The sequence below is a fragment of the Pocillopora verrucosa genome, chromosome 1, assembly GCF_036669915.1.
Source record: "Pocillopora verrucosa isolate sample1 chromosome 1, ASM3666991v2, whole genome shotgun sequence".
NCBI lineage: Eukaryota > Metazoa > Cnidaria > Anthozoa > Scleractinia > Pocilloporidae > Pocillopora > Pocillopora verrucosa.
The window spans coordinates 27,042,697-27,108,966 of NC_089312.1; the positions used below are offsets into that span (position 1 = coordinate 27,042,697).

General features: G+C 37.9%; 4 protein-coding genes, 1 long non-coding RNA gene and 1 pseudogene across 10 annotated transcripts; 1 reads left to right on the forward strand and 5 right to left on the reverse strand.

Moving 5' to 3' along the window:
• Nucleotides 1–5,777: 5,777 nt before the first annotated feature.
• LOC131773507 (uncharacterized) lies at nt 5,778–6,605 on the reverse strand. Its single transcript, XM_059089469.2, has one exon. The coding sequence runs from the start codon at nt 6,603–6,605 to the stop codon at nt 5,778–5,780; it is 828 nt and encodes a 275-aa protein (XP_058945452.2).
• A 7,991-nt stretch (nt 6,606–14,596) lies between these two features.
• On the reverse strand, nt 14,597–18,353 carry LOC131773506 (phospholipase A2 inhibitor-like). The gene is made up of 6 exons (XM_059089468.2): nt 18,170–18,353; nt 16,664–16,723; nt 16,367–16,514; nt 15,925–15,996; nt 15,535–15,606; nt 14,597–14,708 (listed from the first exon to the last, which is right to left on the reverse strand). Exons 2-6 carry the CDS (start codon nt 16,707–16,709, stop codon nt 14,597–14,599), a joined length of 450 nt encoding a protein of 149 aa, XP_058945451.2. The 5' UTR covers nt 16,710–16,723; nt 18,170–18,353.
• A 659-nt stretch (nt 18,354–19,012) lies between these two features.
• LOC131773505 (uncharacterized) lies at nt 19,013–23,322 on the reverse strand (annotated as a pseudogene).
• LOC131775734 (anoctamin-4-like) lies at nt 22,244–36,353 on the forward strand. Of its 6 annotated transcripts, none has more exons than XM_066170516.1 (22): nt 22,245–22,291; nt 22,658–22,741; nt 22,934–23,169; nt 23,809–23,864; nt 25,359–25,425; nt 26,309–26,352; nt 26,487–26,670; nt 27,038–27,137; nt 27,760–27,820; nt 28,262–28,344; nt 28,733–28,870; nt 29,426–29,587; nt 29,892–29,928; nt 30,213–30,324; nt 31,286–31,337; nt 31,797–31,894; nt 33,765–33,898; nt 34,012–34,164; nt 34,295–34,347; nt 34,979–35,187; nt 35,374–35,506; nt 35,807–36,353. In XM_066170516.1, the coding sequence occupies exons 7-22, from the start codon at nt 26,594–26,596 to the stop codon at nt 35,987–35,989; spliced, it is 1,785 nt and encodes a 594-aa protein (XP_066026613.1). In that variant the 5' UTR covers nt 22,245–22,291; nt 22,658–22,741; nt 22,934–23,169; nt 23,809–23,864; nt 25,359–25,425; nt 26,309–26,352; nt 26,487–26,593; the 3' UTR covers nt 35,990–36,353. The 6 variants fall into 6 exon arrangements, with proteins under 6 accessions (XP_066026615.1, XP_066026613.1, XP_066026614.1 ...); XM_066170517.1 differs by having other exon boundaries at nt 22,934–23,075; XM_066170518.1 differs by lacking the exon at nt 27,038–27,137 and having other exon boundaries at nt 22,244–22,291.
• Nucleotides 36,354–38,569: 2,216 nt separating this feature from the next.
• On the reverse strand, nt 38,570–43,818 carry LOC136279047 (G-protein coupled receptor GRL101-like; the record flags this gene model as incomplete). Its single annotated transcript, XM_066162412.1, has 8 exons — nt 38,570–38,652; nt 39,121–39,198; nt 40,103–40,159; nt 40,480–40,533; nt 41,176–41,223; nt 41,744–41,812; nt 42,127–42,217; nt 42,778–43,818. Coding segments are annotated over 8 exons (1,521 nt in total), but the record flags the coding sequence as incomplete, so codon positions are not given.
• Nucleotides 43,819–49,379: 5,561 nt separating this feature from the next.
• On the reverse strand, nt 49,380–52,020 carry LOC131788483 (uncharacterized). Its single transcript, XR_010718411.1, has 4 exons — nt 51,949–52,020; nt 50,668–50,739; nt 50,152–50,223; nt 49,380–49,452 (listed from the first exon to the last, which is right to left on the reverse strand). It is a non-coding gene; the product is annotated as an uncharacterized lncRNA (long non-coding RNA).
• Between the last annotated feature and the right edge of the window lie 14,250 nt (nt 52,021–66,270).

Sequence of the window (66,270 nt, forward strand, 5' to 3'; positions counted from 1 at the left end):
CGAATCGAAACAAAAACTTAATCACTGCAATTATGAAGAGTTTTTGGTAAGTTACTATTTCAAATATTTACGCCACACGTAGAAAAAAAAATGACTTGTCACAACCAAAAGTTCATTAAGTTAAGTTCATTCAACCAAACCAGTTCAGTGGCCTTGACTTCTCATCCCTCCATAAATAATTTTCTGAGTATTTGGCTGACAGCCACCTTCATTTTATTACTTCATTGCAAAGCAATCCATTACTTATTGCGACGTAAGCTTAGGTGATACCCAGCCAAGTCATTATAAAAGATAATTATATATCAACTAACTCTGATAGATAATTGAGAGAACGTTTGCAGGTCAATTCAATCTTAAATGTCTGCATTGTTAGGAATATAGAGTGAACTACTCGCAAGTACTATGGCTGAGTCAATTTATCAAAAACGTTTGGTCATAGTGCTTTTAACTGTTTGAAATCTAACCGCCTGTGATAAATAATGGCGATGGCAGGTTAGTACTAACAATGATATTATAATATTGAGATTTTTGAAAATTGACCGTAGTTACATTTACTTCCTATTTGTTTATTATTTTTCCTCCGCTGCTTTCTATTGAGTATATTTGCTAACAGGGCAGCGTTCACCCATTTTAAAGCACTCGACAAGTTATACTACATCTGCTCAGCCAGTATCTTCTAATGAAATTGCTATTAGCTACTAAAATTAGAAGTGTTTGGGAACTATTAAAATCGGGAATGTTCCCACTAAGTATTTGGGAATTGTTTAGGCCTGCTATATGACCTTGGAATCTTTGTGCGAGATCCATGAGCTTTGGTTTGTTCTGTGCTGCAAGACCACACATCTATTTTTACATTTTGAGTGATGTGTCTTTGACAGTTGAAATAGGGCTTAATTCTCGTACAGTAATCATCATCGCTGGTCATGTTTGGGTTTATCCTAGATCTTGTTTATGGTTCCCATCGGGAAGTTTTCTTTAGGGTTTCAGTTCTCGAATTTTAGTCGTTTTTGAAGTACTTTGTTGTTCATTTCGAATGTCTAGAAAAGTTATATGGGTTAGCGTTCTAAAAATATGTTCACTCTGCCAAGGTCACTTATCGCGTAACTCTAAACATACCTATACCAATAGGATATTTAAGAGCGTGTACTGAGGGCTGAATTAGACACAAAGACCCAGTCTTTCAGATGAAGAGCCATTAAGAGTCATTAAGCAGAGATGGAATGAAAGTTCTTGAAACTTTAAGCGACTAAGTTGTCCGATCACTAGGCGCTATCAATTTCTATTCTGCAGTTTTAATTTAATCACCTAGGTAACGATCTCTTAGTCAGATTTCCAGCCTCAGATATAACAGTTTATTGGAGGTATAGGAAGTTGGAGAAGATGAGTTCTCACCCAAGAGAAAAAAAGAAAAAAGAAATCAGAAGTCCAGATTAAAGCAATCTATACTCTCTTCTACAATGGGCAGACCAGCTTTTTCTCAGTTAAGATCGACTCTAAAAGCTGCATCTATTCGTTCACTACCCTCTTGTAAGGGCATGACTGACGTTCTTGCTTCTTCTCGTTATTCCAATACTTATTTCAAGAATTATTCAGTTGTTCATTGTCAGGTATGAATGAAATGATATTTGGTCAATTTCCATATAGAATATGGAGAATACATAACAATCCATTTCCCCATAGTTGCACAGATAAAAAGAAATTGAGGAACAGGTAAGTATGAACAAGTGCAATTTATTTGAATCAATTGTAATAAGATTCCTTTTACGATAATGAAGAGCCCACTAAAATTTGCCGCGCTCTCGACGCTTAACCCTTGTCTCTCAGTTGGTAGCAGCTACCAAGTACTATCCGGTAGCACGAGTTTGATTCCTGTCGCAGTGCGAATATTTTAGAAAGCTTCTTTTGTGAAATTTCTTTTAGCATACGGTCAACTTGCAAGGATCATATCGTAAGCTATTTCTTATCCATCGATCAAAATCAAATTCATTTCATTTAATTGTAACCAATTTAATAGACCGCTCAGTTAATTCAGTCCTGCATAAGGCTACGAAAAACAACAGACATTTTACTTTTGTTTGTTGACAATGATCAGCAGACTCACTCAAAGGATAAATGATAAGTTTAGTTAACAATATTTCACAATTTTTACCAAGGTTACAATTTAAAATACTTAAGTCAAGTCTATAAGAGAAAAACAACAAAAACGCCATACGAAACGTAACTGTTGATTATTGTGGCAGCTTGTTGAACTAAATAGTTTACGTCCTTCTAGTTTAACATCGGAGAGAATGTTTTTTATAAAATTTTTTGCGTTGTTTCTCTTTGCGTCTCTCCGCCAGTTTTGCTCTGAACAAATATTTGTTTTGAAGAATTAATCCTGAGGACTCGTAACTCTTTCCCCTTAGCGGAGCCTTTCTTTTTCCCCGCTGGGTGACACGTTGTGTGGAAAGTAGCTTCTGAAAATTCAGCCGTTTTGATTGATGGGTGGTGTTTATTAACTTGGTCCATGAACATTGTCAATCGCCAAAATTAAAACCCGCCAAAATGGTAAGGTAAATTAAACGAATTTCAGCTAAAATCATTATCAAATATAGTTACATATCAACAATGTCTGACAAAATCTTGAGAGAATCTTTGACATAACCTTAATACTGCAATCAAGGACAATTTAGGATTGGTCCTGTTCCTGATTTTAAGCAGCCAGAGAGTGCTACTCACAAGTACTGCAGTCGAGTCAATCCATCAAAAACTTTTGGTGGCAGTTCTTTTAACTGATTATCATTTATCCACCTGTAATAAAGGATGTCGATGGTAGGTTAGCAATAACTATGACAATAACTACGACAATAATTATGGCAATTTATTGGTTTATTTTGTTTTCTTTACTGCTTTCCATTGAGCACATTTACTAACAGGGAAACGTTTCACATAATTGAAAGGCACTCAACATGTTTTTTGCTTTACTTTATTCTGCACACCCAGTATTTTGTAATGAACTAAATAATAAAATTAGTAAATAACTACAGAGAAAGCACTTTGATATTGTGCTTACATACATTCGGTCGCTCTATTTTTGAATAAACGTCACTGTGACTAAAATTTTAACGATCGATTTCTATAATTTACAAAATTATATATATATATATATATATATATATATATATATATATATATATATATATATATCGATACTTCAAGCTCTTTTTAAATTCCGTCACAGGTTTGAATTATCGAAAGACGACATTAGTAGCGTCTTTTTTGCCATACATTCGACCAGGATACATTGCACAGAGACTACTCCGTGTATTTGCGCCCTGTTTACAACGTCAAGTCTCCAACTCATTTCTGCCAATCTTCATACCATTCATACCATCTATGCGAACCTACCTGTGGTCGAAGTTAAGGGACTTTAATAGAAGGACCTACTATAACGGTATGCACGCACTCTTATTTTTTCTAATTGTTCTTTATTATTTGGGTGACTTACTAGTATATTTTGATAAACCGTTCGGTTATATACGAATACCTGGCCGAGTACTGAGCGTCCTTTATTCAGAATGGCTTCCAGGTCGGTAAGAGTTTTCTTTAAATTTCACTCTCATAAGATGTGTTCACTTCTCGATAGAAAGGATACAAACACTTTTTCGAGTTAAATGGAGGCTATTTTCCCAAACAACACAGCATGTGCTTGTCGTATCTAATTCCTCTAAAGCCATAATGATTTTGATCGCTCTATCAGATTCATGGCATCGGTTATTGCACTTGCAGTGTTCAGATTGGGTCACTCAATTTACTAAAGTGTTGCTCGCTGAATTCTTTTTCACGATCACTTCCTCCGCTCGGTTCCACGAAACAAAAAACTTGTTCAAAAGGCTGTGCACAACTTCATTGCATCAGTTGCCAATGAGCTAAAACTCCAACGTAATTGAATGCTTGTCTAAGAAGTATTCCTCCTCCTCTCGTATTCTTGAAAACTTCTTGGATTTTAAATTGTTGAATTCATTTAAAAATATCCAGAACAGACTGTGTAAATTGATTGACACTGGAAATTGATTCAGTTCCGGTCGCATAGCAACACCTCTGTTTAACAAATAGATTCCACTTTGCCGTGCGTCTGTTCAGTAATAGATCACAGATGACAACAAAATGTGATATGAACAAGAAAGTGGCACACGAGGCGCAGCCGAGTGTGTCACCGATGTTCTTACCACATAGAGAATTGAAAAAAAGTTTTAATGATGACGTCATCTATACGTCTGTCCTCCAATAGATCATAAGTGAGAACCAATCAGAGTGCGTGCATAACTGAGCTTATTATATAGTTTGTGATTTTTTTTCCGCTTTGACAATAGAAAGAAGCAGTGACTTCAGTTTGTTTTAAATTTCAAAAAAAAGATTTAGAGTGAAAACAAATTAAGTAAGCGATCGCAGCAAAATTTATAAGCGTTTTATTTGACCGAAGCTATAATTCCATCTATTTTGGTTGGTGACCGGTCACAGCTAGCTTGGCGCTACGCCTTTCTTTGCTTTTTACCATCCTTATATCTAACGCACAATTGTGGACTGGCCGTTAACTATACGTACAACTGTACGTAAGTAACATGACATGTGTGTTGTAACAAACTGCATCTTAACCGTCAGTTTAGCTGCCAGTTCCTACTATCAAAATACTACGAACACTTGGTCATGCGAGTTCATTAAAAAGAAACTAGGTCATCCGAGTCCATCAAAATACCAGTGTTGTAGCCGCCCAAGAGAAGACCTTTGCCCCTCGAGTAACGCTTCTCTCGTGCTCTTTTGCGTGTATTTATACTTCGATATATACACAATTGCCATCAAAAATTTTTCCCGTGAAGAAGGAGAATGTTGAATAAATATATTTGATTTAGAAAAAACCTAAGAATCCATCAAACACAATGTTGAGAGGGGCATTTCAAGTATATGTGGTTGTACATACTCCACCAACATGATGTTGGGCAAAACATGTTTGATCAAGTCTAGAATATACAGTTGTGACTCAGACGTAACTATCCCTTGCTTGACTGAGCTCAGCGTTCACCTAAGATTCTTTTATTTCCATCCGATCATGTCAATGATCTTTAAAATAAAGAAATTTACATCCAGCTCCCAGACAGAATAGAAAAGAGAGTCTCTGCCAGAACTCAAACCCGCACCTTTCTATCCCAGGTCCAACGTGCCAAACATTAGCCATAATAACGATAAGACCACAAGGTAACACGTAACTATTCGTTGATTTTACCGTCCCTATGTTGCATAATGATAAAATGTTTATCAACCGGTTTGCAATTATTGGTAAATAAGCTAACTGGAAGCTGGTCATCATATCGGTTCGTAATAATCCCGATAAGTGATGAACCGATGATTGCGATCATTTCTTAAACCGCAGTTGCCAAAACCAGACACTCATTATCGATGACTCATCCCTCCACGATTTATTTTCTGAGGTTCATGGCTCATAGCAACTTTAAATTTTTTCTTTATTGCCGCGCAAAAAAAAATCCAATAGTTTAGCTCGGAAACAGTGCAAGGTCAGCGAATACCAAGCCAAATCATTATCGAAAATTGTTATATATTAATTACATCCGATACGAACTTGAGAAAATGTTTCGTTTGCAGTCAAGGAAAGATTTAGAATTGCCCCTGTTTCTGATTTTATCCAGCCTTGTGAATAACCGCATTATTCATAGAGCCAAAGAGTGCTACTCACAATTTCTGCAGCCGATTCAGTTTATCAAAAATGTTTGGTGGTAGTTCTTTTAACTCTCTCTCTCTCTCTCATGCCCTTTACGCCTAACAGGCATGTAGGGCAGCAACGTGTTCCCTCCACATCTGGCGATCCCTTCCATATACGCTCTCTTATCTGTTCTGATCTTTCTTTTGACACGCCTGTTGGTTTCTGTGTAAGCCGCTCTATACTTCTCTCGAAGTCTGGCTGATTTGCTGTCATTTATCTTCTTCTTCAGCTGGCGTCTCTCCTCGATAGCCTGCCACGTGTCTGGTGTAATCCATTCTTTCTTCTTTCTCGTCTTTTGCATCCCCAGACAGGTTTTACTCGCTTCATCAGATATGTTCTTCACTTGCTTCCACTGTTGATTTACAGTGTCTTCCTCTTCATCAATGCTTTGCTCGTCTATGTTACTCAAGGCTTGGAACCTGTTCCTCAGCTGTAGGACAAAAGCATTCTTAGTCCTTTGGTCTTGTAATCTGCTGATGTCATATCTAGGAGTGCGTTGTTTGTTTGGTCCAGCTGCTCTCAGTTTCAATCTCACCTTTGCAGTCACAAGATGGTGATCGCTGCTTGCATCAGCCCCTCTTCTTACTCTTACGTCAAGCAGGGAGCGGCGCCACATGCTGTTAACCATTAGGTGGTCTATTTGGTTTTGATCCCGCCCATTAGGGGATGTCCAGGTGAGTTTGTGAATGTTGCGATGCGGGAATAGGGCTCCACCGATGATCATGTTATTAAATGCACACCATTCTACCAGCCTCTCTCCATTGTCATTCTGCACTCCACATCCTCCTCTTCCCATGACTCTTTCAAAATTCAAGTTGTCTGAGCCCACCTTGGCGTTAAGATCACCCATCACCAGCAGGAAGTCTCTACAATGGACGTTCTCAAATGTTGCTTGCAGCTGCTCATAGAAGGCCTCTTTATCTCTGTCGTTGCTGTCATTTGTAGGTGCATAGCACTGTATGATGGATAAGTTAGACTGCCTGCCCTTTAATCGTGCTTGAATAATCCTGCTGTTTACTGGTTTCCACTCCATTAAGTACTTTTCCATCCCTTTCTTCATGATGATTGCAACCCCCTCATGATGTAAATCATCCTCTCTCCCAGAGTAGAGAACTGTCTCTCCTGTTGTTGTCTTCATTCTCCCAGATTTTGTCCATCTACTCTCACTTACGCCTAAGATGTTCGAAGATTGCCACCTTGACGTGGTGGGGGTGCTTGCGCGCTCCAATGAGCCCGAGAGCTATGTTGGCTGGACCTCTCGAGGTCCTGGTAGGGACACCCATGCCAGACAGGTCAAAGGTTAGGGGCCAGACAAAGAGCAATCTACCGGCCCTCCAGGTTTGGGGGTTTTGCATAGGGCTAACAACCCTATCATGTAAAAAGCTTTTGTTCTTTTAACTGGTAGCCATTCAACCACATGTGATAAAGGATGTCGATGGCAGGTTAGTAATAACAATGACATAAATTATTGAAACTCGTGAAATCTGCCATATTTACATTTTCTCCTAGTATCATCATTTTCTCCTTGCTGATTTGCACGAAGCATATTTCCTTCTATTGGCAAGCACTTTACATGTTTTATCCTTCCCTGGGATCTGCTCACCCACTGTTTTCTGATGGTACTCTTCTTTCTTTCCGCATAGCACGTTGGTGATGTCGATCTCACATTCGTGTTTCTACCTCATTTATGCACAGCTCATACAAGGTAATTCAATGTAGACGTAAGGGCATTTATGACGATTACAATGATTAAAGGGAATACATTTTTGAATTAATTATGTACTTAATTTATTTCATTGCACTGTCCATATTACACTGCTAAGAAAATAATTATGATATTACGCGAACTCTGATCTGCTAACTCGATAATTATGTGGATCAACCTTATTTGGCTCGTGATAACAAAACCGAAGAAAACAAACAAAACAAAACAAAACAAAAATAAAAAAAATATTTGTTTTCACAATATCCTGCGTAGGTTATTAAGCCAGTAAACTGACAGAACAAACAGTCTACTGCTAAATTGAGTTTTCAACCGCCGAAAAAATTGAAAACGTTGAACCTTACCCTTCACCTAATTTTTAGAGACAAGAGAAGAAAAGACGAGCGCTTTGCTTCGGTAATTGGTTTCTTAGATGCTGATTACTATGCTTTAAGTGGAAGCGTTCCAAGTGGAGTGAACAAGAAACATGGTTTTTAAGACACAGTTGAAAAAAAATTGCCACCCTTTGTGATTGATCTCGTAAACTATCCCTTCAAAGTAATAAATAGCAATCCATTGCCCATGGGGTTGCACAGGATGACGATCGAAGAATAAGTAACTATAAACAAGTAGGATTTATTTCAATAAGTTGTGATCACATTTATTTACGAGAGTGAAGAGCCCACTAAAAGTTGCCTCGCTCCCAACAATTAGACTGATCAGCATAGTCACTTTAATACTGAGAAATGATGTAATAACTTTGCATCTTTCTTTTGAGAAAACCTCGGCCGAGGAGAGTCTCCTCTCCACGTCAACTTTGTTAATTCCACTTACTCGATGTTAATAAAGTACAATGGATAAGCTTTGTGGAAGTACAACGCATCGATAAAACACAACTTGCCATAATCAAAACCAGTGGCCTCGGGTCTCGTAACTCCACAATTTATTTTCTAAATTATTTTGTAAATAAACCCCTTCAGGCGGCTAATTAGGTCCACGGCTGAGATATTGACCGAAAAATGAATATCCGGCCGAGAAGCGAAGCTTCCAGGGAAAACTTAAGATTTTGAGGACAATCTCTCAGCCAAGAACATTATCAGCCAACATTTAGAAACGAGGAAAGAATCCCCAGGTGACGCTAAGAACTCTACGCAGATATTTTTGACTTTTCAGTGATTTTAATTCAATTTTCCTCAAATATTTTCTTACTTTGAAACTCATTTTTTTATACGACCAAGTTGTCCGATCGCTGGGCGCTATCGATTTCTTTTCCTGCATTTTTAATCAAATTTCATGTTTCATATATTACAATTTATTGTTCAAATTGGAGAAAATGAGGTATCACCCGATAGGAAAGTACACGTCGCTTTAGTTAACTTAGTGTGATTGTAATGACATGATACTTGGGGACTATAAATATTATGTAAGGTTTTCCATACATTCCGCCTGTTTGTATTCTCTTACGTCGCAACTATATTTGGGCAATACTTCTTTTATATCACAAAGAGCCCGTAATGTAACCTCGTCATAACATAATCTGCAAAGCTGGATCATGGTTAATATAGCATCATACTGCTATCACGATCACGATTTTTACGTTAAAATAGACATTTGCGTTCATGATTTCTGTAAGTACTTAAGAGCGACGGTCAGGATATATCGACCATTGAGTGGCAAGAGTTGAAAAATAAATTTCGCTTATTTTCTGACTATAAAAAGCTACTAAGAATAGAAGAAATTCAATGTATTTCTTTTTCTTTCAGAGCGCTTCAATTCTGAGAAAATTGAGAAAAACGAATTTGACCCGCGACGATCCCGAAAGGTCCCGCAAGCAAGTGTGAAATTGATATTTTAAACTGACTTTTGGTCTTCAAGGAAAAACGATTCAAAAGATCATGACACCGAATTTTGATAGAGTGAGTGCTGTACTTTCCCAGAAACTATATGACTTATCTTTATTGTTGTTCATAAATAACAAACAACGCGCAGGAAAGTGCTGTGTTTTCAAACGTGAAAAATCTCGCAAATACCTCCTTAATTCAAATGTTTTTTTCACTATGTAATATAATTCAGATTTTCCTTTTAACTATGTCATTAGAGGGATTTAAGGTTGTCCTTGATAATATGTTAGAATCAGCATGGGGTTTCTTTACAGCGCCTCACGCGAAGGTTTTGAGATGACAGTAATTCATTCAAATTTTTTACAACGGCTGAGTAAACAATTCTTGTTGCGTGACCGTAACGTCAAGCGGAGTTTTTACACAGCAGGCCGGAATATACACGAAAGCGTACTGAAAACGATTCTGGTGTGAGCTTTGGGTCCTTTTTTTATTGAAAAAAGACAGGTTATTTTTTCTCATTGTTAAGGTGGAAGTTTTCCTTTTCAGCGTAAGATGTTTTCCCTGATAAATGTCAGGATGTAATTTGATTAGCTCTCGGCTAACCTGTTTAACTTTTATACTTGTTTTTTTCGCTTCCTTTGGTTTCAGAAGAATCGGAACAGAAAGACAAAAATTGTAGATGCTTTTTAAATTAATATTTTCTTCAATTGTGAGGATTCATTTTCATTATTTGTTGAAGAAATGACAGAGTTGGCTAAAGCTCGAAGCAGTTTACTAGCCGTAGTAAATTGAATTAGTCAATTAAATACAAAGAGGGAAAAATTTAATTAGCGAAGTTGGAGTGAATTTGTTTTGCCAGTTTTGTGTCATCATGGACGTTAAGTGCTCTTTTAGCTCCTTAGTCGGCGGTTCTTGCTCTTATGACCCCAGAGATAGGAGCAGATCAACTGAGGTTATTCCATTTCTGAACTGCAAAAGAGACATCGGGGGTCATAAGTCTTCTTTGTCAATAACTGACGTAGAAACCGAAATCGAACTTATTTTGGGAAGAGTATCTATATCCTTTTCTTCGGAGTTAGACCTTTCGGAATTAACGATTTGTCCCCGGCACCGCTCATCCCTTGGTATTGGGTGGCGTCGAGGATCGAATCTGTGCCGAGTTCCTCCACCAACTCGAAGCACGGCGGACAAGCCCCAAAAAACGCAAAGGCAGAAAGAGGACTTGGCAAAAGTGCTTGTTATTTGATATGGAAGAAACTGGGAATTTTTATTCCAGTTGGTTCAGGTCGCTTTTGCTCTAAAGGAATCTTCTAGTAAAAGAAGAACAGTGATTCTGTTGAAATAAAGTGTCCAAATTTCTTCGTGCGACTTTGTTTGCGAACGAGAGGCAAGTTGATGTATGCAAATTTCACGTAAATGATTAGCCAATTTTGTGACTCCGACCACAAAAACCGATATTCTAATTTTTCTAAAAAATAAAAAGCTTTTGGCGGGAACAATCCACATGAGGTATCTTATCTACCTAAAAGCTATTTATGGACAAAAAACCAAAGAAAGCGATTTTTCAACTCTTGCCACGAAATTAAGACTTTGGTCGATATTTCCTGACCGTCGCTCTTAATCTCTTAACAATAATGAACACGCATGTAACAAGTAAAGACGCTTACTCTCGTTCATCTATCAATTAATCAGATGATATCTACTTACAATCTAGTTAAGTTGGTCAGGTTGTCAAATATTCCCTCTGGCAACGTTTGGAGCTCGTTGTCCGAGACGGTACTATAGTTGGGTTGGAAAGAAGAAAAAAATCAGAAGTCCAGATTAAAGCAGTCTATTCTCTCTTCAATATTAGGTAGACCAGCTTCTTCTCCGTCGTGATCGATTCTAAAAGCTGCAGCTATTCATTCATTGCCCGCATGTTAAGTTACGACTAACGTTCTTGCTTCTACTCATTATTCCAATACTTATTTCATCGATTACTCTGTTGGTTATTGTCAGGCTTGAAGAACAGGTAAGCACGAACAAGTACAATTTATTTGAATTAATTGCCATCAGATTCCCTTACGATAATGGCGAGCTCACTAAAATTTGCCACGCTCTCGACTCTTACTGTCTCACGGTTGGTATAGTAGCGACCAGGCACTATTCGGTAGCACGAGTTTGATTCCAGTCGCTGCAATAATATTTGTCAAGTCTTCTTTTTTTAAAAATTTCTATAGACGCACGGTCAACTTGCAAGGATCCTGCCGTCAGTTATTTATCATCCATTGGTCAAAGTTTAATCATTTTCATTTAATTGTAAGCAATTAATAAACCGCTCAGTTAATTCAGTCCTACATAGGGCTAAAAAAGCAACCGACATGTTACTTTTCTTTGATGACACTGATCAGCACTCGCTCAAAGGATAAAAAATATGTTTACTATACAATACTTAATAATTTTGATAAGGTTAAAATTTAAAATGCTTATGTTATGAGAGAGAAACAACAAAAACGCCATACGAAACGTATCTGTTGATCAATGTGGCAGCTTGTTTAACTAAAATGTTTACGTCCTTCAAATTTCACTTTTTAGAGTGTGTTGTTAATGAAATTGTTCGCGTTGCCTCTCTCTGACTTTCCCTGCCAGGTGTGTTCTGAACAAAGTTTTGTTTTGAAGAATTATTTCTGAGGAGTCGTAACTCTTTGGCTCTAGCGAAGCCTTCGTTAGCTCCCGTTGGGTGACGCTTTGCGTAGAAAGTGAACTAGAATGTCTCTGTTGGTTTGAAGAAGGTCCTTATATCGAGAACTGACTCTGTTGAATCTTTCACCCTTATAGACAGTTGTGTCTAAGAAATTAGCTTCTGATGTTTAAGCCGTTTTGATTGTTGTTTGGTGTTTATTAACTTAGTCAATGAACTGTTTGATGACATTGTCAATCGCGAACATTAAGACCCGCCAAAATGGTAAGTTAAGTTAAGCGAATTCCAAGCCAAATCATTATCAAAAATAGTTCAAGATCAACAACGTCTGACAAAATCTTTAGAGAATCTTTCACATGAATTTAATACTGCAATCAAGGACAATTTAGGATTGGTCCTGTTCCGGATTTTAAGCAGCCAGAGAGTGCTACTCACAAGTTTTTCAGCCGAGTCAATTCATCAAGAAGTTTTGGTGGTAGTTCTTTTAACTGATTCTCATGTAACAACCTATAATAAAGGATGTCGATGGTAGGTTAGTAATAACAATGACACTAATTCTAATTATGGTAATTTATGAAATCAAGCATACCGACGTTTATTTCCTATTCATTTATTTTGTTTTCCTTATTGCTTTCCATTGAGCATAATTGCTAACAGGGAAACAGGGAAACATTTCACACAATTGAAAGACACTCGACGATTTTTTTTTTCCTTTACTTTATTCCGCTCACCCAGTGTTTTCTAAAGAACTTAACAGTCAAATCAGTAAATATCAACAGCGAAAGCACTCTGATGGTGCATTTACATAGATTCGGTCACTCTTTTTTCGAATAAAAGTCGCTGTGACACAAATTTTAACGATCGATTTCCATAATTTACAAAAAATTCCCGGATGAAGGCTGCGTAGATTGTTGTTGTAAAGATACCTGTGATTTGATTTGAACAATGGTCAGACTTCTTTTCAAAAACGCAAACAGCCACCTTTGTTATCTGTTAGGAAGCAGTGTAAAACAAACTCGCTTTCTTTATGTCCTCAGCGCAATCAGAGTTTAAAAACTCAACGACTGAGTAGCACTAGAGATGCAGCTTTATATGAGCTGCTCATTCAGAACTAAGAAAAGAATCATTAAATAACGCCAATGGTTTGTTGCAATATCGTTTAGTTGCCGTATCGTATACAAAACCTAGCTTTCTTTACGTGGTCTTTGTAATTGTGAAGATTCTAGAGGTTGCGGCTTACTCAAACCCTTAACAACTACAGGGGTGGCGCGGTGCGAGGTGACAATAATTCAAACGCCACTTGGTAGATTTAAACTGATTTAATGACAGATCAAAAGTGTAGCGATAAGTTTGTTTTAAAAAGCCTATTTATTACTTCAACATAAACCGAGCTGTTACATGTTCAAAAGACCGAAGAAATAACTGACTACATTCCGAATGCACATATCGTTATATAATCATGAGTGGCGCGCTCATAGTGATGAGTTCAACTGCTGGTACCTATGATCGCCGCTTCTATATAGTATTTCACAGTATTTCGTCACAAAAAGTTAAAAGGTTTAGATCAATCGGTTGCGTTTGACAGAAGGGTCATGAAGATAGCGAAGATCGAAGGTAGTTGACCTTGGAAGCAGCAGCAGTAGAAAAAACAGTAGTAGCTGTAGGTGCAGATTAAGTTGTAGAAATGGATAGACGTGATAATTCTCGTGTCATATAAATTATAATCAAACGAAGGTACAAACAACAGTATATTACTATAAACAAAAATAACTAAATGAGAATAAATGAGTAACGATTTAAAAAGAAACAATTTGTAAATAAGATCGTTTTGCTATAATACTGTAATAATGACACTTAGTTGACTAAACGAGACGTTCTATGACCGAAAAAAAAAAGGCTGATGATTCTATGACTTAATTAAAACAGAGAAAATACTGACGCACTTTGGTTGACGACTCGTACCGAAAAAAAAGCAAAGACAATTGATATAGCGGTAGCTTGGATCCTACTGATCGTAACAAAGGTAATGGTGTGGCTTCAACCAACTTATAGGTTATGATACGTGAAGAAAGCTATGGCGTCGCAAAAAGTAACACCCTCAATAAGAACTACTTCCTGGGCAGCAAAGACTCCAAAGTTGTGAAACAATTCTAGGAAATCTCCATTTCTACCGACGCCTTCATTTTAGATCACGTAATGGACTACACAATAATTGAATATAAATCAAAAGAAAGTTTGTAGGAAATTAGTAAAAACAAACAGCGTTTCAAAACTAACAGTCTTATGTATCCATCGTAATCAGAGTTTGCATACTCAACGACTGAGTAGCATTCCAAATGCAGCTTATCGGCAGCACATTCGGAACTCAAAAAAGAATACTCCTGTAACGCTAAGGGTTTGCTGCAATATCGTTTATCCGTCAAACTGGCCCTCAGGTCGACCCAGCGTTGGAATGAAAAAGTTTTGTTTTTGTTTCTTTTTTTTTCTACACTCTCGGTCGTCTCAGTGACTAGTGCATAGTGAGGACTGTGCTGTGGCATTTAATTGCTTCCTTTGACTCGGGTAGAAACACATGGAAGACCAAACGTTAGTACTGTTAGACAACATTTTTATTTAAATCACAACTGTAATGAAGTTGGCAAACGTAATTCAACGTACAATATTTGAAGATTGCTGAGGTTGGCAAGCAAGTCAGATGGTAGCTCCTCCAAATGGTTATCACTCAGGTCTCTGTAAAATGCAATGGCATTTACAAATAACGTGTACAAGGGGAAATATCCGTGATCAACTCTGACTTTATTATTCTCAGGTGATTAGCGTTTACAAGAAGACTGAAAAACTCATTACATAGTTACAAGAATGGATAAAGAGGAGAATTTCTTCTATAAGGATGATGAAACTCTTACATGGACCAAACTGTCCCTATAAACTTAGCAATCATATCAATAATTATCAAAATCGAAAGGCGCCCTAGCATAGTAAATTGCAAATAAGTCAATTTATTTTCAAATAAAAGTGTGCGTGACCAGAAACTTTACCAAATCATTTCTACTGTTAGAAGATAAAAAAAAATTTCCAAGGACTTTAAGGTTCTAAATATTCCTGGATGAAGGCTGCTTAGTGTGTTGTTGTGGATATACCTGTGATTTGATTGGAACGATTGTCAAAGGCGTTGATACTGTCCGTGTATTGATTAACGCCTCCATATGCAGGGTGCGGAGTGTAGAGTGACTGGTGCATAGTGAGGACTGCGCTGTGGCATTTAATTGCTTGTTTTGACTCGGGTAGAAACACATGGAAGACGAAACGTCAGTACTGTTGTCGGATCTTTCCGTCCTTAGGGCTCGACAATTTATGATTACACAGCCGAGTCAAACTATTATAACTTCTAACAGAACGTTGACAAAATCCATCCACAAAATATGACTTCCTATGACACAGTTCATATATGAATCGACAAAGAGTAAATTCCCCGAAAGTCACAATTTTTCCTGCTAAACTAGGAGCTACTAAAGGAGCAGACCCAATGAAAGAAAGGTAGGTAAAGTTCACTCACAGGATATTCAAATGTGGATTGCGATCAAATAGGGTTGGAGGAAGGTCTTTCAGCTTGTTTTTGTTTAATATCCTATTTAGCCAGAACAGTCAAGAAGATTAGCTGTTAGCTTATCACAAGAATAACAAAGATTTATTAACGAAATCATGACCTTAGGCTCCCTGAACTTTTCCCTCTAGTCTGAAGTTCTTTTTCCTCTATGGGTTCAACGTCAATATGAACTAAAAAGAAGTCTGTCAGGACCATACCTACTTTTTTTGACCACATCATATCGATCGTGACATATTATAAATAAATGGTATGACATGTTTCTTTTTCCTTACGTAACTAAGACAACATTTTTATTTAAATCACAACTGTAATGAAGTTGGCAAACGTAATTCAACGTACAATTCTTGAAGATTGCTGAGGTTGGCAAGCAAGTCAGATGGTAGCTCCTCCAAATGGTTATCACTCAGGTCTCTGTAAAATGCAATGGCATTTACAAATAACGTGTACAAGGGGAAATATCCGTGATCAACTCTGACTTTATTATTCTCAGGTGATTAGCGTTTACAAGAAGACTGAAAAACTCATTACATAGTTACAAGAATGGATAAAGAGAAAAATTCCTCTATCATGGTGATGGACGATTTTCTCTTAAAGAAGCAATTGAATTATCCATTCATCTTTGCTTCTTGGTATATTTGGCAGCTGGTTGATTAGCTATTCAATGCTTTTATTTTTTCTTGAAAAATTATATATAGTGTCCTCTCTTGTTGGTTTGTTTGTTTTTTTTTTTGTCTATTATTTGAATTTATTTGACTTGAATGATTACATGTAATATACGCACAAGATTGTCGTTGTAGCTGGCAGTTTCCATGGAAATGATTTAAGTTGTTTTCCCCTGCAGTTAACTTCCACTGACTTGCATTCACAGGGTTCTGGACAATCAATTGTAGTATTTGATGCCAAATAATTGCTTCTTACGGTTTCAACAGCTGTTCAGTAAATTTACATACGTGATAAGTATTTCCAAAATAAGAAACAAAACTACGTACTGATGACTGATGATTACTAAATATATTTGGTAGAGAGGGCTAAATTATTCGCCAATAGTATTTACGAGAAGTGAAATGTCATCGCTTACCCAATAAAAAAATAAACACGAACATGGTTTTCTTTGTGACAGACATGACGCGAGAATCACCTGAAAGCACAATAGACAAGATCAGCGCTTAAGATCGAGGCAAACAGGCATGGCAAAGAAATCTATGTGGAATGCATTTTCAGTCTTGTGGTCAAAGGGGAAATAAACTAAGGCGAGCTTGGAAAAATTTGAAGAGCTGAATATAACGAAATCTTGAAAAAGCAACCATAGGCGTACACTAAGCGACCAGTCTTTATTTATCAACGGTAGGGGAAATGAAGGGGGAATCAGTCGTCGCCAACAGAGTATAAAAATAGAACTGTAGAAAATTGACAGCCAATTGACTTTTAATGAGGGGGACTCATGCAAATATGAAAATGACTATTTATCGCCGAGGGGGGCCGGGGGAGGGGGAGGGGGGAGGCAGAGGATTTGGTGGACCACGTAGGGGTCAACAGAAACGGAGGGGGATCAGTCGTCGCTAACAGAGATTAAAAATAGAACTGTAGGAAATTGACAGACGATTAATTTTTAATGAGGGACACTCATACAAATATGAAAATGACTACTTATCGCCGAGAGGGTGGGGGGGCAGGGGGGGCGATTATCTGAGGAAATCACGTGGTGTTCAGCAGAAGCGGAGGGGGGGGTAAGTATCGCCAACAGAGTATAAAGATAGAACTGAAGAAAATTGAAAGCCGATTAAGTGCGAATGAATGGGGATCATAAGAATATGACAATGAGCTTTATTGCTGAAGTCCGTCATCAGTCGTGCCTGGTCTGAAACAAGCTCAAAGAAAAGCATTTGAAGCCTTTTGAAGCAGTCTGTGTTGACGTTACACTAAGACCTGCGATTCAAACGCACTATAAAAGTACTTGTGAACAACAAAAAACCGTCAGATAATTGTCGTTTTTGTCATTAATTTTAAGTTTTAAGCAGATGGTGAAAAACAATTACCCGCTCACAAAACGAGAAAGAATTGCTGCTCAGTTTTAAAAAGCCTCACAAACAATTTCAATGATTATTCCTTTAGTCACAGAGATAACGAAAATAACTTTCTTATTCAAATTAATTGTCGTTTTGTCATAACATTTACGGTGAATTATTTTACCAAGAGAGAGAGGTTGCTAAACATCCGTCTTCTGACAACCAGCCGAATGTTAAAGGATGAAGTAAACTGTAGCACGATGCCATAATGATTACATTAGTTTCTGTTGGACATGTTAAAAGCTAATCGCACAAACAACCATTGCTTCTTCAATTTCTGTTAAAAATCGTTATTTATGTGTAATTTTCAAAACAAAAAAACAGTAAGTATTACGGAGCATATTAATTTTTTCAGCCTAACAACGACATAAAGTCAAAAGCATATGGTGCGGTCACAGTTACTATGACTTGATCACTGAAAAAACTATAACTGGCTGTAACTATATATTTTTTACCAATTGTTCTGAACTATTAAATGAACTACTTGCAGTACACAAATGGATGGATCAATTATTTACCTGAACTACCCCATCGAGGAGTCTCTGGTTTCTTGTAAGCCACAATATTGCACCGTTAAAGACAGAATTGCTAAAATAACGTTATTTGAATACGTTTGCAATAAACTGCATGAAAACGTGGATTTGCATGCATAATTACCGATAATTATGTGGTGGACGATACATAATTAATATCCCGGGGAACTGAAATTGTTTTGAAACTTCCAAACTTTTCAGGAATTCATCTTTCTTTAAAAAACTGAACTGTTCATTCGACTTCTTGTCTCTACTTATAGCAAATATTTGCGTTTTTTCATCTCTTTTTCGTACAATATGTTCAATGCCTGTCTAAAATGACGTTATTGTCATTGTTGTTATTTGAAAACTAGCGATCTTTATCATGAAAATTCAAATGAAACACGTAGGATGAAATATTTTTAATTCACAAAGAAATTGTGACTGGTAATACGACTGAAGCTGAGGAATACCATTCATTCAGAAATAGATATTAGTAAAGGATGTATTTCCGAGGAAGTGAAAAGAGTGCGCATGTCCACAAGAAGCTAAAGCTTGGCACGTGGCGTTTCGATACATAAATTTCTCACCAACACAGATTTTTCTATGCTGCCGCATTTAACAAACCAGATCTCACAGACCGCCCAAAACTAATGTGGGGTTTTGTTTAAAAATACGTATTTATGTCCTGATGCTTTGCCGTAGGTGAACTTTCCATTGCAAATCTAGCTCTTTTTAAATTATTTAGGCTAAAAGGTGAATTTCACATACAGTTCATGTTTCTTTTCATGTTTCGTGTAACAGTCATATCATGTAATATCTAAATTTTTCAAACTTCCCAGATTGAGCCTGGGCTGCTTGTTGTGTCAAACTTACCAAATACGTCAACATGTTCAGATCTTTTTAGAAGAATAAGACAACCATCAGCCTTGCATGTTACGATTTATGTACTTTTATTCATGGACGGGGAGCTGTTTATAACCGTTTTCCCTAGGCACTCGGGTGAATCATACACGAGGGCCAGATGACAGCTCTTTATAATAAACTAGCACAAACATATTTCATGCATCAAGTAATAATACGAACTATCACTGGATCAAACACAATTCTTACCCTGATTCTACTAGTTTGATCAAAATGAAGGATCGATTTCTGTCGCTTGGCCGTGGAAGGCCTGTGTACGAGACTAATTCTGCCCTCGCCTCCACCCCTCCCCCACCTTAGCCATTGAAGAAGTCCGATATTTTTATTATTTTGAAGATTTAACTGAATTCTTTTCGAATGTCATTTATTGCGGAGTAGGTGGACGCCACACCACCAAAAATTCCAACAGCTATGAGTTCATACAAGAAAACCTTGATATGAAGAGGAGTATTACGTTCAATTCTCAAATAAAACAAACAGGGAAATACAAAGGTCAATGCAGTTATTGTGGATCCTCCAATAAGAGACAGAATGGGACCAAACTTTGGGATGAGTTCGCCAATGCCAAGAATAAAACACATGATGGCGGTGCGAAGGAGGCACCGTTTGACACTAAATCCTGTTGGAAAAGAAGACCGAAAAATGACTTAAGTTAGCGTAGGTGTCTAACATTAAAACGCTGTGTAGGTGGGGGGTTTTTATGAAAGCAAGACTCCGATAAGGAAAACAGTTTTACACGAAAGAAAAAAGAAAAAAAAAAGCTCGTATTTCGCCCCTAGATATATAAGCGTAGCTGTGGACCCTAGAGCTATCTTGATCACATTCCCTGTAAAATATTAGATTCTATGTTTTTTTTACGGAATAGGTAGACGTCCATCGCAACCCTTGCTTCCCGCTGAATTAATGAGATTAACCCTGGGTGTATTTAAACCAACCTTGAGGTATGCTCAAAAACTCCTCAAAAGACTGCGATACTGGGTTTATCACAATAACAAAGCTTAGCAGCAGGTGAAGTGTGATCAGTACAAGCACTATGTCTAACATAACAGCAGCCGCGTCATGTCCTTCGTATTTCACGCTCTCGAGAATGTTCGATGTGATGTTCTTGCCGTAAGCCACAAACCGAGGATTGACACAGGCAGATACATGCTTACGACACCAACCTACGCCCAGAACACAGAAATTGAAAACTTGGAGCATTTTTTCATGTCTCTCTGAATCGTTGGAAAGGTTGAAGCACCACCAAATGAAAATAATATAGTTCCGAAAGCTAAAAGAAAAGGAGAAATTAGAAGAACTCAGCAGCATTGAGGAATGAATATAAGGTTCACTTTAGATAAAACCTACCATCCTCATTTTTCTTGCGAAATTTTAGCCACGCAGTGGATAGCTCTTACTGACGATTAAAATGTTAACATTTCGCGGCACATTCTAGTAAAAAAGTCGTGTCATTTTTTTATTACACTGGATAATCTTGAAAGTCGACTTGGCCACACCGAGACCATTGGCAGCCTCTGTTCAGAAATGGATCACAGATGCAGTCAAAACGTGATAAGAAAAAACAAAAGAGCACATGAAGCACAGCCGGTTGTGTCACTGATGTTTTTACCACATTTTGATGTCTTCTGTGATCTATTATTGTACAGACCCACAGCAACGTAGAATCGATTTTCTAATTGTAGAGATGACGAAAGGTTGTTAATAATGACGCCATCTACGCGTTTGTCTTCCAACAGAACATACGTAGTACCAATAAAATGCTTGTATAATTCAGCTTATCGTATAATTTTATATGAGTAGCATATATAATTATATATGATAATAAGTCCACTTAGGAAAACACACCTGAAAAGAAACTCTCGAAGCTTACACTAGGTTGTTCAACAGTATTCAAATTAGACGGCATATCCAATGCGATGCACACGCAGATCATCAAACAAGCCATAGCTGTTGCTACACTAGCACTGACAGCGATCCCTCAGAAGTGCTTGGGCGTTCCCAGCCACGAGTATGGCAGCAGAACAGCCAAACAAATCACGAGCCAAATACGCAATTCGCCGGTTTTCCCAACATCAGCCACGTGCAGATTGACAAGATTTGCCAAGTTTCCCGCCGCCAGGATCAAAAACACTACACACACCCCTAGTCATAATATCAAAACAGTAACGTCAGATAAAACCTAAACATCTCATTGTCCAAGCGTGGATGTTTGTTCCAGATGTAAAAATATTAGTTTCGGAGCCTTATCAAAGACATCGAGGTTGACCAATGTTTCTCATGGTATTGATGCGAAGCTATGTTTTGCTGCACGAGAGTTGAAAAAGAGGATTTAACTCATATTTACCTTTTGATTTACTACCTTTTACAAAAGTGATGGAACCCAGCATTTTTGCTCTCAGGAGAACGTAAGATAAGTGCCATAAGGCATCACCACCTCCGTTTGAACCCCTTAAATCTAAAGATGTGACAGGCAATTTTCTTTCTCAGCTGTCACACATTTCTATGCATAAAATTAGTTAAGAGGATTTAGTTTTTCGATCATATTCTCTAACCAATCAGCGAAAGTACTCCTATGTTTCAAGGAAATTTTTTCATGTCAAGAAAACACTCCTGAAAGTCAGAGGGAACTGTTTTGAGTAAGTGTGGAAGATTTCAGGCACGGCGAGAATAATGATGAAGGAAAGGATGGGGCGAAATATTAGCTATAGACTTCATGTACAACTGTTATTTCTTTCCTTTGAGGGCTTGTAGTGCAGAATGAACCTCTTTCGCCAAAATGCAAACACCGTATAGGGTTAAGGGGTGGGGAAGTAAAGGGATATTGACCGCGATGATATACCTAACATTTGCCCCACAAGACACTGGTATGCCTTAAAATTGTAAGGAGTCACCCGAAAATTTCCTCGGCCTGATTGTGACGCCGTGAAGGCACATCAGAACGATCTTTCGTAGCAGTCACCTGCATTTTAGTGAATGACACTGGATTCTCTAGAGATTATCAACCTGCTTATAAGTTGTCCTGTAGGGATGATGAGCACAAAAACGTCGGTGATTTCTCTTTCGCGCGGGATGCTTATGCAAATCAAGTCACAACCTCGGTCCTGTTTCTCAGGGAGGAGAGGTCCTGGGAACGAAGCAAAGCGGAGTTCAAAATGGCTATTTGATTGCTAAACCTGAAATGAACTGTCTCACACGACTCTTTAAGTAAGTAACATATTTAGAAGTGGGAACCCAAAAGCAATTTTTAGAAAATTCACTTGGGGCATTAGACTCAAAAATAATCGAGCAAGCAGACGTCATCTTCGTGAATCACATCATGTAAAATAGAGTAAATACTCAAGGCCTAGGTGGAGGAAACACTTTAAAAACTCACTGCCTCGCATGTATGTATTATAATAAAGCAATTATTGATTGATAACCCTGCAGCGAAGGATGATGCATGTGTTCAGTCCCTTGGAAGCGTCTCCTGTTGCTCCCTAAAAGTTTCCTTGTACCCGCTTCCGTGTTCAATTTCTAAATTTAAAAATCTCTAGTTAATCAATAAGCATTTCATTTCAATGTTATTTTCAGTACTGTATCGATCAGTGTGATGTTGATGCAGACAGTCACAGCCAATGATGCTCATCTTCCATAAGCATTTTCTCCGATTGCTGGGTACGGGGACCGTACGTGTCCGTTGTACTCGCTATGCCTCTTAAGAAGAGTCGCCCACGATCTCCCAAGAACCGTTCCACATGATAGACATGACAGCGTAACTTGTTTTCGTCACGCAATCTTCATAAATTACATGTATTTGACAAGTGCCTGATAAGTGCTTGAAATTAACACAATCTTTTCTGTTGACAGGAGAATGACTTTGACACAAGAGATTGGACTGAGAGATGTTTTGATACCATTGAATGCGTAATCCATTTGAACTCAGAGCTGAAGATCTCCCAGAGCAGCCCAACTACTTCACTTGTGCCTTCTGAAAAGACAAACTTGACAAGTACGTTTTCTTTGTTAACCATCAGGATTATGGTTAACAAATAGTTATGGTTAACCGTGATGTTTTCTTCAAAAGTGCTCAGCGAAGCAGAATTGTAAGTGATTCCTGTAACACAGGATGTTTGCTTTGAACTCAACTTTATCATTACAACATTACAAGTCTGATAGTTTTACAGTCATGTATGTCTTGTAGTACCTGCTATGGTAGGTCTTCTACTCACTGAACAATGACCAAATGTTATATTCATGCTTTGCCTGATTTATAAAATAGTATACTCAGGTAACACATATATCTCAGACAGAGATGGCAAAACAAATAGAAGTACAGTAAATATTGATGTTCAATTGCAAGCACGTTCACACAATTTTGGATTTGAATCGGATTGGTAAAAATGAAGCAATCTTAATCAAAACTATACTTTATGTTAATGACTAGCATTAAAAATTTGGGGCCCTTTACATTAGGAAGAGAAATATATTTTTGTCAGTCATTGAACAATAAGAATATTGCCACCTACAGGGAATTTAAAGGTACATGTCAGTTTTCTCTGATAACAGCAAGACTCTTTGAAGTATTCTCTTTTGTATTACTTTTAATTATTGATGTCGGCTTATTAAACTGATTTTGCAGTATATCATGTATCACATTGTGTATGGTGTGATCAGAAACTTATACCTAACATAATGTAGGTGCATATCCTTGTCATTTATGCATCTTTGTAATATGATATTAGGCATTGGATGCTTAATTAGCGATGGATCTTACGCTGCAGCTTATCCCTTACACGAGGTAAAAAATTAATAGCAAGTTTTTTTTTGTTTTGTTTTTTTGTCTTCAGTATAACAACTCCTTACTGTGAAACTTAAAAAGTGTCCAAGAAATTTACTATGGTATAATTTGATGGATCACTGCAATTTACAATGATTTCTCTAGGTTTAAAAAATGAGCAGTTCCTGAATGATAGTCCTTTAGAAGAGAATATCATAGGCTTTGAAACTTCTCAGAATTTAGAGTGACTGAAAACAGAGACTTGAAGGGCCGTGGTGAACAAATTTAAGGGCCCTCATATTAGCACATGATTATTAAGTTGAAGGCCCAAGAAGGCTGACATACAGCTATATCATACAAAACTTAAAATTAAAAACCTTGTCTCCTGTCAGGAATTAAAGGGACATGAAAAAACCAAACAAAGCTATATAGGTCATGGTTCATTTTTTGTAAGTGCACTCCATCTGGTTGAATGATCCCATACAAGGGACTGGCCAGAGGAAAAGGCAACATACTGCATCAGTTTTCTCAGAGTGATTTGCTTAGGGTTAGAGTCTAATAATGATATTTTCCTTGAATCAACAATTATGTCAGGTTGCTTGAACAGGATTCAGCCAAATGTTGGCAAAGTTAGCCAACTGTGTTTTCTTGTCATTTATTTCAGAAAGTACAGTAAGGCATTCTCGTGAGATCAAAATTTTAGAATGAAAATTTAATACAAAGAAGGAATAACATCAAACAACTACATGTCCATATGTTTAGTCAAGTGAGAGTTGGACAATGGATGTCTTGATCCAGGGAACATTAAGCTTGTTGGACATGGGGAGCTATTCAGACTGACACATGTACATTGTACATGTATATAATAGTAATAGGACTAAGAGGAGTCCAATTCAGGCTGTTATTATCCAAGTGATTAACAAAATCGGATGATTGCACTGTGAAGGCATCCATTGTACCTTTTCATCTAAAAAAAAACAACAGTTAAAGAGGCAAAATGTGAGACAATAACATGCACATGTGACACCTTCTTTCCACTTATACAGGCATGGTATGTTAATTGCCCTATTACACTGTCCAATTATAAGCATGATGTGTACACTGTCCTATTAGTGCTCAAACTGAGCTGGAGAACTCAAGAATTTTGTTATAGTTTTGATCAATGAAACCAGGGATTTTGAATAGCAACAAAGCATAATTGTACTTCAGGCCAATTTTCAGGGTATGCTTTTTGTTCATGACCATCAAAATAATTCAATCAGACTTGAACACAACATGTACAAAACTCATGTTGTCTTAATCATATCTAGGACAACTGTGTGGTTGTCAGTTGCTCATAACACACACAAAAGTAATTTTTTAGCATTTTGAAACATGTTCTTTTACCTTTAGGTGTTGATGTTAGGTGTACTTTATCAGGGAATTTGACATGTAGAGATCTATACATTGCAAAAATTACCACAATAATGCATGGAATAACTTGATACAGTACCATCATTTTTGTATTTTACAAAGGTTGATGTAGGGCACTTATGAAAAAGATCAATCCAATTATCCTCCAAGACCTGAAAATGCCAGACAGGTAATTTTTTTATTATTATTTTTAAATTGATAGACCTCGTAAGGTTAATTAGTTTTGTGTATGTTGTTTCCTGTTAAGTTTACAGTGTACATTGTGTATGTACAACTCGGACCTAATAAACTCCTAAAGAAATCTATGGTATGCAGTCATTTCGTACCGAAAGTTGTTTTGTACTCATTCATTTTATACTCAAGCTGGGTACAAAATGACTCAACTAACTGGGTATGACATGACTGTAAACGATCAGTAACCCAATCTATGCCATCCTATTACCATCTCTTCAACTTACACTTCATCAGTTTTGTAAACTTCTTTCAAAGCTGATTTGTCATTCAAGCTACAGTACATGTAACCTTTTTTTTCAAAGATGTAAACATCAATTCTCCATCCAGTCTACCATACAGCTTTTACAGTTTAAACAATCAAACAATACTTTGTCCCCTGAAGTTTTTTCTTTCTTCTTATCACATTCCTGCTTTTAGATGTTTTAAGGTAAATTCCTATTTTGTAGGAACTTGTAAGAGGAAAATTAGAGTCGAACAAGTCAAATCACCAAAGAAAACTTTGTTTGTTTGTTTGTTTTTTCATTGAATTTTCTCCTTCCCAAATATTTTTACTTCTACCCCTACTCTTGATATTCTTCTCAAGCTTGTGTTCAGATATATCAGACTTGAAACTTTTGATAGCTTTTCTCGATATTTTCTTTTAAGTGCAGTTATAAATTTTTCTATTGCATTGTTTTTTCCAGTTTTCCAGTTGGTAATCAATGATAGTTTTATTTGTGGGTTGTTGCTATTTCAGTTGTTGTTTGACACCTGGGTTAAAGCATCATTTTTTGTTGTTAATAGTTGTTTTGGTTGATTATTCATTAATTTTGTTGCAGAGATTACTTTGGAGAGAAAATTGGAATCTACTTTGCTTGGTTAGGTAAATAAATTAATGACTTCAAATTTCATGTGCACTCTGATTGAAGTAAGTTATTGTTTCAGCTGTTTAATCATGGCTGCATATAATTTTTATTTTTGGAAGAACACATATTAAAGGCTATGACTGTATTCTAGTCAGCCAGTGAGACTCAAGGACATTGCACAATGCATGAAGTTTGGATGTCAATGAGAAAGACAGTGTCATCAAACAAATGTTACTCTCTTGACTGTTTGACACATGGATGTTGCTCCCAGCAGCCATCATGGGCCTTGTTTGTGTGATTTATGGACTTGTCAGACTGGAGTCTTACATTCCTGTGTAAGTGATGAGTTTGGCAAGGCCTATATGTGTATTCTATCATATGCAAAGTCCTTATATTCATATCAGCCGTGAAATGGGCTCATTGAGGACTGAGAATCTTAAAGTATTATATAAAGTTGTCGTGAAATGGAACAAAAGAAAAATATACTTGGTGATACATTCACATGTGCTATTTTACATAACTTTCACTATAATGTGCATCCGGTGTTTACTATTACTGCCAGTGGTAAGCGTTAACAGTGTTGCAATCACTGGTTTTATACTGAAAAAAACGCAAGTCAGAGAACGAACTTTTTTTTATTTTTGTCTAAACATGGCTTTCAGACACGTAAAACCAACTGTATGTATGTATCTTTTGCTTTAGGAAAGACATCTGTGATACGTCTAAGAACTTTCCCATGTGCCCTCGCTGTGACAAACGCTGTCCCTACTGGCCTTTATCGGACACATGCATCTATTCAAAGGTGACTTAAAGAACGTTTTCACCTCTTACCTCAAGTTCCTTCTTTTCTTCTTCCTCGACTTCTTTGCTAAAGTTTTTTAAAGGTCGCTTTTTGGCGACTTAACCAAATTTGTCATTCTCTTCACAGTCAACCATACAATTCTTATATTGTTTGTTCAGAGAATTTAGTATTGGAACAACTAGTTATCCCCAAATTGATATTTTTCTTTATTATTATCACTTATCTGATTGATATTATATTGATATTGTAAGGAAAAATTCTGTCTTGGTCACTCATGGGAGTTAAAGGGTTAAAATCACGAAATGTTAGCCAGAAATGGAGAAAGAAAAGAAGAAAGCAGAGAAAGAAATTTTGTGCAACATCGAATTTAAGCACCACAGTTTCTTCCTGCTGGCCATGATGACCAAATGACCGCAGTGTGAGGCCCTTTGTCGCATTAATAATTGATGTAGCCCCTTGTTAAAGGGGCTACACGTAGCATAAACCATGAATTTGGAGACAATTCATAATGACTAACACATTATTTTGCTGGGAAATATTCATCTTTGTAGTTCGTTTTTCAGAAGTTATCTATCCAGTTTTATCGTCTACATGTACTAATGTCCTCTTTGATTCTCTTCAGGTGGCTTACGTTTTTGACAATGAGTTTACTGTGGTTTTTGCCATTTTTATGTCGATTTGGGGTGAGACCTTTTTTTATTTTTAAGAATAATTGCTTGTGTAGTAAACTGTGTTAGACCCCGAGGCTCTATTGTTGACAGCTGTACAAATCATAAATGGCTAGCACGTGGAACCTTAAGTCTAAATGTTTAAGCCCTGGTGTGGTCATTATATTGAGTTGTTGGGCGAGATGATTCACTCTGAGAATGCTTCTCTCCATCCGGGAGTATATACATATTGGCAACGCTGAATAGTCAAAGAAACTTGACAGAATGTTTGGGCAACTTGTACTGAACCATCCCGTTCAAGAGTTGAAAAAATAGCTTATGGATTGATTACCGAACATTTCATGGTTAGGATCATTTTGTCTGTGACTTTCACAGAAAGGAAACTTTGATTTTCTTTCAGGGTCGTAATGTTAATGAAATACTTTGCTGATGATCATGTGTGTATTTGTTATACAGCCACCATGTTTCTTGAGTTTTGGAAGAGGCGGCAGGCAGAGATTGCTTACGAATGGGATCTATTGGGATATGAGGACGAAGAGGTACGATATTAATTAATCAATCAATGTATTTATTTATGACTTTTGTTAATTATTTGCAAGAAGGCAAAGATTAGGCTTGGCAAGGTAAGCTTATGCCGTTTAGGATTTATCCAGGAACAAAAAACCACACTACTTACTTCTCCGTGTCGATTTTTCTTTCGTTTTGTGAATGGTGCTTTAAATGTAAACGTTTTTGTTGATCTTGTTGCATGTTATAAGCAATTAATATTAATCTCACGAATCTCTGAACTGTGTTCGTTTGAACTCAAGGTACAGTTTAGTACTTAAAAAGACTCGCAAAAACTTGAACGTCAGTCCTGTTCAGTGTGTTTTTCATTTGACCATCTTTCCATAAATGTACAAGCTCCAATTCATTATTCTGTTTTAGGAACAACCTCGTCCCGAGTACGAGGCAGTAGCGATGGAGACCCGTTTGAACCCCATCACGAAAGTGGAAGAGCCTTTCATATCGCTTGGGAGGAAAGTGCCCAGATTTATTTGTAGTTTCAGTTTCATCATCTTCATGGTAAGAACTGGATAATGTTTAATAAGGCTAAATGTGATTTTGGCCAGGTTTAAACCAAGATAATGCAGCAGTTTCACCAGAGCCTCCCAAGGGCATTGATGTGCATTACTACCTTACTGCTTTGTTTCCTTCCTACCTTCCTTCTCTACTTCCCTCGCCCCCTCCCTCTTTTGGGTGAGTGTCCATTCCGCGCACCGGTTTGTTGGTGTTGCGCTGACAGGTGCCTGGAGGTTGGCTGCGGCTTGATTGCTGGGAGATTGCTTCCCTCCTATGGTGTCAACTGTTCGCATCCACCCACCCACCCACCACCTTGATACTATTGGGCATTGCTACTTGGACGAGGCGAAACGCTCATATTACTGCAACAATTTGACCTTTTCAAATCTAGATTTACCTGAATTCTGTAGCCCCGGCGTCTTTTGCAAGCTAGTTATAACCGACAGAAAAACTGACTTTTGGTCACCGGTATGGCTCGTAGTGTTTTAAAAGAGGATAAGAGGTGCAACAGCGAAGTCCTGAATTTTGATCTATAGTATTATGGTCTTTGTATCGCAGCTGGCGCTTGTCGTCATCGCCGTGTTTGCTGTTGTAGTATACCGTGTTGCAGTATACGCAGTGTTAGCCGCAAGCAGCGACTACAACATGGGAGCTGTAAACATGGCCACGTCCGGCACTGCAGCTCTCCTAAATCTCATTACCATCATGCTCCTCAACAAGGTACCCGCATAAACTTATCTTTTTCTATGGAGACGGTACACAACTAGTAAACATCTTGAGGTAAATTTTTGTTGTCTGCCCTCTCATGTAGATGTTCGTTTGCGACTGTTACACAGCAATGGTTCCTACTTTAATGTGCAGATATTAGTTAACCCTTTAACTCCCAGAAGTGATGAACATGTAACCTTTAACAGTATTAACAGTACAAGTTCAGCGGATGGTTTTATACCTTGGAGTAACAACTGATCATTTAGTGTGATCCTCTGGTGACTTCTTTTTGTTAATTACGTTATTTTATCTCCAGGTTTACGAAAAACTTGCTGAGATTTTGACACGATGGGGTACGTGTGTAGAAAATGAATTCAGTGAACTTCATTCATGCTTTAAGCTATTGACCACTTTACTGATATTGAATCATCAATGCATCCGATCTTGCAACTGACCTTAACCGTACTACTGTACTCGTGCACATTGTGGTCATTACACATTACATAGGAATTTTAAATTCAAAATTAGTAGCCGAATCCTTCCGTACCTCTAAACTGCATTGGCATGCGGCGTCGAAAGCTAACAAAGTAGGAGGTAATAAGGATAGGGTTAAATTCATCATCTGTTTTTATTTCAGAGATGCCTCGCACCCAGACGGAGCTTGAAGACATCTTTTCATTTAAGATGTACCTTTTCCAGTTTGTGAACTTCTATTCGTCACTCTTTTATATTGCGTTTTTTAAACTCAGGTGAGTTTATGTCATGAGTAACAATGGGAAAAAAGTTACTTAGAGCTCTCCTAAGAAAGAAAACTCAAAATCGTAGACATTTTCGATTGTCTGGGATGACTGACGACAAATCGGTTAAATCGAGAGCGCTTTTTTTTTACTGACGCAACCCAGATTTTTGCGATGATCCGTGATTACTGAAGGTTAATGAAAACTCCTATTTTGAACTGTCGTTAGTTTTAATTTGCTACCATTCCTTGGCTCCTGTAGCCCCGAGTCCCAAATGAAGTTTTCGATTTCGAGTTTCATTAATTAGAAAACTCTGGAATCATCGAGATATATTGAAATCACCGACTATCCGGGATTTTTCCCGCCAGCCTTAAGTGTCATTGTTTTTCTCACGATTTAGGCTCTTCGAATGACATGCAGATCGTGATCTTCCCTCACCCATTTGTTGTTGCACGGTTCTGCTGTTGTCTTGTTTCTTTGTGATGCTGTGTTGTGATATTGACGATCAAAAACAACAACAGGAGAGCCGTGTTACAGCGAATCTTCGAAACGCGCTAAGCTGTTGAGAAACAGCCCACCACATTGGAGCATAATGTTTCAGAAGGTGACTCGTATACACTCGACCTCATCACGTAAAGAAAACTCGCACTAAGCCATTGAAACGTCGCGATTCACATCAAAAGGAAAAACATCTTCAGAAAAATAGTTTTACATAATTACCAGTAGGAACTTTTATCTATTTACATAGAAGCGTTAAACACATCAAAAATTGTTTGGCATCACAGCGGTAGAATGAACGTATTGAATCATATTTTGAGAATATTTTCAACTGACAATTATAAGTTATCTGTTTAGGGTGAGACAGATTTTTTATGCATAATTTTAAAAATGGTACTGAACAGACCTACGGGGACAACAATTTTCGTCCCTATGGAAGAAAGAACTGCGCTGACAAAAAAATGTTTGTTTTCAGCCCTGGAAGGCCAGCAGAATTTAACAGGATATTTGGTTTTCGACAAGAAGAGGTAAGAAAAAGTATTCGATATGTAAAGCTTTTTTTGTGACAGTTTAGGGTATTTAAAGCTGCATTGGGTTGATCAGACGGTACTGTCGTCAAAAATTTGCGAGAAAAGGAAGGGAAGATCGTCTTTAGACATTGTTTGTAATTGAAGTAAATAATGTTTTTCGCCTTTGGTCCCATTAGTTGGACCAGTTTAAAAAGGACGCGTTTGATTAGAATTTATATCGTAAGGGTGTATGTGATGTTCGTTAAATTTGACAGTGCAAGGTTTGCCGACTTGGAAATAGTTGCTTTAACAATTTGAATCTTATTTTTGACTTTTTTACCTCCTTTGGACAATATTAGTTCATTTCAATCAGAAAATAGAAAGTAAAATAAGGCATAAAAGTAACTGAAAATATCTTTCAAACATAGAGCAGTTGTAAAGGAGAATTCTGAGTTCATTTTTATGTTGTTCTGGCAGTGTAATCCGGCAGGTTGTTTATTTGAGCTCTTGGTCCAGCTGGCAGTTATCATGGTTGGAAAGCAGATCTTCAATAATTTTATTGAAATAATCGTCCCGTAAGTAGCCCGTAAAGAGATGAGGTACATTTTTAACGTTCCCGCTTTTTGAGACTTCATTGGACTTAAGGCAGGTTTTAGAAAATTACACATTTATGGACATTTACGTATTCTAATGTAATAACAGTTTACTGTTAACTAGGAGTATTTACGTTGTGCTCGATATACTTGGACAGTTTTGCAATACGACATACATAAAGGTGTAATAGCTTATTGGAGAAGCACATTTATAGCGTAAGTGAAACACAGGTATAGTAATCAGAAAACCGGAATCGCTGAAAAAAAAAATCAGGGAATGTATTTGTATAGGTAATCACATGATTTCGAGTGCAATTTGGAATAAATAAGCACGAGTAAATTTTTTCAAATACTAACAAAATTGCACGAGCCCGTAGGGCGAGTGCAATTTGTGGTCTTTGAAAAACTTAACAAGTGCTTATTTATTCCAAATTGTACGAGAAAAATCATGGGATTACGTGTTAATAATAGACATGAAAAAATACGAGATGGCTTATCATAGTTAAGCAGAAGCAAAGCGCGCGCATCAAGAGCAAAAATAATTTATTCAAACCGTGCGTTCGGTCAAAACAACAATGTACGATCAAAAAATAATATGCAATGATATCTTCACGTCTTTAAGGCGCAAAAAAGTTCAAAGTCCGGCTAAACAGTTCAAGGAATTGTTCAGTCTGTGTCCGAATCACTTTCGATGATATGGAATCGTCGTTTTCGAGGTTTAACCATGTTTGTTTTTAATTTCGGCGTTGGATCGCTCGAGCAAAGTGTTAAGCAAGGTCGGCTTGTAATTTTTGATTTCCTTGGCAATTCCCTTCTCTAAAAACCACTTTTTCCAGACCGAAACCAAAAACAGTGCTTTTTACAGTGTTTTGGTTGTCTGAGCTGTTTTCAGCTGCGGTGGCGAAAGAAAACCTACTTAAAAAGCAGGCCATTGTTTCGCTCGCAAATTTTCAAATTTTCAAATTTTGTTGCGACATCGAAGGCTCTCATTTGATTGGCTATCTATGAGTTTCTTTGATTATTGACCAATCAGAATGTTTGATTTGTTACTTTCTTTGCACTGAATTAACCCTCTTCTGCACTGAATTAACTCTCTTCTGCACTGAATTACCTGAAAACTGCATTTATCTTGACCAATCAGAACTGAGAAATTTTTCCATGTATATTATTATTGTGGGAACATGCTCCAAACACATTTTACAGTGAAATAATACTTTTAATTGTTTAGTCCTGTAAAACAGTATTTCACAGGCCAAGTCACTCATTCTGCGAACGTTTTGGATTAATAATATTTTGACTCAAATTTCAAATGAGTGGGATGATCATTTGGGTAAGCACTCCTATTTTTTCTTCATCATCATCATCATCATCATCATCATCGTCATCATCATCATCATCATCATTATCATTATCACCATCATCACCATCATCATCATCGTAATCATCATCATCATCATCATTATTATTATTATTATGATTATTATTATTATTATTGCCGTAGTTGATATCGTCACCATTATTATTATTATTATTATTATTATTATCACTATGGTCTCTTTTATTCCTGAAAATAGAGGATATTACATGGCCGCGCGAAGATAATTAATTCTCTTCGAGTGTTGGGAAACATTTCACGAGTGAGCGAAACGAACGAGAGAAATATTTTTCAACGCGTGAAGAGAAATTTCGTAGCTCCAAGCGGCCTTGTAATATTATAATCATAGTATCGGTATTGTTTCCACGTGTAAAGAGAAACATGTTATCTTCACGTATGAAGATATCATGTTTTCGCGCGAAAACTCACTTGGTATTTGACTGAGGTTTATATTATTATTATAATTATTTTCCACAGAAAGCTTCAGAACTGGTGGAGACGCCGTCAGAATATTGAAACCCCCGACTTGACCGAATACACACGTTGGGAACTGGACTATGACTTGACTCAGTATCCCGTGCACGGGTTGTTTTATGAATACCTTGAGATGGGTAAGAACTGCGCAGCTTGTACGGTTGAGTGAAGGAGATGGTTGACATTTTACTGGTTATAAACTCTGTTTTGTTTTTTTGTTTTTTGTTTTTTTTGTTTTTGTTTTTTCCAGTGATCCAGTATGGCTTTGTGACACTATTTGTGGCCGCCTTTCCACTTGGACCGTTCTTTGCCCTCATCAATAACTTGTTGGAAATTCGTCTTGATGCTTACAAGTTTATCGTGGTTTTTCAGCGCCCAATGGCAGCTCGTGCGCAGGATATAGGTATGCGTTATATACAAAGAGAGGGCCGATTATTATTTTTGTTGGTCTTAAACATTTTTTATTAATTGAAATTCTATTTAGGAACTACCGAATAGAACACTTGAAAAAAAAAAACCTTTTGTTTTCACAGGAATTTGGTACGCAATCTTGAAAGGCGTTACGAAGATCTCTGTGGTCGTAAATGTAAGAATCTATTTAACAAAGTTGTGCGTTTTTGAATATTATTTCTTTAAGGATTGAAATTGAAAGAAAATCATTAGAAAAACGGAAAATAAACAGAGAAAAATTACTTGGGCGACAGATTCAGTTACAAACACAGTTGTTTTTTTCCCCCAATTGTATCGAATAAAGAAAAGATTAATGAGACAGTTTTTCCCATGTTCGAGCAAAAAAGGTTGGTCCTGACTTAAATCAAATAAGTATAGTCAAATTTGGTCACCTGGTGGTAGTTATTGACCTTGCAAATTCAAGCGGACAGACAATGATTTAGCATGTTCTACAGGGACCGCTCATTTTGCTTGAAAACAGTTTGTATTCAAAAGAACTTGAGCAATAGTATTGCTTCATTAATCGTACGTGCTGCATGCTGCGGTTCGAGTCACTTTAGTTGAAGGAAATAATAACAATTGAATAATTTGAATCAGCGATTTAAAGAGCAGAATACAGCAGAGAGTTATCTCTTTGTTCTACCTGTTGTCAAAGGTGAAAACATGTCGTACTCGGCGTTTTGATTTAAAACCAAAGAGAACTTATTGTAAGGAAAGCCACAATGTATAATCACGGTAACTTGTTTTTTTCTTACCCTTTTTGTTAGGGCTTTGTGATTGCCTTTGTTTCCGAATTCGTCCCCAGACTGTATTACACCCTAGGTGAACACAACGACAGCTTGGAAGGATTTGTAAACCACACCTTGTCGTGTTTTGCGGTGGATGATTTTCCTGAGTCTGAGAGACCTTCTGGAGCTGCTGCTGCTGAGTTCCCCCTAAGAATTAACAGTTGTGGGTTTAATTTATCTACCTGCAGGTAAAATAACAAGGAGGGTTCTGTTTTATGGTTTAGTTCTTGCAGAAAAAAGAATCGCCTTTACTGATTAGTGTACTGATTCATTAATTTGTCAAAGCTTGCTGGACGCTTGGTGACACTATTGTAAGAATCATAAGTCATCCATTATAACTCAAGTTTTAAAGGTCTTGTGTGCTTGCATTTTAGATTCCGAGGGTATTATGAACGACCAAAAATTACAATACTCAACACGACCCTTCCAAATCCGAATGCTTACAAGTTCTCGACAGCCTATTGGCATATTTTGGCGGCCAAGCTGTTTTTTGTGGTTGCCTTTCTGGTGAGTTCACTTTTAATTGTGGGACGCTCGTTATGATGCACCTGATGGGATACTGAGAATCGGAGTATTTTCCTACAAATAGAATTGTTTGTGGAGATTACTGCAGTAATGTTGTAAAAAGAAGATTCCACCCTATCTGTGTTCCTCTCTGTTTCCTAGTTGATCCTTGTAGCAGTTCTGTGGAACATTTAAAATTGACCAACCAAAAAAAAAAACGGTTCAGTTGAAGAAACTTATCTACCATCTAATATTTCTTCTTGTGTTTGGCTGATCGTCTTATTATTTTGTTATTTTGTGCAGCACATCGTGTTCGGTATGACGGCAATCTTGGCTTGGATTATCCCCGATGTTCCGAAGGAAGTTGATAATCAAGTCAAGAGAGAGAACTTTCTTGCCCGCGAAGCCTTACGGTCAGCAGATCAACAAGATTCTGTCTCTCCAGTCCCTAGGGAAAATTCGCGCGGCCAGGATGAAATGTTGTGAAATGTTGTAGAATGTCGTGTTTTGACAGAAGTTATCTCGTAGTCAACGAGTATCGGTATAGGTAGTTAAATCTGATAATACCACCGTCGCATATTTTGAATAATTTCTTGTGGTAAACGTAAGGCAAAGTTCGAAAATCTTCACCAAAAGCCAGTGCTTTTCACAAGCTGCGTGTCATAGCTCGCTGACCCATACGATTGATAGTCTTCATTTATAAACTCAGTTTAACCTTTCTAATAGCAAATGGTCAGTACGTGTCTGTTTTAGATAGAATAAAGGGGGTACGTCTCTAAAGAAACTGTGGTGCTGCGTCAGTGGGAGAGTATAGCAGGTAATTTACTGTTAACAACTAAGTTGAAAACGTAAATTGGCCACCGTAAAGAGTAAAAAGCTGACGTTTCGAGCGTTAGTCCTTCGTCAGAGCGATGGCGAAGGGCTAACGCTCGAAAAGTTCTGACGAACTGACTGAAGGGCTAACGCTCGAAACGTCAGCTTTTTTACTCTTTACGGTGGCCAATTTACGTTTTCAACTCAGTTGTTAAAACTAAATTACCTGTTTTACATAGATCAGCTTTCTACTTAAACAGTGTAAAACTTTATAGTAAAACTAACACCGTACAAGATTAATTATTGGTATTCATAGTTGGTTTGTGTGGTGACTTGATGTGCGCGTAAGGTGACATGTGAAATTGCCGTAGGGAACGAACTATTTTTCTTTTGATTGTCAGGTTCGTTTCTTTAGCCTCAACTGAAAGACCTCGAGAATTTAAGACACTTGCTGATACAAAGCTTTTCCATTCCTTCATTACTTATTATACCTTTTTTTACTGGCATTGAGCGGCTTTAAGAGAATACCAGGTCTTTTGGTTACTTGAGATACAATATTTATTTTTCCAATGAAGCCATCCAAATACATTAATGCCGTGCTAAAGTAAAGGAGTAAGAACAGATCCATCTAGGACTTGTTTGTAACAGTAATCAAAATAAACTGCTAGGCAATACAGACTTTGTAACAGTAATCAAAATAAACTGCTATGCAATACAGACGCCTGCGTAGCTCATGATTTTGTCACTCCGTTTTCCTCCGGCGATTGCATTTTCTGTTTGAGTCACAACATAAAACGCCAACGGGCCAGACGTTAGCGTTATTGATATGCGAAATCTAGTGAGGGATCATATCAATTCGTTTCCACCTTAGTTTTAAAACTAAGGTTTTAAAACTAAGTTCCTTGGATTCGTCGATGCCTGAACTAAGAGAAAATGAAAATTAAAGGGTGTATGGACTCCTTTAGAGGGGCTAGTAATGGCGGGATTAATCAACTAAAAAACCTTAAAGACAGAGCTGAGTGGGTAAGGAGGGAGTTTCTCTCATAGAACTCCGTGGGTTGTCTTGGGGTATCTTAAGGGGCACGAGACTTGCAGGGGTCAATGGAAATAGCAAAGCAGCTTTGCACTTTCGTCTCATCAATGTACTTCTGATTTAGTAGGATACGCTGGTTAATTCTCAGTACACCTTTTTTTTTTTTTTTTTTTAATCCATACAGACTCGATGTAGATTGGAGAAGAGCAAAGTACTGTTATTATCACGCCTGAGCTTAACAATCATTCCATGTGCCAATTCTAGGTTGCCAGTTACTTTTACTTAATTTTTTTAGTTTTTTTGTTTGTTTGATTGATTTTTGTTGTTGGTTTTTTATGCGTTTTACAGTTTTAAGTCTGATAATCCGTCCCGCTCTCAAGGTATTACCGAAACTTTCTTCACTTTTTCCATGAAAGGGAAGTCGCATTCGGTCGAATATAAATCTTAGGCCCCCCCTTTTGTTCCGACAGACGGTCCACAAATAAACTCCTTACGTCTGCTTCTACCTCATTGCAAATCAGATGGTCGTGTGTTGTCTTTATCACTTTTCGCAAAGTAACAAGTCATCTCTAGAAGGCAAAGTAACTTAAACTCTCTCGACGGTTTTATTGATAATCATGTGGTTTAACAGCGTTGCTTACTTAATCACGATTACAATCTCATTGTCCATACATCTTTAAGCCTCTCTGTTGTTTGTTTGTCACAAACGTTTTCACCTTGTTTCAGGAATGCATGTTACTTTTCCAGAGACGGCTTCTAATCGGTGCTACAAAATTGTTCTAAAACCTGATCTTTTTTTCATTGTAAGCAAAAGCAATACATGAAATTTATTTGACGAGAGAGAAGATTAAAATAGACCAGTATAATGAAACTCGGAAACATGCAAGAAAAAGGACCTCAACCGTCTCCTACCAACATATTGTGTATACATGTTGCAAATGCTAAATGCTATCGTAACTTCTGAGTAAAACAAGAGATAAATACGTGTCTAGGTATCTTAGTATTCAGCGAGTGACTTTTTTTTTTCCAATTTTACCGAACTAGTTCACCGTAGTCTTTACGATCCTGTGGAGTAACTGAACTTTTTTTTCTGTTTAGTTTTGCTGTCTTTTCTCGCTATCTGCTTATTCCAGCTCGAAACTACAAATCTAAGTGCTACATAGAACATTTATAATTATATTTTAGTTAAGTCACTGCCTGTGTCATATCAAGTAGTTTTACTACTCTGGTTTAGCTGGGACGTTCTTGCTCTCATCATCCTCACCCATTGTGTCTCGGTATTCTTTAGCTTCCTCAAATGTTTCTTTACAGAGAGCAGATGGTTCATCTGGAGCGATCTTACGTTCCTCTTCTTCTTCTTCCTTTCCTTCTTCTTCTTCCTTTTCCTCTTCTTCTTCTTTCTCTTCTTCTTCTTTTTCTTCTTCTTTCTCTTCTTCTTCTTCTTCTTCCTTTTCCTCTTCTGCTTCTTCTTTTTCTTCTTCTTCTTCTTCTTCTTCTTCTTCTTCTTCTTCTTCTTCTTCTTCTTCTTCTTCTTCCTCTTCTTCTTCTTCTTCTTTTTCTTCTTCTTTCTCTTCTTCTTCTTCTTCCTTTTCCTCTTCTTCTTCTTCTTTTTCTTCTTCTTCTTTTTCTTCTTCTTCTCCCTTGTTGTCTTCGTGTTCATTAGCTTCTTCGCTGGTTTCCTTCAAAGGAGTTGATGGTCGGTCCGAGGTAGTTCGATCATCTCTGTCACTACTTTTGGTTTCAAATTCAACGGCCTCTTTTTCTTTTGTACCCTCAAAGGAAGTTGATGGTTGTTCTATGGAAGCTGCCTGTTGTCCTTCCTTGTCCTGTTCAGAATCCTGCTTTTGTTCTGATTTGAAACAGAAGGAAACAAAACCTTGATATTTGTTAATCGGTAAGTTGATTGATAAGTCAATCAGTTAGACAATTGGTTAATTTGATATTATCAACTGAGTTAAAAACGTAAGTAGGCCACCGTAAAGAGTTTTATGGCTGACGTTTTGGGCGTTAGCCCTTCGTCAGAGGGATTGGTCAGTCTGTCAGTCAGCAAGTTAGTCAGTCGGTCGGTCGGTTAGACAGTCAGCCTGACGGCCCCTCAGTCGATCATTCAAACAATCAGTCAGTTAGTCAGTCTAACGGTCTGTTAGTTAGTCAGTCCGTCAGTCAGTACGTCAGTCAGTACGTCAGTCAGTCTGTCAGTCAGTCTGACAGTCAGTCCGCCTGACAGTCAGTCCGTCTGACAGTAAGTCAGTCAGTCTGTCCGTCTTCGTTTTTCAGACAGTCATGAATTTTATTAGTTAATCAGACAGTCAGTCTGTCGGTCCGACTGTCTGTCAGTCAAGTGGCCAGTCAGGCGGAGTTTATCAGTTGTAGGTCGGTCTTCTAATTTCAATTAGTGCATTGGCAAATTAATAAACTATTTTGACAACGAAAGGCTCGTGAAAAACAGAGTTAATTCATGTTATCTTTGGAACTGATGCTTGAAAATTGATAGCAAAACAATTCGATATCATTTGGACGCATGAACATAACGTTCATAAAAAGCTTTCAGGGAAAACAAAACAAAGTGAAGTGAATTTAAGGAATAGAAAAAGCGACAAAAAAATAGCTGAGGAAAATAAAAGTAAAAATATAAGTAGCTGCACTAAAAAACTACAAAGGTGGCTTTGGCGTAAATTAAAAAGATAAAAGCTAAGAAGTAGCGATGACTTATGAACCGCTTTAAAACTGATTTGGTACAATGAAAACTTTACCTTTTCCATAAGTCGTAGTTTGGACTGCATTATCTCGTGGTCCTTTGTATGGATGAACTGAAATGGAAAAAAAACAGATTAAGATTCGTGTTTTCGTTAGCAATCAATGTATTAGCTCCGAATGAGAATATTGATGACATTAAGATTTCATTTCTATGACAGAGATGAACAAAGTGAGCATCCAAGTACCTCTTTCTATGGAGAAATGATGGCCCCTCAGATCCTTGTCTTGATAGAAGTCTAAGCGTAATGCTTTCGGGGTCCTCTCAGGTTCGTTTCCTTTAACTCTCTATAGGTTTTCCCACTAACAGTTACTATTTTCTGAAAGAGCATTCAAGGCTTTGTCCTTTGATACAGACTCTCAGAGAACGACTCACCTTCCACAACAACCATTTGTAAATTTCCTCCGTTGCCCTCATCTTCGTCTTTTTCTGCTTGAACAACAAAATGGTATCAAAATATCCAACAGGAATATTCTTAAATGTTCACAGTACATAATCCCTTATCCAAGGCTAACTGAAAAAACTTATATTGACGATCGAGTGTGAAAATGTGTCACATTAAGCAGTCAAACAAAAATAAAATTGCTTTAAATAAGCACCTTCTCCGCCAATCAACAAATGTAGCTGTAAATATCGAACACAGCAAATAAGTGACATCTACTTCATGATAACAGTTATACTTGTGTGTTTATTTCATAACTGTTCCAACACATTTAAGCTCGGCTAAAGTAAGGTCCAATCCATTCTCTACCCTATTGGCCAACGAGGCAGCGAAGTTTAACCGGGTTTTCTTTGCATGCAACGACTATTCTTATTCATCGTAGGTTTTCCCCCCCCCTCCCCCCCCCCCCGTTTCCCACTCTCCTACAATATTCGTCGAGTTTCGTCAATTAAAAAAGCCAAAAAAAATTGTGAATTTTTGTACGACAAAAAAAGGAAACTGATCAACAGACGAAAAAACCTTTTTTAGAAGTCCACGTTCAAAGATCAAATAATGCATATCCATCTTTTTAATTCCAAGGACTTAATTGCGATTCTAAAGACAATGTTGGGTCTTGTTTGTTGTAATACCTGCTTCAGCCGGCAGCACATGTTCTTCCTCGTTAACTTGGCCTACACCTAACAGAAAATGAATCATTTGTTTTTCTTTCTTTATTGCTTTTGCAAATCATTAATGGGAGTTCTTCTTCAAGTTCTTCCAATATCGTTAAGGACAAAACAGATAAAGGTGTTAACGGCTAATTTGAATTGGTTACCAGTGGTTTCGTACCGGCCCACGGTCGTTTCATACCCGGTCGATTCGTACCCAGTCAGTTGAGTTGTTTAGTACCAATACTAATAAAGTATGCTGTTAATGTCAAGTATGTTTAAAGTGAGGTCTCTTATTTTAAATAGCGATACAACCTGTGCAAAACAAGTTTTGTTAATGTGACATCAATTCTTGCCACACGACCACAAAGGTATATTGAATAAATCAATAAAGCTATAAAGAAAATTAAAGAATAAAAAGTTTTCATTTTGGCCCTTCATCCATTATTTTGACATAGATCAGCTTCCTAACTAATTTATCTTGTATTCATATATTAATTTTTTCTGGTTTGTCGGGATAAATGCCAAAGATCAATTTAACAGAAGTTACCTTGCTCCGGATCTGCTTGTCCAAGTTGCACCATTTCCACCATTTCTAGCATCCATTGTCTCCTTGTTCCTGATCTACACCAATCAACATACATGTACAATAAATATTCATATTCATATTCATACATGTACACATGTAAATATATATATATGTATGCTCATATGATCTAAGATCTTGTGAATACTCTAAAGTGACCTTAGATAAGTTCTTATTATATTTAGTGAGCTTTTCTATTGATGTGATGATATGATTAAGTTTCTAATTCCATTAATTGCACTGAGCTATATTATTTTCAGGCAAACTAAAATGAGTTTTTATTTCCTATCACAAAAATAAGATACCTTCCCATCTATAGAGTGACTAAAGAAAACGGTAAACCTTACCTTGATGATCTTGCTGCTTTTTACAGCAAGAGAAAAAGCTGCGCACATGGTTCATCAAAATTCGCAGTTTTGGTCGCAATATGCCCTGCACCTGTTTGGGTAATGCAAAGCGAATATTTCATTAAATCTGTAAAAATTAAGAGAGAATATGATAGAGAGTTTACAAACGTAACTTTCATAAACAATGTTAAAGCTGATCATACGACTTAAACACAAGGAAAGCCGATGCTAGAATCAGCCAGTTAAGTTGCATAGCCATTTATCCAGTTCTGATATTTTCCAAATGCCTCAAAAAGAACTATGAGAAATTGCTCAAGTAGCTTTCAGAAACTTCATGTGCAAATTTTTTTCAATGATAGTTTTCAAGGAGCGGGAAATTTTTGGGTGAGAGGAATCATTTTGAAATTAAATGTGACAGCCGTGTTCATTTGCAATTGAAACATTTGATAAGCCACCTACTTCTTTTTTTTATGAACGAATTCACTCATTGGACGATAATTCCACGATAAGGTTTTTCCTAGGAAGCCTACGACGTATATCTTTCATTATCTACTTTTAAGCATTCTGCGAGGATACATAATAAACGCATAAACACGATGGAGAAATCCGTCGCGATCGATTGCATTGTACTAATGTACGTCCCTGTCTTACCTGAGGGGTTGATAAGGTGTAGATGATCGGATTCAAAGCTGAGTTAATTGGCAGCACAAACACGGCGATCCAGGTAGGAAGATCGCCTCGGGGACTGTAATCTTTTTCAGCCAAAGACCTGATGCCCATGACTATTATCGGCATCCAACAGGCGCAATCTGTGAGAATGATAAAGAAGACTCTTTTGGCCAATGCTCTCTCCCTTCTGGCACTTGCATTCTTCTTTCTTGCCTGCACCTCTCGTCTGGTTCCCTTCTTTGCGAGCTGACGGCTGGAGAGATAACTTTTAAGAAAGATTGCGACATAAGCTACCGTCATGAACAGGAAGAGGAGGAAGTTTAACCCAACGAAGATGGCAATGGAGAACTCCCAACCAGCTGGAAACCTGTTGGAAAGTTGCAGTGGGAGGCACACAACGGATCGTCCGCAGTAGGCAGGGCGTTCTAGGGCGTCATAAAAGTAGCTAATGCCACTGAGGGGAAGGAATGCGATGACAAAACCAAGGACCCAAATAATCACGCACAGAATGTGTGCCTTCCTGGGAGTCAGTCCTCTGCCATGGTATGGGAAAACGATGTTCTTCAGCCTGTCAGCAGAGATGAGGGCAAGTATCATTACAGAGACCTCACTGGACAGCACTGAGATCGCACCTGTGACCTGACACGACAAACCGGATCGCCACTGGAAGTCATGCAGATAGTAACTTCCCGACCATAACAGGTCTTTGGCACCTAAGGTGACCAAGTAAACGCCCATCAAGCAATCCCCAACCGCTAAGTGCATTAACATGATAAGCTGGACTATGTTTCTCTCTTTAAAGATCAGACGCCATACAATTACGAACACAGCACCAAGTAGAGAAAGGATTCCGATTGCCCAGATACTTTTACGTGGGGCTGAGTCGCGAAACATGCTCTCGCAACTGGCGAAGCTGTCGTCGTATAAAGAGGTACATTGGGCGTCTTCTTTCGTCAGATGACAACACATAAGACTGGTGTCCACTATCCTGTAATCCACAATGTAGAAGGCAAGTACAGTAAAAATGCAAAAGATATGTTGTCATTCAGGGATGTATAATCAAAATGTGGGGTATAGCTTATTTTGCAGGTCACTATTGGTTCAATCTGCGAATAGTGAATATAATGGTCTTTGAGGCACCAAACTTTCTGCTGATTTTGAAGCTAGGTGAGGTAGGCTGTGATTATATGGGGCCTCAAAAAGGAAAACGGAAACCTTATACTTGCAAAATATTGTAACTTCAACAAGAATCTCTGTATAACTACAAGTTGTCAGTAGGTTCAACCGACCTAAACCAGCTAAATATTCGCGGAGCGTGTGGATGTTGAATACGAAATCTTACGATTCCCCCCCCCCCCCCCGGCCCCCCTCCACCCTTTCAAAAAATCTCAAATAATGCGGGATGGAGGGCCTGAACTCAGGATTTTTGAATGACAAGTCCAACGCTAATGAAACATAATATATGATATTGTACGTTTCACTGACCACGGAGAAAAACTTATACTTTCATGATGTCCTTCATTCCATCGAAAAACCCGTTAGGAAGCTCAGACATTTGGTTTTTTTGCATATTCCTAAAAATACCATCTACCATCGATAAATAGGTATGGATAAAAAAATTGACACTGCACCGTGATGTCAAAATGCGTGCCCCCTTGTTGCGTGTTTAAATTATGTTTAAACGCCGTGAAGATTCATCCTTTTTTATAGCCCAGCGTCCCTGGATTTCAGTCTAATTGCTAACCAAGGTCAATCTCGAAACAAACCATAAGGTTTGGGTAAACTGGCAATCCCGGTTTCTTTAAAGGGGCCCCTCGCTCTGTGCTCGCAATAAATGCCGGTAATCTTTTCTTAAAAATAAGCCAGTTAAGTTTTTTTACTGTACTATTGTACCAGCGACATATTAACTGCAGTAGGATAATATTCCCTGGAATTCAAGCAGTTTAGTCGTTAACTCTTTCATTCCCAAGATCACATTAATCATTCTGCCTTCCATTCAGTCCTTATATTGTCAGTTTGGAGAACTTGGTGTTGGTTCAAAAAATAATCCCCTTACTGATGTTTTCCCTATTGTATTAATATTGTAGGGAGAAATGCTTTCTTGGTCACTCTTTGGAGTTAAAGGGTTAAAAAGTCTTTTCAGGATCTTCTTGTAGGGGAATCGACAGCAACAACAACTGAAAACAGAGTAATTACGGTTTCTCTATATTTTTGCAAAAAATATAAGGCTAACGCTAGAACACCATGTTCTTATTTCATGATTTTCAATTTAGAAATGTTTTTCTTTACAGGACGTCATACAGTAAGCCCAGTAAGATCCAGTGGGCTCTAAGATATGATGTGGTGGTCTAATGATAAATTTAATCAGTGGCTATATACTCACAATATAACCAATTTTGGAAGGTCATTAAAGTTTTCTTTGGTGACACTGGGAATCTTGTTATCAGAAATAGTGCTGCGGAGAAAAAAAATTCTGCGTTAGGAAGTAAAAAATTACAACTTTAATATCCACCGTAATACGAGGCTAGGACAATTGCTCACGGGAAAGTCTTGTGTGGCGTTATGTGTTGTGGATCATTTGTTATAGTATGAATTAGTAAAGAGTGGTTTTGCGTGGTATGACGAGAATGTTGAGGTGTGGTGTGGCGCGGTATGACATGGTAAAGTGTGACGTGATGTGCTATGGTGTTCTTTTGATGATATGGTGTGCTGTGGTCTGGTATGACATGATAATGCGTGATATGACGTGTTGTGGTGTTCCTTCTCATGATATGGTGTGCCGTGGTGTGGTATGACATGGCAAAGTGTGATGTGATGTGTTGCGGTGTTCCTTCCCATGATATGGTGAGCTGTGGTGTGGTATGACCTATTAAAGTGTGATGTGATGTGTTGCGGTGTTCCCTCTCATTATATGGTGTGCTGTGGTGCGGTATGACATGGCAAAGTGTGATGTGATGTAATGTGTTATGGTGTTCTTTTCTTTTACGATGACGTGTGGTGCGGTATGTCTTTCGTTGAGGGTTTCAGAAATTATAAAGTTTGAGAAGTTTTGAAGGTTTCAAAATGATATGATGTGCTGTGATTCAATGGGGAAAAGTGTGGCCGTGAGATGGTTTATGTGATCCTCAGTAATCTACATGTGGTGTGGTCGGTAATGTCATAGTATGATATGGCATCGGATGATATGGAGTGCTTCTTAAGCATACAAAAAAAGAAAAATCCATCGGGTGATTTTTGTAAATGTTGTACTTACAGAACCTGAAGTTTTCTCGTGCCGCTGAAAATCCCTTTGGGTAAATTCTCGATGTTATTTTCGGAAAGATACCTTAAATGTGAATTATGTTTTAGATAAATGCCCAAATTTTTTTTATTGGACTGGCTAGGCAAACGAATAAATGTTTATCTGTTAGAGGCATGACTTTGCACCACGGGTACGAGATGTAAACACGTGCATCAACAGGGAAACTAAATGGTAGCTACAAAGTAATAGTTACAGAGCATGAACAGACACAAAACTTGCGGATTACAACAGTTATTCAAAGTAAACCCTGGTATATCGAGCTACGGAGGCAAACAAGATATCGTGGATCTAGAATCAGCTGATAGTGTGATAGTAGTATCACAGACAACTCCCCGTCGTCTCGATCAGTTTTTCACCCGCGTTATCCCTTAGACTGTTTTCAAAGTAGCATATTCCAACGATATTATTTAGTACAAATGGGAGCAATTCAGTTTTGCCACGCCCTTGATGGAGTTGTCTTTATTTTTTTTATAACAAAGAATCCGTCAAATTTCCCACGCATTACTTACTATTTTCAAAACAAATTGTAGTTTTAGAAGCAAGCAAAAGCGCCGTCAGCATGTTCTATACTCTCATGAATCAAGTTAGAATAAGCCAAATCAATAAAGTTTCAGAATCCTTGTTAGAATGGTTCAAATGATCTGATTGGTTGAATAAGACCAAAGCTGTCAAAAATGAATGTCAAACAATCAAAGTTTACAACCATCAAAGTGCACAATCTGTATTAGTTCACAAACTGAAATAGTACGTTCGGCAGGTCGAATTTAATACTGTTGCCAGAAGTTTTTCAGTCTTATAACAGAATCTTAAAGTGAAATGTGCATTTAAATCCGATCTAATTGTGGCTCATAAAGACACGCAATTTTTTTTTCACATGGCAACTAGAAAACAAACTGCTGAAGTCGTATGTTTACTGAATGAACGAAAGCCGAATTTACAGTTAGCCGCGATTGACCTCATCATGATCGCAGTCGCTCTGACGCCGTCATGATTTACATGAATTTTAACAGTTATGCTAGTTTGGTTATGTTTTTCATGATTCCTGCTTGGTTCTGTTTTGTTTTTGAACACGATACTACATATGTTATACGAGTGTTATTTATGTTTGATTTTTATTGCCGTAAGAAAGCTCACAATCTCACTGGGAGTGAAAACCTTCGAAACTCGGACTGCCCATTTCATTTTCTCTTTGAGGATTTTCGTCTCTGCTCACGTTTTTTAATAACATCAATCACGGCGCATGGCATGTTTACAAAAAAATAGTAAACATTGGCAGATAGCGTGACAGCTTTAGCTCAGCTTCGTGTTTTGTACTCTGTTAGAACACGTTCTTTCAATCAAAGACAGCGCGCGATAGCGAGATTAAAAAATGGATTCACTTTCATATAGAAACTGAATCCAAGGAATAGTTTTGCTATGCATATTTTTAAATTAGAGGACTTATTTAAGTTCGATAATGCTTTCGCGGATTACAATATGTCATTATTAAAGTAAGTGATATCTTTGAACCCAATCACAAAACTTACAGCCCGTTTAAGTTGACCAGAGTACGAAGCAAATCCCTGGGGAGGCTCTTAAGCTTGTTCTTGTCCAGTTTTCTGTGGCATACAATAAGTCAATGAAAATGCGACGAAGAAAGCTTTGGAGCACTGTGAAACATAGTATATCTCTTCAAAAATAAATTTTGTGACGTCGGCGAAAACACTATTCATGGGACATTGGGTGTAGTGCTTGATGACTTACATATTTAACAGCTTGGAGAGGTTGGCAAAAATATTTCCGGGTAGTTCCTCGATTTGATTGCCTGACAAAATCCTATGGAAAACAGGGATAGCGTAAAAGAAACTAGATACCAAGTTGAAAGTTAAGTCTAGTTTCGCTATCAACCGTTTCAGGAGGATCGAGGACTAACCCGTTGCTTGTTGATTACATAGCTACTTCCGATACTTGCTTCTTCCAATCAAATACGATTGCTCAAATCTGCTTTAACACTTTGCCTGAGGTAATGCCTCAGTTTTGCACTGTGCATCCTGTATTGCGCATAAAAATCACGTAATCAGAGGAATGAGCGCCCACACGGTATTGTTTTTCAATCTATGGATCAGGAAAAGAGGTACGATGGTCTTTAGCTCTTGAACGAGCACGGTGACCTATACATATATATATATATTTTTTTTTTTTTGCATAATTTTGGTGCAAAATTTTTCCACTTTAAATTGGGGAAATTAAAAAAAAAATTATTCCTTAAGAAAAAAAAGATAAGGCTAAAAGCGTGCACGAAGCCCATTACTCGAGGATGCAAATTATAACCTTGAAAGGAACGACTGGAGGAACATGTTTAAATTTGCGTGATTTTCCCGAAATTCCATATCAATTGTGCCATGCGCTGGACACTTTCTACCAATCAAGATTTTTTTACATGTGTTACTTTAAAAACCCAGTGCAGAAAAACGTACTGTTAACCAATGAAATGACGCGCGTGATTAGTACCAGTACAGGTATAAGTGGGGTAAGTTTGGCTTATCATCCAAAACAAGCATGGTGACCTATCCCTTTTATTATAATTTCGAAAGAGACATTGGTAAGGAACGTTTAAGGAAAGTTTAAAAAAATTACTTGTATGTTCGGTTACTTTTTTTTTCTTTGAGGAATCACCTTAATCGACAAAAAAAACCTCTACTTTATCCTTTACAAAAAGATAATTACCAACGGTATTTGTTTTTATCAGAAAGGTTGTATTTGAACTAAGCAAGTGAAAGGATGAATAAATTAATAAATAAATAAATAAGAAAGTGAGAGAGCAACAGCTAAATGAATGAATGAACGAAGAAATAATGAAACTAAATGGTAAATTTAGAATTTTTGTTTCAAAATTTTGTGCACTAGAAACTACTTTATATTTGATTTGTTCTTTTTTAGCAGTTTTCTTCATCAATTTGTTTCTCTTGATATTTAAATTTTAAGTCTTGATGAACGTAAGGTTTCATATACATGAACTTAGGTAGTATCTAATAACACCAGCAAATCTTTATTCTTCTGGCATACTCTTTGTTGAAATTTATATTTTTGAACATTTGCTTGAATTTTTTTTTTTCGCCAATCCTGGTCCCCCTGTTAATGAAAGCGCTTGCCTTGTAGCTTATTTAGAAAATTGTTGGTTGGAAAGGTGAGTGACATCAACATCATTAATTAAGATTTAGCACTTCTGAGTTTTATATTTGAAGGAAGGATGTTTAAATCATTCTCCAAAACTAAGGAATTCTTAGATGTAATTCATCACTTACAGATGTTCAAGCTTCTTTAGACCTTGGAAGAGTCCTTGGGGCAGATTTTTAATTTCGTTGTTCGACAGATCCCTGAAAGCAATCGTTTATTTCATGAATCGCAACAGAAACAGATCCTGCTTAGCCTGGGGAATAGTGAAACCAAGTTCTCTTTGTCTAATGGGTAAGACTCATTACTTTCGAGGCCAAGCTAGAAAGCAGACGTTTGCATTACTTTTGGTCATTGCTTTGACCTGGGTACGTTTAGGAATTGATAAGTTAGGAGGCAAAAAGAAAACCCATGCTCGTTATGGCTAAGAAGGTAACGAAAATTTACCTGCCAGCCCCCAAAGTTGCTGTTAGCAAATACGTTGTTGATGATATTCAAACTGGGCACTGGGCTCTTTTACATTTGCAACAGGGTTTGGAGAGGTAGAGGGGAGAGGGCTTCAGAGGCTCACGCTTCCCCCCCCCCCCCCCTTCACTGCATTAAATAGATTGATAATTTCCTAACATCTGAGTGTAGATTGATTTGCTTTGATGGGTATTTCATCATGATTTCTTCCAAATTTTAAGGAAATAAAACCGAAAAACTAAGCCTTTTTCTTAAGTCAGAATGGCATGTTACAATATTTGCAGTGTACATATTTGTTCATGGTGTTATTTAAGAATAACAATTTTATTTCCCCTTTCCATTTTCAGTCAGTTTAACTTGACAAATTACGACTTTTCAGGAGGTAGAAATATAAGATCAAAGGGCTTTTAGATTTAATCTTCAACGCATTCACTCACAGGTCATCTAAACTGATTAAATCTGTGAACAGTTCTGGGGTTAGCTTCTTCAGTTTGTTGTCGCGCAACCACCTATAAGAGTGGCAAGAGGATCAATGGATATCCAGGCAGATAAACACACTGAAACGAGAAGCGTGGAAAACGAAGGGAGAGATATGCGGAGAGACAGTATAAAAGTAGGAAAAACAATCTAGATAAAGGTTAAGGATGGACTGGTAGAGGATAACATCAGAGAGACTCAAAAAAAAATTGGGTAAAGGTTATAGATGAGTTAACGGGCTGGTTTGCAGCCTTTAACATCATTTGGAAGGATTAATGAGAAGTATAAACGTCTGATCATAGAACAGCCTTTGCAAGCTGGCTTGTCATAAATTGTAATTTCCCTATTAGTCTTCTTGCCCTGCAGTGAAAAATCGTTAACTTCTGTCGTCAGGATTTGCTCTTACAAGTTTAAATCCCATGCCAGAAAGTTCCTTTAATCATAACGTTATTAGGATCTTTAAAGGTCTTACTTACAGCCTTGTTAAATTCCTCATTCCTCGAAACAGGTTATCAGTTAATTCGTTGAGATTGTTGTCGGACAACTCTCTGCATTGTTCATAGAAATAAAACAGGAAAAAAAAATAATGGTACCATAAATGTCTTGAACCTGTGTGTAACATTTGATCATGTATTCTGATCGTCCGGGTGAGGGAAGTGGTGAATGACACTTGCACAACCTCAGCAGAAGTCTTCACTAGAGACAAGTGAAGAGTTGTTGTCAGTCGAGTTGTTTATAGTCCGGTTCGTGCATACTGATTGGTCAGTTTTCCCATGGTGTTATTGTCTGCAAGACTCGAGTACCCGTTAGTAGGTCGTAGCCGATCGGCTTTGATCCGTCGGTAAAGGTCGTTCTCTTCGGTTCCATTTGTCTGCAAATGTTGTGAATAAGACGTTTGTATGATATTGGCATCTGTTGAGGGGAGTCTGTTCTAAGGTAGTAAATCTACTTTCCAGAATCTGTCGTCGAGATTAGTTGGTGCTGGAGGTCAGGCATTACTTAGAGTCCCAGTCGATAGTGTCTTTATAGAGTAAATAATGTTCAGCGATGAGTATTTTGACGTCACCATTTATTGCCTCTCGTTTGTGTCCACTCATGCGGTTGTTTTGGAAGTTTTTCCGATAAAGGATTCTTAGCAGTATGAGCAGTTGACCTTATTAAAGCTCCCTGTCTATTTTTTGGCTCGTCCTTGCCTGTGACGTTGGTCAGTAATTGATGTAATGTAGATATCTGTAGGCGACGCACCTATGACCTTCACTCTTTCTTTCTATTAATTTCTTCTTCATTTCGCACCTCCCGGGGCCGCAAGGCTATTTGGTCTTACTCAAGTCGTTGCTACAGCCTTTATATGGGGATTTTTCTCTTATGCTTGTAATTAAAAGGCCGTCAGGCCGCAGGGGTCATTAACGCTAACTGCTAACTAACCCAACGTGAAACTAGCTGGAAGTAATCAAGAGGGAAAATAAACACATCAATGTAAATCACAAAAGAATTCAAACTTCTTTGCCGGGATGTCTAGAGGAATATTAGTTCCTCGTAAATCCAGTGAACCCAGCTTCAGTCGTTCGATCACTGACTGACGCACTTTCATAAGAGAGGAAATACAGAATACAGAAGAGAGGAAAAAATATAGGAAATTTATAGGGAATGATTGTCTGAATCTAGCACCTTTTATTATTTTCACCTCCGGTCTAATATATCGATCGCTGTTGAGTACAGCTTCAGTAACTATGAACAGTAAGTCGTTTTCTACTTACAGCCACTCTAGGTTTTTATTTTCCTTGAAAATAATCGGTGGTAGTTGACTGAGTTGGTTAACGGACAAGGACCTGTAAAATATTTTTTTAAACAGTTATCCCATACCTTAAATGATTAAGTTTTAAGGTGTACAGTTAAGAATTGAAAAAATTAGTTCGGATATATCAGTTCTCTGACCTTTAGAATTCATTTCAGGGAAAAACGTGTTATCATATTCTTGGTAAGCAGAGATCATTTAGATCTTTATGACGTAGGATTCAACGTTTGCATGAGAATATTAGCATTGATGAAAAAGTTTTCAACTGAAAATTGCGAGTTACAGGTATTTACAGTCTTCTCAGGGAGGTAAGGTTACCAAATATCGTAGAAGGAAGGCTTTGCAGTTTGTTGGCGTGTAACCACCTGCAGTTAGTTTAAGGTGAAAATAAGCTTCTACCATCCTCACTTTGAATCCTGATTTTAGCTTTCATGTCTTTGTAATGCGATTTCCAAATATCCATTTAAAATATAAGAAAAAACGCCTACAAAGTGAATGTTGTAGGAAATACTAAAGAAACATCCTGCACGGTAATTTATTTAAGAGTAATTTGTTTACGGGTCATTGTATCACTGAGAGAGAAAGATGGCGATGGATGCGATAAAACTTGACAAATGTAAATTCGTAAAAGAATTGAAAAAAGTCCTCGATAAGAATTGCCAATTAGTTGGCATGAATAATATTAGGCCTGTATAGTGCGCGTGAGAATACTCTCAAATCTACAAAGCTAACTAAATATGTTTCGCGGTAATTTTGTCTTCTCTTTTTTTTGATAACCTTGTTTGTTGGCCGTAAGGCCGGTTTTTATCTACTATATCGCCCATAGTGGTGCCATTTACGCGATTATTGCTCGGGCATGGATGAAGTGCTTACGTTCACGTGCCCAACATATAATATCCGCTTTGTTCCTTCGTTGCTGAGATTGACCTCTCCATAATACAGCGCTATTTATTCGTACCCGTAACATAGGCTCTTTAACTATTCTTTTTCATGCCAGTAGACATCATAATGTGCAAACGGTGTCACATGCATTTTAATATATTTGAAGGATAAAATTTCGCACATTCAGAAATTGTTTGATACAGCCTCCCCTTTCTTTTGATATCTCTTAAATATGAAATTCATTTACTGAAAGTCCAAAAAAGGTTATAGATACCAAAATCAGAGATCCGCCCTAAAAACGGTCTCCAATGACTAAAACCACTCAATATAAAATTTCATATCAAATTTAAATATGACGCACGTTCACAACCTCGCCCTCAGGGGTCTTCCCTTGAAAATCGGGATCAAATATCCGTAAATAAAACAATTCCGAACAGTTTTAGGAATAGACGGTTAAGAATATATGAAGGTCATATATTTGAACTGCGGATAAAGACATGAATGAAAGTGATCTTCGCAGTGATGTGCACTACTTAGGCAGTAGTGAAAATAAGGCCTGAAAAAAATTCAGGCCTTATTTTCACTACTGCCTAAGTAGTGCACATCACTGCGAAGATCACTTTCATTCAAGTTTTAGGAATATGGGCTATTGTGGTAGTTTTTGAATTCACGACAGACAAGTACCCTTGTAAATCTTTCAATCAGAAATACTTTTTAGGCAAAACTGCTTTTGAAAAAATTAGTTTATCACTTTCGATATACCGAAATATACCGGGCCATGTATCGAGTTACGACTATGATCACAATATACTGAAACTTAAATTACGTTAAGAGCCATTGACCGTAAATACTGAGAATCCGCTGACAGTTGAAAAACTTCGTAATTCAGTTTTACGTAATTTCACGACAGCGTCCATTTTTGACCATAGTAAAATAAAACTTTGCCCCTTATAATCAATGTTTCGTCGTAAAAATATTGGGATCGATGTTACTAATGTTTTCAGAAGTTGACGAAGTCGCTGCACGACTCGGGCAATTTCTATACTCCTTCTGAAAACATCAGTGATATTAATCCTTCGTTTTATTCGGCCCTATGCGTTTACCTTTAAACAGTGGGAATATAAATATTATGCAAGGTAAATTTTTAATTTAATACACTCCCCCTGTACGCCTTCGCCAACATCGCAAATGTATTTTAGCTGCACGTATGCGAATTGAAACAAAAACTTAATCGTTGCAATTATGGAGAGTTTTCGGTAACTTAGTATTCACAGTATTTACGCCACACGAGGCTGCACACTACCCCCTTTCACAATCTGATCTGAGCTGTATGTTGGATGATTTGGTTTGGTACAGCTATCCCGATCACACAGCCATCGGAATGATGTCATAAGTTTACATCTCTCGTTTGTCTCGGTCGAGAAACTCCACTTCGTTCACCGCATTTCAGTCAATGTCAAAAAAGGACCCTGGACGGGTTTCCCGCGAGTACACCACATAGGTAAAACATGACTTGTCACAACCAAAAATTTAGTCCGAAGTCAGTTCAGTGGTGTTGACGTCCCATTCCTCTATAAATAATTTTCTGATGTATTTGGCTGCAGCCACATTCATTTAGTACTTCATTGCAAAGCAATTCAGTACTAAAGCCACGTAAGCTAAGATGATATCCAGCCAAGTCATTATGAAAAATAATTATGTATCAACTACATCTGATAGAGAATTAAGAGAACGTTTGAAGTTCAATCAATCGGGGTAAAATTTAGGGTCGGTTCTGTTCCCGTTTTTAACCAATCTGAAATATCTGCATTGTTAAGAATATAGAGTGTGCTACTCGCAAGTCCTATAGCTGAGTCAATTTACCAAAACGTTTGGTGGTAGTTCTTTTAATTGTCTGAATTCAAACCGCCTGTGATAAATAATGGCGAAGGCAGGTCATAACTAACAAGGACATTGTACTATTGAGATTTTGAAAATTGACCGTAGGTACATTTACTTCCTATTTGTTTATTATTTCTGCCCCCCCCCCCCCCCCCCGCTGCTTTCTATTGGGTATATTTGCTAAAAGGGCAACGTTCACCCATTTTAAAGCACTCTACATGTTATATTACATCTGCTCACCCTGCATCTTCTAATGAACTTGCTATGAGCTACTAAAATTAGAATTGTTTGGGAACTATTAAAATCAGGAATGTTCCGGCCAAGTGTTTGGGAATTGTTTACGTCTGTGAAATGATTTTGAAATCCTTGTGCGAGTCATATGGGCCTTGGTTTGTTCTGTGCTGCGAGACAACACATTTATTTTTACCTTTTAGTGATGTGTCTTTGAGTGTTGAAATATGGTTTAATTCTCGTGCGATAATCGTCATCGCTGGTCATGTTTGGGTTTGTTCTTGACCTGAATTAGGGTCCTCATTGGGAAGTTTTATCTAAGTTTTTTTTTAAAATTACTTTAAAGTGTCTTAGGTTTGGCTTCATGATTTTGTGTTTACGGGTCCAAAGGTAGATTTTTCCTAAAATTATTATATAGTTGTAGAACATTGAATAACAACTCTCAAACAGGATATGGCTTATTGTTTCGCGAAAGAAAAAATAAGTTTTCTCTAGATTTCAGTTCTCGGAGATTAGTTGAGATTGAAGTACTTTGTTGTTCATTTCCAATATCTTGTGAAATTGTTTGGGTTAGCGTTATAAAAATATGTTCACTCTGCTTAGGTCAGTTGTTGCGTAAGCCCAAACATCCCGACCGTTAGGATATTTAAGAGCGTGTACTTGGGGCTGAATAACACACAGAGACTCAGTCTTTCAGATGAAGAGCCATTTAGAGTCATTAAGCAGAGAGGGAATGAAAGTTCTTTATCAAACTCCCGGTACCTCCGTTTGCACGAGTTTCTCAAGCTAGTTAACTCCATCAGTCTAACAAACTAAATAATCTTAAATTCGTCAACAGGTCTCTGATTAGCCTAAGCTTGGCCGAGACGACCAGCCAGGAAGTATTTCTTCACAGGTATTCAACAATTTTTCATTGTGTTAATTGTTATTCGTGAAAGTAAGATTGTGAATCCTTCTGCGATAGAGGGCCAGTCCGCCAACATCTTGAATGGAACGTGACGCTCAACGAATTTGCTTGAAATGGACCATTTCCGCAATTCCCAGTGTCCTCGCGATATTTAAAAAATCTGGTGCCGAAATTACGTCGCGAGAACGAGGTTAAGTGGGAAGTTGCTCTCATCGGTAAAGAAAATAAAGTGCCGTGGTAGTGAAAATAAGCCAAACTTTCTGGAGATTCAATGTGGAAGAGAGAAAAGTAATTTGTGGGATGGAGGATATCAGTTAAATGATGGCGGCAAAGGAAAGAAAAAAAGGTAGAACTGTTCCTTTTATGCACTACAGCAATGAAGCAAATAAAACTAGCCGCTTCTGGAAAAGACCAAAAAACGTTGTTGGATGCCTAGACGTACGCCTTCTTTAACATTTCAAAGTTCTTGTCCGTCGTCTGCATGCAGCCTTGCCTCAGTTGTTTTCATGTTATCACTTAATTGTTCCTTTTTTTTCTTCCTGATTCTTACGTAGCGGGGGCCTTCTGTAATTTTCGAAACGAAACATGACGAAACGAATTGGAAATCTATAATTTGCAAAATAAAAAGCTTTATTTTTCGAAATGAAGATCTGTATTTTGCGAAAAGAGAATACTCAGAGTAGCAGCATGACAAATACAGCTCATAAGCAGCGCATTTAAAAATGAGAAAAGAATTCCTAGGTAACGCTTAAAAACTTTCCGCAGATATTTTTGATTTTTCAGTGATTTTAATTCAATTTTCTCGAATATTTACCTCCTTTGAAAATCATTTTTTACGCGACTAAGTTGTCCGATCATTGGGCGCTATCAATTTCTGTTCTGCAGTTTTGATCACATAGTTAACGATCTCTTAGTCAGATTTCCGGCCTCAGATGTAAAAATTCATTGGAGATATAAAAAATTGGAGAGGATGAGTTATCACCCAATAGGAAAAAGTACATCGGCTAAGTTAAGTTCGTGTAATTGTAATTACATGATACCTGTGGACTACGAATATTATGTAAGGTTTTCCATACATCTCGCCCGTTTGTATTCTCCGACGTCGCAAATTTATCTAGGCAGTACGTCTGCCAATTGAAACAATTGCCGTAGTTATGGAAAGTTTTCGGTTACTCAAAGTTTATTGCTTTTATTTCACAGGAGCTCACAATGTACCCTGATCATAACTTTTGATCTGCAAAGCTGGATCATGGTTCATATCGCTAATCCAGCATATATATCATATATAGCTTCTACAGACAGTATCCTTGAGCAGTTTGGACTAACCAAAGAAAGAAAATATTTGCTGAAGAGCTTTCACCATCTGCTTATCTAAAGAAAATTGGCAGGGGGAGTCACGATAAGTGGCAGCGCAGTGCCATTACCTTTCCAGTAAATGTATTGTTACATTGCCAAAAATATCATAATGTAGCTGGTTGTTGTTTACCGCCGGCTCTATACGACGACGACAGCGACGAAGACGTAGTTATTTGTAAATTGCTTACTAATTTATCCATTAAAATTTGAATGAAAAAATGTAAAATAGTTTCCGTGTTTACATACCTTGATGTAAACACGCGGGAGGTTGGGAGAACACGAGATAAAGCGTAGGAAACCACGACGCGAAGCGGAGTGGTTTTCAGCTTAACATTTCTTTTATAAAATAACTAATGAAAGAGGAACGAAAACCGTGTTTACATACGCTCATGTAAAATGGTTTTATGGCCAATCAGAGCGCGTGTACTATTTGAATTATTTTATAAACATTCTTAAGACACTTAAAAAAGTAAACTGCATCATTAATTTCTCTATGATACTGCAAAGGTAATAAATTTAATTTACTAAGGCGCTCGTGCTCCGAATAATCCCTACCTAGAATGAATCTCGTAGCCCTACGTTGGACCTGTTCCAAACTGTTGATGTTTCGTTTGGTATGAGGTGACCATACCACACTAGCATATCAATTTCACCTTGGAGAGTGTGTTAATAAAATTTTTGCGTTGTCTCTCTCTGCCTCTCTCCGCCAATTTTGTTCTGAACAAATTTTTCTTTTGAAGAATCCATCCCGAGGAGTCGTGACTCTTTCCTTTTAGCGGAACCTTTCTTTGCTCCGGCTGGGTGACACGTTACGTAGAAAGTGAACTGGAATGTCTCTGTTGGTTTGAAGTGGTTTCTTAAATGGAGAACTGACTCCCTATTCAATCTTTCACCCCTATAGATAGTTGTGTCTGAGAAAGAAGCTTCTGATATTTCAGCCGTTTTAAGTTTAATTATTTTCATTTAATTGTAAGCAATTAATAGACCGCTCAGTTAATTCAGTCCTACATAAGGCTAAAAGAAGCAACCGATATGTTACTTTTCTTTGATGACACTGATCAGCACTCACTCAAAGGATAAATAATAAGTTTGCTATAAAATACTTAACAATTTTTAATAAGGGTAAAATTTAAAATGCTTATGTTATGAGAGAGAAACAACAAAAACGCCATACGAAATGTATCTGTCGATTAATGTGGCAGCTTGTTTAACTAAAATGTCACTTTTGAGTGTGTGCTGTTAATGAAATTGTTCGCATGCCTCTCTCTGACTTTCCCGGCCAGGTGTGTTCTGAACAAAGTTTTGTGTTGAAGAATTATTTCTGAGGAGTAGTAACTCTTCGCGTTTAGCGAAGCCTTTGTTAGCTCCCGTTGGGTGACACGTTGTGCAGAAAGTGAACTAGAATGTCTCTGTTGGTTTGAAGTGGGTTCTTATATCGAGAACTGACTCTCTGTTGAATCTTTCACCCTTATAGACAGTTGTGTCTAAGAAATTAGCTTCTGATATTTAAGCCATTATGATTCTTGTATGATGTTTATTAACTTGGTCAATGGTAGGGACCAGTGGCTTTGAGACTCGTACCTCCACAATTTATTTTCTAAATTATTTTGTAAATAAACCTCTTCTGGCGGCTAGGATGTTGACCGAAAAATGAATATTCGGCCGACAAGCGAAGCCTCGAGGGAAAACTTGAAATTTTGAGGACAATCTCCCAGCCAAGGACATCATCAGCCAAGATACACCACAAAACCAGAAAGGGGGTCATTTATTTTATAACCCTCCCATTAATTTTCATCTCGCGCGAAAGCCACTCGTAAAAGGGTCAGTGTTTATCGCATTCAAGACAAGTATTTTGATATTGGTTATCACTGGACTCTAACGACTTTGTTTTGTTCACTATGCTGTCAACAAACTTGATCAAAATGTACAGGGTCACGAGAAATATCTTGATACAGTATAAACAAAACTCCATAAAAAGCGTATTTTCCTCAGTTCTGGTCTTTTGTCTTCACATTGTCATCGATATATCAATAACACAGCATGCGCTTGTCCCATCTTATTCCTTTGAAGCCGCGATGATCTTGATCGCTTCATCAGATTCTGAGCTTCAAATATTGCACTTTTAGAGTTCAGATTGGTTCACTCAATTCATTGAGGTGCTGCTCGCTTAATTTCTTTTCTCGATCACCTCCTCCGCTCGGTTCCACAAAACAGAGATTTAGTACAAAACACTGTGTTCAATTTCATTGCTTCCGCTGTCGATGAGCTAACACTTAGACGCAATTGGATGCTTGTCTCGGGAGTATTTTAACTCGTCTCGTATTCTTGGAAATTTCTTAAATTTGAAATTATTGCATTTCGCTTGAATATTCAGAACCGGCTGTCTAACTTAATAAGCGTTGGATTTTGAATCGTATAACAATGCCTCTGTCTTATTTTTCGGTTGGTTTCAATTTGAAAATAATATTTTAAAGTGGTTAATTTGGCTAAAGCGATAATTCCATTTGCGCTGATTGGATACGTTACCATATGTTGCTTAATGATAAAATGTTTATCAACCGGTTTGCAGTTTTTCATAATGAATTGTCAGATATTAAGTCAATAACTCAGCTCGTGCAAACTCCATTTTCCATGGATGCCGCAGCGCCATCTGTTCTCACTTGCATGTAAGGTTATGCATCGATCATCCCACGACATCCCTTAGTAGGGCAACCCCCCGGGAATCTTAAATTTTGAGGACTGGCTCGTCCAAATTTCCCATAGTACAATCCACAACAAGTCTCCAAGTTGTCTCCGCCAACCTCTGTACCAGATGAGTGGATCAAGTGTTTCGATACAAAGAAATAAAGCTATGAGGCTTAAATACACAACCTCCTTAGACGATTTTCCAACCTAATCATGTTTCGCGCGATTGTATATGTATAAAAGATAAAATTCAGAAGAGAACTAAAAATATCTTCGACAAACACTTAGCCCAATCAATCTAAGTTTAACCTCTTTCAAAATGAATTATAAAATGTTAATACCAAAATGGACTTCCCTAATTGTGGAAATGAGCTAGCAATTTTTGTCCAAACAAGGAAAATTTTTCCCAGCACAACAGGACTTACATCTTCAGTGAAAGAAATTCAAGCTCGTTCCACGTTTCGCCACCATGCATTCGTATGCACGTCTTGAGAGAGTATGAGTCATCAACTAATTCTAAATTGCACATCCCATCAACTAAATTAGTGTGACTGCAATTACATCGTCTACAAATATTGGAATAAAAGGCTCGGGAAGAGCTGAACACTCATGACTTGTCCTCTCAACTACTTTGAAGTCGCGGAGATTCACACGAGGAAAGCACTGGCTGTGATTAAGCAATTCAAGGTGCATTTTGTCCGTCACGGGATCCTCGAGGTAGTTATCACTGACAATGGCTCAGCATTTGCCAACAAAGCATTTGCGAAGTTCGCCACTGAATGGAAGTTCGAGGACGTCAAAACATGTAAAGAACTGTTCAGGAAAGCAAAGGAGGACGAGAAAGATCTCTTACTGGCAATTCTAGATTGGCGAAATACTCCAGAGATAGCATTCGCTGGAGACGCTTTGGTGCTACACACAGTTCTTACCGGAAGATAAACTCGAGGGGCTTGTGTTCTGTTTGTATACGAACAGAATCACGGCCATAAATGTAGGCGTCAAATTTCTCACAGGTAAAGACTATCGCCGAAACTTCCTTCTCAATCTGTGCATAGTTTTCTTCCGTATGGGTTAAGGCTCGTGAAGCATACGCCAATGGCTGCCCACCTTGAAAAATTTCAGGCGCATTCCGAAGGGCATCCTTGTCCAGCGATAACGACCAAACGGTGTGTTAAATGTGGTTAGGAACGATGACTGCTCGTCAAGAACAACGTGCCAGAACCCACAGGAGGGAATTTCTTAACCAACTGGTCTGCGGACAAAGCAGGCTCGGCAGCGGACAGAAAAGGCTCGGTTAGTGCATCATGCGTATACACGTCACCATCAGAGGTCTGGGGATGATTCAACCAGTCATTGTCCAAGTGCGTGATGATTTTCATTCCAAGAAGAGCCTTCCTGCCAAGTATAGGTCTGAATCTTTAGCTGTCCACCAGATTGCAATCAAGAAGACATGTGAAATCTCCACGCCAAACTCTAAGACGAACTTTACCAAGAAAAGGAATCGAAGTTCCACCATACGAAATAATTGCCGTGCTTACTGGGGCCACATTAAATAAGTTTAAGTCTCTAGTCGCTTTCTTATACAGATACAAAGGGACCACGTTACATTGCGCTCCAGTGTCCGGCTGAAAACGAAGAAAATTGCCTGACTCATGTTACAAGCTGCGAATCATCTAGAGTCTCTCCACGCCAAAAGCTTCGTCTGATAATTCATCCCCCGATAAATGAACACGACTGCCTCGCTGCGACGGTTTAGGCGCTGATCCAAACACAGACGTTCGCGAAATTGCTTTTCTAGTTACACTTTTGACTCTTTTTTCCGAATGCTGGACAGTTTTCACGCTTTGTCACATCATGCATACACCCACAAAAATCCCACGTTTTCACTCGGGAGTCAGCGCTTCTAGTGAATCGACCACGCCTCTTTTTCCCTCATTTAAGCTTTTTAGAAAAGGCATTTACATCGCTCGGATCTGTATCCCTAATGCTGGCACCTCCAACAACTTTCATATGTTGAGTCATTATCTCGTGCGCCGGAAAATTTCATCACTTTTCTGCAGTGACAAATTCTTTTGCGAAGCAGTCTCTCTCGTACCTTTGAATCCTGAATTCCGAAAACAATCTTGTCCCGTAAAATTTGATCTACCGTAATAGTTTCAAATTCGCATCGGTCGGCTAATTGTCGTAGGGTTATACGATGCTCCCACTTCTTGCATTCTCGAGTAAAACTGTTATCTTTCAAAAGAAACATTCTTGAGCGGCTGGTAATAAGCAGCAAAACTCTCTAACAGCGGCTCATTCTGTCACAGTTATCATCGCCAACCGTAAACGTCGAGAGAACTGTTCTAGCCTCGGCTCCGATCACCGGAAGCGACGTCGCAATTTATATGATCTCGGGTTCCTGATGCAATTTCATAGCTACCGAACAAGTTTTCCATGCTTGCTCAAATTCATTCCAATTTTCTGCCGCGTTTGAATGATGGATATCAAGCGGTGCTGGTGGTGATAAAGCAAACAAGGCTCTACTTCTCGCGCTCGAAATATCCGAAGACGAACTCTAGGACTGCTCAGCTTCTCCGCCTCCCGCCATTTCAGCAAAAATAGTCACGCAGGTTCGGTGGCCTGACACCATGTAACGAACGGTATAGTATAATATTCACGTTATAACAAGCAGAATCCATTAGCTGTTTTAATGCAATAGTTGATCAACCTTAATACGCATAAAAAGAGAAGCCTCGTCTCTGCTCTGTTGTGTGGAAAAGCACTTAAAAGTGCTACGTCTCATTTGATATCCGTAAGCAGATACACTTCCAAACAGTCTTAAGAATGTGGGTTATTGTGATAGTTATGAGCCAGAAATCCTTGGTGTTGATTTTTGAATGCACGACGGACAAACACTCTTGTGAATCTTTTAATCAGGAATACTTTTTGAGCAAAACTGCTTTTGAAAAATTTAGTTTATCTCTTCCAACATACTGAAATATGATCGGAATTAAACTCTTGACGCACGAGTTTTTCTCATTTGCTGCTCGAAGATGAATAACACTTGCTATTCAACTCCGAAGTGGCCAATCAGCGCCCGCGAAAAGCACTATTCTCTTGTGTGGTATATACTAATACTAATTATTATTAAATCATTAGTTTTCGGTACTCATCAGGGGGCCGGAGATAGTTGCAAGACGCGGGAATGGGATCGTAATTTGTGTCCTTCAGTCGCTTATAGGGTTAGGCATTCTAGGTTCAGCCTTCGCCAAGTAAAACTGTTAGCTTTCGTTTTCTCTTAATTCATTATTTCTTTTATGTGTTATCATGTTGGCACCTTGTTTCAGTTTAATGTGTACTCAATATCCTTCCGTTATAAAATTACTTTTTATCATATGCACACCATGTTTTACATAGGACGCCCGAAGTCCCGACGATGGTACTACTACCTTGGTCGAAGTCACCCGTTCTCCTTTTTCACAACTTCCAGCTTTTGGGGATTTCGTGTCCGGCTTTGATGCATTTAGCCTTCCCCAATCTCAACATACATTTTGAGAATATGGAAGCTACCGTAATGATTCGATTTAACGCCCGGATATATATAGCAAGGTGGCTTGGCTGGACAACGCACTTGGATATCATTACTGTGTGGGACTGTAGAGTAGCAGAGACAAAATGGTCATAAAAGGCATGTTAAATGTGTATTAGCCCTCGTTAGGCATACTCTTGATCTCATACTCAATTCGGAATTGCGATCGATTTTTTTTTCACCTTCGAAGGCCTTTTACCATATTAATACTTGGATTCAGCCGATGTGTCATTTGACAAGGTTTTACGTGTCATATTGCGCACTTGAACCGAGTGTCATTTTAATGGCTGGCGCGCCCTTTTTAACTCGTGAATTGCGCGCATGCGCAAGAGCGAGTTATAGATACGATGTGGGGAATACCATTCGCTCGCTCGCTCGCTCGCTCACTTGATTGGTCGATTCCTGTAAACTTTTTTTAGATTTTAGGCTTTTGAGTGCATTTGATAGTTTTTGGCGAGCAATAAACAGACGAAATGGCGACCTTTGTTGCTAAGAATAGTGGTGGGGTGAAAAAGAAGCCAATGATAATCTTAAAAGAGTTTTTTTTTTCGTTTTAGTTTCAACAAGCGGCGCCAGCGACTGGCAGGCATGTAAGGATTCACACTGAAATAACAGAACAACCTTCGTTTTTCATAATTTAATTTACAGTCCTTGAACTTGAAAACAATCCGAAGATTCATTGAAAATATCACTTACTGCGAAGCGCTCGGAGTTTACAGATGTTCAAAAGCTTTTTCTGTTATGGCGTGAGATTGAGGACAAAATTGATCATTACGTTTCGTCGCGTGAATTTTTCCTGTGTGAAGCAACAGAAGATGCCGACGACTGACGAAATTACACGTTAACACGAAAATCAAATAACACCTAAACGAACAATTTTAGCTACCGATTTTCAGTGAATTTTTAAAGAACAATTTTCTTTTAAGTTTCAAGACAATTTGAAGATTCAACATACATACAACGTACTAAAATTCGAAAGTTACACACCACAAAATTGATAAATAGGCCTGAAATGAAATTCTATCTTGTTATTGATTATACGTTACCTAAATCTACCCAGGCGGAGATCCAAAATGACGGTGGCAGGCTTGGCTTAATTATATCACTTAAAACTCGTCCCCTTTTTTCTCATTTGATAAAGAGGGAATCGTTAATGTTTTCATTAGACAATATTGCCTTGATTTTCTAATATTTACAATGAAAGACAGTAAATTTCACTTTTCACCCACATTTACTTCCAACCTTTTCTTTTGAACCAAAAACAAAAATGATAGACGTTTAAAACACATGACATCATCCACCCTTGTCAAATGTAATAGCATGATCATTTCAATTGTAATGCCTTCTTATCCCAACGTTACTTTGTTTCTTTGCTACATTAGCGAACATTGAACTACTGCTCGTACTCTAGATATGACAATCAACCACAAAATTCCCTAAACCAGATAACATTAAACATAATCTAAAAAATCATATGTCAATTCACGAGTTTGCTCACAGAGCACTTTGATTCTTATTTGAGTCGTGTGCTAGTTTACTCAAAAGCGTGCCATTTTACATGTTGCTGTTCTCGACAAACTTAATGAGTGATTGAAATTTACAAGCGACGAGGAAACTCGAGATATCAGCAAACATATTTCTGAACATCATTGACTTACAACCACAATATTGACTGCGACTCTGCGCAATGCTTAACCTAGAGCGCCAACTGCTTTCAACGAATGATTTTGGAAAGCTGGTTTACTAAATTAGAACGGACTCCCCTCAACAGGTGTTAACCACCACCGGTACCATACACACGACTCATTCACGATATTAACATTACAGACGAACAGTGCGACATAACTTAACGACCTAACTTTACCGACGGATCCAGACCGACCAATCACGACCGACCTACGCCACTTGAGTCTTACAGCCAATAACATCACGGCAAAACTGACCGATCAGTTTATACGAGGGGGACTTAGAACATTCGACTGACAAGAACTATTCACTTGACTCGGTTGAAGACTTCCGCTCATGTTGATGAAACCGGGTCAGTCACTTCTGACGACAACAGTCCTTCTCAGGACCACACTCACCCGGACGATCAAAATACACTATTAAACTTAGTATTGTTCGTCTTAACACACGCCTTTGTTTTTATCGTGCCATGTAAATAAAGGAAAGATTTTAATAAGTCGTGCTATCGGACATGCACGCCGCTCAGAAGCCGCCGTGTCATTTGGCACCAAAGTGCCTATCGTGTCATTTCACCGTTCCCTTGCGTTCACCTTTAAAAACGTTTTCCCATGTAGAATCACATTTGATACTTTTTACAAAATTTCACTTATTAAAGTATTTCTTCGGGCTAGAAAAGAAATCATTGAGTTTGAAAAGCAAAAGCAAAGCCATGTTCGTTTTCTGTCATAAATTTTTAATTTAGGTTAGCAGCTTCAAAAAGGGATAATTCGCTAGTTGATGATACAACTTAAATTACTTTATACTTACAGTAGTTTTAACTCTTTCAAGTTGTTGAATATTTCCTTTGATAACATCTTCAGTTCGTTTCCAAACGCTGATCTATGAAGACGATAAAAACTACAAATTATAGCCCAGCAAAGTTTTGATTATTATGCTACTGATCCTTCTTTGCCTTATTCTACTGAAACATGTTTCAAATTTTTCACTGTTGTGTTAATTACAGAGCTTTGTCCTGGTTTGTGAAACCAAAAAAAAAACCTTAGTCTTAATTTTTCCAATTCGTCAGGTGACTTGCACTAATCTTT

Bases quoted from the DNA above. Each gene is read 5' to 3' on its own strand.
- LOC131773507 (XM_059089469.2), bottom strand. From the start codon at position 6,605: ATGGGTGATCTTAACGCCAAGGTGGGCTCAGACAACTTGAATTTTGAA.
- LOC131773506 (XM_059089468.2), bottom strand. From the start codon at position 16,709: ATGTCTGTCACAAAGAAAACCATGTTCGTGTTTATTTTTTTATTGG. The intron at 16,515-16,663 runs GTAAGCGATGAC...TTTACTGAACAG, and splicing joins CGTGTTTATTTTTTTATTGG to CTGTTGAAACCGTAAGAAGC. The intron at 15,607-15,924 runs GTACGTTGAATT...CTGGCTAAATAG, and splicing joins CTCAGCAATCTTCAAGAATT to GATATTAAACAAAAACAAGC.
- LOC131775734 (XM_066170516.1), top strand. From the start codon at position 26,594: ATGTTGCTCCCAGCAGCCATCATGGGCCTTGTTTGTGTGATTTATGGA. The intron at 28,345-28,732 runs GTACGATATTAA...ATTCTGTTTTAG, and splicing joins TGGGATATGAGGACGAAGAG to GAACAACCTCGTCCCGAGTA. The intron at 34,165-34,294 runs GTATGCGTTATA...TTGTTTTCACAG, and splicing joins AGCTCGTGCGCAGGATATAG to GAATTTGGTACGCAATCTTG.